Source organism: Leptonotus elevatus, chromosome 8 (assembly GCF_054856555.1).
Source record: "Leptonotus elevatus isolate MCC_2025b chromosome 8, RoL_Lele_1.0, whole genome shotgun sequence".
Classification (NCBI taxonomy): domain Eukaryota; kingdom Metazoa; phylum Chordata; class Actinopteri; order Syngnathiformes; family Syngnathidae; genus Leptonotus; species Leptonotus elevatus.
In genome coordinates this window covers 12,402,537-12,465,636 of record NC_141246.1, presented here as the reverse complement: position 1 = coordinate 12,465,636, position 63,100 = coordinate 12,402,537, and the positions used below count along the sequence as shown (strand labels likewise).

Here is a 63,100-nt window from a genome sequence, read left to right as displayed (position 1 = left end):
GACCATTTAGCAATCATTGACCAAGAGATGACAGAGACGTTTAAACAGACATGGTGAACTTGTTTGAAAACTGTACACTTGAATTCATTATAGTTGAAAACACAGACTGTGGGAATCTATTTCTTTCTTCACTGCTGTTTATGGCTCGTAATTAATCATGTTGGCGTCCTTTACTTATCAGCCACAACATTAAGAGCTACATCAACAATTCTGACCGTACACATATATATTAAAGCATGCTTTAGATGAGATACAGGTTTTGATTTGTTTATTTACCACTATTAGCCACTAAAATGTTTGATCCAGTGATCATTTCGTAGAGGAAAAACTTTCGTCACTGAATTTTTTTTTCAGACGAAAATCAAACGAAAACTAAAATCGGAGCCATTTATTGAGACGATAACGATAACTAAATATATATATATATATATATATATATATATATATATATATATATATATATATATATATATATTAAAATTGACTGACAGTTTCGTCAATGACGAAAATGAAAACTGAAAAAATGAAAATTAACAGAAGGAATGAAACGCGGGTGGGAGAAAAGAACCAGACAGAAACTGTTCAGTGTTCACTGCACTTTATTTAATGTTAACTTTATTTAATGTCAAACATGTTTACATTCACTGTGCAGCTGTAAAATTAATCTCAAGCAATTATTTAGGTGAAAACTAAGTTATATTATTGTCAGTTCAACATGTTTCATTAAAACAATGAAGACGCCGTTGTATTAAATGTGTCTTGCGTGTTAAACTACAGTTACAAATAGGTGTGTTATAATTTTCTGTATAAAAGTTCAAATGTATGCTGAAGGAAAATATCAATGAACACTGGTTTGATTACAAGGGCAGGTCGAGAGTGACACTTTTTTTTGGATTGGCGACCAGTCCGGGATGTAAGTCTACCGTTCTACCAGAATAGCGTGGTGCAGTTCTAACCACAATATTAATATAAATGTTGAATTTATAGCTGTCAAACGTTACCCAATACTGACTGAGCATTGATGTGAACAAGTCTTGTATTACATTGACGACATACTTGTACAAGTCTACTTCTAAGTGCAGGAGTGTTTTACTGTGTTACTCTTCCAAATTGGCCATTAAAAAAAAAAGATAGCTCGACTCGAAGTGCCTTTTTCCTGATTTAGTTGAACTGAATGGGCCTTGCGATTTTAGTTCACTTAGGATACTAGAACATTTCACTAATGGTGCAGACAGAAAGAGTACTTGAGACACTGCGTGGGTCATTTGCAGTCCAAAAGAATGAAATCATTGATGAAACTGGTGAAATTGAGTTTCCTCCCAGGGGTGGCAACTTCCCGAAAGAGCGTGAGATTGAGCTCAGAGTGAAGATGCTCGTCTTTTACGCTTCAGTGGCTCTATTGACTCCTGACATACAAAGTACAGTATTACAAAGGAGGCTTGCATGTTTTTAAAGTCACTCACCACAAACGCTGCGTCTACTAAAAATGAAATGAGTTCGACCTTGCATGGTTACGTATATACCCGCCTCCTCTCTCCTTCACAAACCACTGCTCTACACCACCCATTACATCAGTGGGAGTGGTCCCAGTGGGAAACCATCTCTTCCAGATGCCCGAGGCATTCAGCACATCAGCCGCGCGGAACCCTCGCATTTTGCCGTGACCACAGGATGACCACAGGATGTATGGTATCGTTCTAGATGCATTTTCATCAACAGGAAGGAAGTGATGCACTTGGGCAAAATCAATAACTCAAGCAGCTGAGATAAATATGTCCACCACTGTTTTTTCCGTGTGATGACCCTTCTGAGCTGCTGTAGGTTCATTAAAAAAAAATTATATTAATGGTGATAATAATAATAATGTGTTAAATGAATCGATTTCGACTATGATTCAGAGGGTTTGACGCCCGCTGTTGTCATATTTATGACTGAAATATGATAAAATCCACCGCACGTCTCCTTTAAAATGTCCGTCTGCACTGACCCGAATCGACAGACTTCAGTCCGAGTATTTTTCCGAGGCTTTGCATCATAAAGCACTCGCCAAAAATGCGGAAGCCGTCGCAAAAAAAGGTGGGCATCCGTCAATGACGGGACGATATAATGACGGTTTTGCCCAGCTCCGTAAGGCTTATGCAAGCGTGGAACTGCTAATGTGGATTAAACAGTTTGTTTGAGCGTATAAGTAAAGGCGTTCGCACGTATTGGTAAATCGTAGGCTCGATGCTAAAAATTTGACTTTTTTGCCCATAATGCGCAATAGTGGCGTTATGAGAAAATACACCAGAGCATTATGGGAAATAAATGCTATGTTTTTAGCCTATATTAAATCAATATGTTTGAACGACTTTGTAGTCCATTCAAAATACTTTATCAAAACATTCGAACAATTTAAAAAATAATATTTTTTTGTAATTACGTTTGAACGACAGACAAAACTGTTTACGCCACATTGGCAGTTCCATTTCCACACTGTCGCATTCCATAAGGGAGCAACTCTCAAATGATTTCAATGACAAAGATTAACATGAGCTGCGGGCTGACATTTTCTAATAATAAGCAAAATAAATGTTTAAAAATGAATATTTTAAAAGGGCACATTTCTGGAAAAAATAGATGGATATGAAGTTTTGTTGCCATTTCCTTACTAAAAACAGACGGCAGCACCAAAGTGTTCCACTCCCCGACGAAAATGTGGAATCATGTACGAAAACCGAACAGAGCGGGTTGGTCCAAACATCTTTTCAGCGGCGCTCTGCCATTTCCTTCGTTGAACAGCTTTGACTCTGTACTTGCAAGTGGAAAGACAAACACATTACTCCCGCGCTTGCATATTTTGCCAGTAAACAGATGCAGCAGGAGTCACATTTGGCCACGTTCCCTGTTCCTGTCTGAACCTGACAAAAGAGCTGTAATATATTTATAGCCACATGCGCCCTGAGGAAGGGAAATGCATTTGGCGTAGCAGTTGTGCACTGTTGCAGATTAAAAGCCACGATGTTAGGTTATATAGATAACTTTATAAGCCTTTTGCATTTGCTTTCTAGCACACGCTCACACACACAGATTTTTTTTGTTTGGAGGTAAACACGGGTCCCAATTGGTCACCTATTGGTCTCTGGGCTGTATTTCGTTGTCGTCAAGTTCACAAGTCAGTTGAACATATTTACACGTTAAGTGTGCGGTACACGCACATATCTAGAAAAATGACACGGCGAAATCCCATTCACACATTTCGCACCTGATAATCATCCCGTTTACGTGTAGTCACACGTGTGCGTGAAGTACACAAGCAACACACTCAATTAGCATAGAACAATCATTTTTCCCTCTCTGTCCTATTCCCAATTTTTGCCTCCCAGCCAACAATCTACTTCCCAATCTCAATCCCATCTTCCATTTCCCGCTCGTCATCCTTGCCTTAATGCTGTGACACAATCAAATAATTTTCCCACACAAAACAACCATTGCTGCTTGCACACACAAACGACTGGCTACATGTGCAACGTGTACGAATGCACCTCCAGGCATGCACAACTAATTATCACATTCATACAAAATGCAAATGTATCATCATTATTGATTGTGTTGAAGTATGCAGTGGATGCATCATCTTGAAATAGCTTGTCGCTCACTGGTGCCAAATGACATACTTGGTAATCCTCACATTCAAAGCCATCAGTCGTTTCGCTCCTTGGTGTGTTACCAACCTCCTCCAACCAGGTCATTCTCCATCTTTAAGCCGCTGTATGCTAACATTGTCATGGAATGCAAAAAGTCATATGCAGACTAATAAATAGCAGTGTTGCAGTGTATGACAATACTCACGTGCATATATTCTTGATCCTCTACACAGAAAGGCTAATATTACTGAGGAGCTGAAATAATGGGTTTTTGTTTGGTCAGTGTGCACGTGTAGACGCTCTTCCGATAATCGATTATTGCCCAATTATAATGTAAAAATATCGATTGCGTGATTCCAACCCTCATTACGTACTTGGCCACAAGCTGCAAATATATCGCACACATACTCACTGCTCACTTATAATATGTGATTGTACAATATGTCTATTGGTATGCAGACAGGTGTGTCGCGTCCTGGAAACTCTGACAAGCTAAAGCACATGAGCACAATCATCATCCATCCAAATTGACAGCCACAGATGGAGGAGTGTGAAATACAATGACACTGATTTGGTGGCTCATCACCAAACAGCAAATTAATGTTTGAGTCTGCGTGCGCCATAAAAAAAACAAAAAAAGACAACACACACTGCCTCCCTCGACTTGATCATTCCCCTATTAAAGTCCGTCACATTGGTCAATATAGAAAGAACGCAGATCAAGGATAGCATCATCAGTGTTCTGTGTGTGTGTGTGTGTGTGTGTGTGTGTGTTCGCTGCTGCACCTCATTTGCATGCGCGGCGTGTGTTTTAGCTTTGGATTGTTGTCATCCTATAGGAGGAGAAAGAACAGTGCTGCACATCCTTCTACTAGCCAGCATATTCATAAATTAAGATCACGAACATGTTCATCTCTGTGATGTCTCCACTCTTTTGACCTCCTCTATTCTGTCACAAATGTCCTCCCTCGCTTCTCTCCATTCCATTGTTCCTGACTCGCTCTTTTATTTCCATATCGACAGAGGTCGGTGTGACTGAGAATGTTGCGAGAAGATCGTTGAAAGTGAACATGATCTGAGAGATGGCTCAACAGCTGGGGCAGGGGTTTGAACAAATGAGTTTGGGTGTGAGTTCACGCCCATGTTTTATTCAAGACAAGTGTTGTGTGGACATTGTGGCTGCAGAACGGAAAAGGCTGCGGCTATAAAACAACGGCTGCGGGTATGTTGGATTTTAAAATGAAAGTTGAGAAAACGTCAACATGGAATTTTATTGCAAAAACAATAGAATAAATAGAAAAAAAGACGAAATTGATTAGTGTGAAAACTGTTTTTAATGGTTGACCTCCCATTTGTTTATTTACGGGGGGGGGGGGGGGGGTCCTCAGGAAAGATAAATAAATAAATAAATAGGATCACAGATCAGATTATAGCAGATATTAAAAATGTTTTATTTGATTTTATTGTTATTTATTTATTTATTTATATTTTATTCAACATAAGTCAAGGTTGGAAAAAAAGTCTCTCTCCCTCTCTCTCTCATAAACACACAAGGTTTTGCAGATTTTAATGCTACGGGAGATCATTTATTTTTGCTGTAAAACATGGAGTAAACTGCCACACGCACACACACACATACACATGCACAATAATAGCTCTGCTCAGCCTTGCTAGCTGTAGTTCCTTAATGGCCCTGTGTGGAAAACAGAAGAAGAAAAGCTGCGAGCGCAAGCAGAGAATGCAAACTGCCAAATTTAACCACATTTGTTGTTTCTACGCATCTGTTCACCTCGTGTCTATAATTCTTCCTGTGGCATCTGGGAATAAAAGCAAAATAGAAAAAAATAAACAATAAGCTATAAAGATTGACTTGACTTGACCATGACCTGATATGTTTTTCTCGTAATTGTCCAGTTGTGTCGACTTGTGTGCGGCAGACTTAATTGTAATTTTTGGTGCACTTCTCGGCGCTCTTTTGTAACATGACACCGAAAGTACAGAGGTGAAAGTGCAATGCTGTCACATGATGGAATAAATAGCTGAAGTGATGAAGTGTTTTCATTGTTTTTGCATAAGTCGATATAGTAGGCCTAAATATTTTATGTCGTTTTCACAACACTATTACTAGTTCAGAATTTATATAAAATCACTACATTGCTTATGTAAACACACATTCCCATTCACTACTATGCCATTTTTTCTTTTCATCTTGTTTTTACTTTTAGCATGCTCTACGACGGCAACAACACGTTATTGTCGCAGTGCTTCGTCATGAACTCATTCACGGCTATAAACGTCAAAAATTAATTTGAACTATTTGTATTAGTTTACATTTTTTTAGACTTTTGCTAACAAGAGTATGAAAACCTAGATTTTTTTAATTGTACATTTAGAACAGATATAAAATGTGTGATTTATCGCGAGTTAACTAGTGAAGTCATGCGATTAATTACGATTAAAAACTTTAATCGCCTGACGCACCAAATTTTTTATCTTTTCTTCTTTTTTTTATTCATTCACTGCCATTGACGTCAAAAATTCATTTTAACTATTTCTATTAGTTTAACATTTTTTTTCCAACTTTTGTTAACAAGAGTATGAAAACCTAGAATTGTTTTTGTACATTTAGAACCGATATAAAATTTGTGATTAATCGTGAGTTAACTAGTGAAGTCATGCGATTAATTACAATTTAAAAAAATGAATCGCCTCTTGCCCCAAATTTTTTATAATCTTTTTAAAAATGAATTTATGGCAGTGAATGAGTTCATCTTGGCCAATGTCAGCCATCTCTTTGGGGCCCCTTCAGATCGGGGCCCTCGGCAATTGGCTGGTTTGCCTATATAGCGTCTCTGACTTGACCACAATGTTAATGAACAGCACAGCAGCCATAAATCAACTACATAATGTAACCTGGCAGCTCATTTAATGGCTATGAAGACGTAGTACAAGGCGGATACTGGTTTACAAACATTCAAACCAAGACTCAGTTGTAGTGTACTATTTGCTCTGCAAGGAACTCTCATTTGCATAAATTGCACAAACAATCCGTAATCGCCCCCTCCTCCTTTAGCATGTGTGTGCGTGTGTTTACAGGCACTTGCGAGCAGGTCTTTTAGAACAGCTGAGGCATCAGGTTTGCAGCTGCATACAATAGGACACAACACACATCCTGCATTATTAATGGCAATGAAAACTCGTTTTTTTTCTTTCTGTGTCAGTAATTCTCTCACATTCGTGTCCTTAGCCAGGAGCCATCTGGCACCTGCACGGCTTTCCCATGACTGCAGCACTCAACTGGTGCCCGCTTTGCAATACAGCATACATGCAGCAAGGTTATACGCTCACACACACACACACACACACACACACACACACACACACACACACACACACACACACACACACACACACACACACACACACACACACCCCCCACACACACACACACAGATGGATGGACAGATGCAGACGCACACGGTTCGCAAAGAGCTTACAGTACATTTCATCAGCATTTATCTATTTCCACTGGTTCTCATATCTTCTCCCAATTCCCCCAGCTGAAAACCCCCAACTATTCTATCTGTGTCATTTCCCTGTTTTTTCCCCCCATACTGCTGCAGTGCCCTCTTTTCCCGTTCCCTCTTTCCGTAAATGGGCCGAGAGAGAAGAAGTGGAAAACACGAGACTTGAGCAACTGAGGAAGAGATGGAAAATGAGAGGAAGCATCCACAGCCAAATAAAGAGCAGGCCTTAATAATTTAATCTTCCCCCGAAGCAGCAAACCAATCACAGGCAGCCCATCGCTCCCATGAAAATGAGAGCGAGATAGGGGCCATCGCTGACAGCTCCACCACACTGCGATAAATTTTTCGAGGTCAAACACTGGTCTAAAGACTCTAAACGGTTCCCTGTCAACTGTCAAAACCAGAGAAAGTGAATCAGAAGATTATAACATCGGGCAGTATTGAAAAGTGAAAAGTGTCCATATTCTACTACGAGTGTATTCTTGCTGTAAATGCCCCTCATATGCACGACCCAACCACAGTTTCTTCTATTCCTGCAGCAAAATGAGCACATAGTGCCTGAGAATAAGTTTTAACGTGTGGATGCAGATTTCTGAGCAGGCGACATCCACAAGCTTGTCTATTGTTTGGCCTGAGGAAAATCACCTTCCCTCCCCCCCCCCGTGGACCCTCACCATGAACCTAACAGAAAAGGAGAGAGCAAAACACGTTCAGATATGGATGGCAGTAGAGGATGAGCTTAAATTGGGCTCCTAAAATACAATGTCAATGTATGAGAGGATTTTTGTTGTGCCGCAAGGAGGTGAAAAGAGACGACTTTAAGGGCCTTTGGCTGACAGGGGACCAAAAAAATATTATTTATCACATTGTAGCATTGAAATGGCAATTTATGTATTTTTTTAGCCCCATGCTAACAGTATTTCTGAGGACTAAACTTAAGTATGTAGCGACATACTAGTTATTGGATGGAATGGTTACTTCATTTTTTGGGCCATAGTTTGACGTTTTTTTTTTTTTTTATTTGAAAATGATCTCTTTTTCTTGCTTGCCATCAAAACTTACATTTTGTAGTGTGCTGAACAATGCTACTTTTTAAGTTGAACGTTATTTAAACACAACTCTTATAACTGCTAAACTGCCTCTAATTCCGTGACTAATATTACTCATGAAACAACATTACAGCAATATTATTGTGTAATAAATGAAAACTTTCAAAAGTGATGTAAATGTTCAACTTCCCCCCCGGGTGTTAAATACGAACCGGCAGCACAATCTGGTAATATAATTATGTGATGGTTTGAAGGGATACTTCATTGAGACATTTGCAACGGTAAGAAAATAATATTTTGTCTATAATTAATGTGATAACTTCATTGCTTTTCATGAACAATCAATACCTTTATAAAGAAAAATTTCCACTTGCTGCCGACTGAAGATGGCATCACCTGTGCTGATGCTGCCTTCAAGGAAGGTCGGAAGTCGGACTTACCCCAGTTGGCTTTTCCCACTTCCAACCTGAGAGCGTTCCAGGCGAAAGTAAACAACCAAAATGGCAGATGGTGATTATTATTTTTTGTCTTCAAAACACTTTTTGCCTTCAAAACACATTTTGACCTCTAGCAAACTTGCCTTCTCGCAATTTTGCTTCATTTATGTATTTATCTTATGTATTCTTATTTCAGTTAAAAAGGGCGTTCCCGAACATACTTCCTGTTTTCAAGTCGGAAAAGTCAGACTTCCCACTTTCCTCCAATGCAGTATGAGGAAACAGGCAACGACCAATCATGGCTCAGTTTGCTGACCAAACCCAGAAAATAGGTGAGCCGTGATTGGTTGTTACCGATTTCCTCTGCACAGGTGATGTCATCTTCAGTCGACAGCAAGTGGAAAAATGTGTCTTTTTAAAGGTATTAATTGTACATGAAAAATAATGTTATATGTAATAACGTTATCAAATTAATTATTTATGTCACCTTTAAAATTGTTTGCAATGTTATTACTGCCATTAGGACACGGGAATAACGACTTCAAATGTTAATACATGTCTGACACGCCGTGATAAAGCACGATAAATTCAAGTCAAATTGACCCTTGGAATGCACATGCAGACAAGCTAAAAAGTGAGTGAGAAAGTCACGGGCGGTTTCTTTTATCGCGCTTATAAAGAAAAATAATCATTGCGCTCAGGCAGCTATCATGACGGGTGTAAAATGGGCAATCTGGCCTCTAATCACCAAAAGGCAGTTTGCGGCTAAGTGCGAGATAAAAGAATCAAGCAGATGAAACATGTTGAGAATAGAAATGAGCATATTGTTAGCTTAGCGAGAGATAGTGAGTGACTCAGCATTAATCAGCAAAGCACTATGTGGGATAATTACTGGAGGGGGTCATTTCAATGACATCGGCTCGCGACTCAGGGAGCTTTTAGCTTTCACCTTGTTTCCTGGCAGAGTGACAGAACGAATTCAATCAACGGATGAGAGTTGATGGAATAAACTTGCTTGCTGTGTATTGTACAACATTTCTCATAAACCTACCAGCTAGATGTGCTTGCTTTTCCAGCAAGAACATGAATAACATTATCCAGAAATAAAAACGACGTTTCCTTCCCCCACAAACATCAGCGAGTTTTATTGTCACTGATGGGATTGGGATAAAAGTAGTCTAGACGCATCACACCAGTTATATGACCCAGAAATGCTGGGCTCATCTTTCATCAGGCTTTTACAGTACCTCTTGAAAGGCTCTATATATAGCACTCATGCACACGCGCACACACTTTCTGTGATGACACCCATTGTTGATTATTGTCATCATTTTTAACTTAAAGGGGAAGTCAACCCCCCCCCACCCCAAAAAAAAAAAAAATTGGGACAACTATATGTTCTATGCAGCACCACTCATCTAAATATGGTATTCTGGTTAATATTGTGTTGGTGAAATATGAGTTAAGCAGCAAAATCCAGCCGTTTTTATTCCATCTCAGGAGGCAGCCATTTTGCCACTTGCTGTCGACTGAAGATGACATCACAGTTGCTCAAGGCTCAGTCAACAACCAATCACCGCTCACCTGTTTTCTGAAGCTGAGCTGTGATTGGTTGTTACCTGAGCCCTGCGCAACATTGATGTCATCTTCAGTCGACAGCAAGTGGCAAAATGGCCAACCCCTGACATGTATAAAAACGGCTGAATTTTGCTACTTAGCTCATAGTCCATTAATGTAATATTAATCAGAATGTCCCGTTTAGACTAGTGAGGTCATATATAACATATAATTGTCAAGAAATGTTTAAGGTTGACTTCCTTTTTAATAATAATAAAAAAAAACATTTCAGTCAGACTCTTTAGAAAGTTTTTTTGTCATATTTATAAACTATTTTCCCCGTTGTAATTAACATTGAATTAATCCATTCCATTCTATCCGTCCATCCGTCTGTCTTATCATTTGGCCATCAGCTATTTGTGATGCCTTGTTGAGCTTGTTGGTTTGTGTTTTGATTGTGTTAATGATCCGGTTTCACTGCAAGCTCTGCATTGCAAAAAATGTATTTTTCCCAAGAGGCCTGTAAAATTTGATGGCGCACGTTGAGACCAATAAAGCCCTTTTAAGTGTAAATGTTCATGTTGAGTCATAAAAACGCAGCTAGATATTCTCAAGTACCTCGATGAGCATAGGGATTTTCATACAGTTAAATTTAGAGAGTGAAGGTGTGCACTGTGAGGTGCACTTGGAGCTCATTGATTTTTTTTCCCTACGTTAAAAAGATTTTATTGACGTGGCATTTTCACACCCTGCGTAGAAGGTCACCGACATTAGAGGAGAGAGCCAGTAAGGGACTCACAAGGGATGCAGCTCTCTGCTAAGAAACTTTAGTCAGCAAAGATGTGACCTTGAAAAACCTTGAGTGACAGTAGACGAGGAGGATCCATAGAGAAATACACAAAAAAAAAAAGATTCCGAGCTACAATGCAAGGATGTCTTTCTCCACACAGACTGAAAGCGACCAAAATTAACATAAGATGGAGGAGGGCAAGCTTTTTCACCTATGAAAAGCACCTCATCTCCATGTGGAACCTTGTAATATCCACATAATGATTCATAAAGCTTTCATGGCAACGCCTTACTGCTTACACAGCACTACATTTTTGTGCTCTGCTTTCTCCCTTAACCCCTCCTCCTTTTCTCATAAAAAAAACACACTTTCATTTCCTGATATTTATCCCTGATTCGTCATTTCTCAAATTCATGACTTAAATCAAATGACAAGACCAGGAAATTTGTTTGTCAAATTTTTATAGCCACAGAATATCATAATGTATCGTATTTATTCCCGAATATTTGATCAAGTAGGCTATTTAGCAATTCTGTAATAGTATTCCACATATTGTTGTTGTTTTCTGACATATATGTCAAGATTCACACACAAACCTAAAAACAACAACCCCACAAACTTTTCTTTTTTTTCAAAAATAAATGTTGTCTTTCTTTTAAGATTAAAAAAATGCTTATTTAAAACTTTTTTGTATCCATCTTAGATTATGGAGACTTGTTTTATATGAATACTTCAGCTCAATGTCTGACAAAGATTGACTTCCATGCTTCTGAGGTTTATCGGTAAATGTAGGGCCTTGAGCCATCATTGTGAACTATAATCTTGAGTGGGATGGTCTCCAATGGCTACCAAGAGGTTGGCACACAGATGACATCTTTATCCACTAGGGACTGCTGCTCTTTTACATTTGCAACTTCATCAAACAGAGAAGCCTTACAGTTTGCGTTCAAATGACATTTTGTTGCTAGCCGTTCCATTTGCCCGCATTTGGGGGAGAAAAAAAAAAACTTCGACATGGAACGTGTTGCCAAAGGACTACAAATTACACAAATTGCAGACGGAAAATATGTATTTCTTACCATACTCAGCTCCAGTAACATAACACTCAAAATACAAATCAGAACAAAATAGTTTTTCTTTCTACTGTTAGACAAATAAAAATGACTGCACAATGTATTTCCAATTAAGCACATGTGCGCTTCCACACTTAGTGGATGTGATTATCCAACGTGTTTATTGGTGTGGTCATTGGCAAGCCAGTGCTTTGTAATGACTAGGAAGTAACTTCACAATCCTTATCTGTGTCTAAAGTATGAAAACGTGTGTAGAGGTGTGTAGTGTGCATGTGCAAATCACGGCGTGTAATGTTTTGCAAAAAGTGTGAAGCTGAGTCTGTGCCTATTGTTGTGCAACTCTGGTGTGTTTTGCTCCTTGTGTGTAAACATCAGCAATTGTGTGAAAATGTTCATTTTAGTGTGTAAACTGTAATTTTAGCACAGGTTAATTTTTTACACTTTTGTTTTTACATTATTTTTTTTATTAGCACTGACCTGTAATGTTTAAATGCAGCAGAAATGAGCTCTAGTAATGATAGTGTTGATATTGAGTGGCAGAACTCTAAAAATTTAGCTCTTCCTGATTTAAGTAAGGTAGAGCTACTCAAACTACTCCCTTTGACTGTAAGACTGCGCACAGGTGTGTTTGGCTGCCTCAAGTGAGATGAGGCGGGAGGGATCGGTTGGATCAAACCATTTTTGTAAGAAAAAAAATCGTGTAAAATTATGTTTCTGCCAAGTACTTAATGTTGTTAACACATATAGCTTGTTAAAAAAAAAACAGGACAGACAGTAAATATAACTTAACGTCTCAAATTGCGGGCATGCTTGATTTATTTTACGACACTAACAGGACACTCTAAAAACACGTTCACTATATACATCACCTACTGGAGAGTGCGTGCCATTGCACCCTGAGTATATATATATCACAGGCTGCCATCACACACTCAATCAGACATTTGACATTTCGACTCACATGCAGCCAATAGATCCATTTGTCAACCTCGGCGTGAACACGACAGGAAGCACGAGCGGAAGAGAAGCGTCGAGCCGCAGCAACGTGCTGTGTGTGTGCGGCTGGATGGCCCCGTTGCTTCATCGCCTGCCTCGTCCTCAACGAACCGTGAGCTTTTCCTTTGAAGGCTTGGCCTGCAGCAAAAGAGATGAACGAAGAGGGCCGGACGTTTTTAAAACAGAAGAGGGAGGCCGATCGCTCAAGTTCAAAGTTACGCTTAGAGAGTGCGCGCGTCTGCGCGCGAACATGACAAGGTCAATCGTGACAAAGCTTCTCGTCCTCGTGATCTTCATTGTCATCATCTGCCTCCCAGATATTTTCACTTCACGCAGAGGTGAGAGGTTAAATGTGTGTTTATTTTTCATTTAGTTTTAAGGCCTTTCACAGGAAGTACTTCTGAGTTTGTGACCTGTTGCTTGGGCATTTGAATGCTTTCACTCACATCGTAATCTGTAAAGCCTTCCCCAAATGTTTATTTGTTTTCTCAAATAAATCAACATTTAAAATGTTTTTGGTTACTTCAGAAAAACCTAGAATATTTTACATTCAGAACAATAGATAAACACGTATTGAGAAATGACATGAAAAACATACGATCATTCAAAATTTGGCCTGTGTAGGATTAATTTAAGTTTTATTATGTTAATGCAATGGACTGAGCTAACTTGTCGTCGGGTCTTCATGCCCGAGCTCCACTCAGCCACTGGTGTAGTAGTAAATGAGTTCCGCTTATGTCACTTTGAAAACACAATTTCCTCTCTTGGCTCTTTGCCACATGCTCACAGCCAGTGGTTTCCTCACTTCTTTTTCTTTCTTACCCCCACTTCGATGTGTTTACTCCAGCGTCTTTTTTCCACCACTTCCCACACGTTCAAATAACTGCTCTAATATCTGGATGGTACGCTCCTTTCAGTGTCAAAAGTCAACCTGGTCTGTTTGCCGTGTGAACGGGGCAAGCGACCGAGGAAGAGGGAGAACTGGCGGAGTGCAGATGCCGAGGTGAGAAGAAAGACGTCATGTGACCCTCCTCCCATCCCAGGAGGCGAGGAATGGCGTGAGATGTGTGACGAGAGGGAAGCCGACAAGAGCCCAGCATTAGACGATGCGAGGAGTGAAGACCCGCACTCAAGTTGGTACACGTGTGAAACACAAGGGAGTGCGGCGGAATTACATAGTAACAACTCACCTTCAGGTACCAGTGATGATGTTTAGTCTTAAGATTGTCTGCGGTTTGAAATAATCTTTGAAATACACTCTAAAAACAACTGGGTTAAAAATAATCCAAGTTGGGTCAAAAAAGGGATTGTCTTAACTATTTGGGTTATTCAATGTACCCAAAAAGTTGGGTCAAACAAATAACCCACAAAACAACCCATATAATTAGGTTGCTTTGTGGGTTATTCATTTAATTTGACCCAACTTTTTGGGTTAAGTAACTGAAAAAGTTGGGTCGGTCCATTCTTGACCCACTTTGGGTTATTTTTGACCCAACTGTTTTCAGAGAACTCTCCCCTCATACAAGGTAGATTAACTCGACAATCCAGTAAACTGTCATTGCCTTTCTCATCTATCTCAATACAGTGTTGGCACAGTTAGCTTGAAAAAGTAAGTTAGCTTCTTCATTGATTACTTGACTTTAAAAAGTTAATTAGTATACAAGTTACTTTATTAGTTACATTCAACGAATGCCGAGAACCTCGCTTAACAAAATTGACAGTCAGTTTTGGCAACATTTTAATTGGAAGTACATTTTTAACTGCGATGTTTAAAAATAAAGTTTCTTTTTTTTATCCATCCATCCATTTACTAGCACTTATCCGGGGTCGGGTCGCACGGGCAGCAGCTTTAGGAGGGAAACACAGACTTCCCTCACCCCAGCCACTTCAACCAGCTCCTTCGGCGGGATCCCAAGGCGCTCCAAGGCCAGCCGAGAGACATAGTCTCTCCAGCGTGTCCTGGGTCGTCCCCGGGGCCTCCCGCTGGTGGGACATGCCCGGAACACCTCTCCAGGGAAGCGTCCAGGAGGCATCCGAACCAGATGCCCGAGCCACCTCAACTGGCTCCTCTCAATGTGGAGGAGTAGCGGCTCGACCCGGAGTCCCTCCCGGATCACCGAGCTTCTCACCCCATCTCTAATGGAGAGCCCGGACGCCCTCTTTTCGGCCGCTTGTATCCGGGATCTTGTTCTTTCTGTCACGACCCATAGCTCGTGACCACTGGTGAGGGTAGGAACATAGATCGACCGGTAAATCCAGATCTTTGCCTTTTGGCTCAGCTCCTTCATCACAAAGGTCGATATGCATCACTGCAGACGCCGCACCAAGCCGCCTGTCGACCTCCCGCTCCAGCCTACAATCACTCGTGAGCAAGACCCCAAGATCCTTGAAATCCTCCACTTGGAGCAGGATCTCATCCCCGAACCGGAGAGGGCACGCCACTCATTTCCGACTGAGGACCACGGTCTCGGATTTAGAGGTGCTGATCTTCATCCCAACCGCTTCACACTCGGCTGCGAACCGCTCCAGTGAGAGGACTCCCCGAGGGACGCGGTCGAACGCGTTCTCCAAATCCACAAAACACGTATAGACTGGTTGGGGCGAACTCCCATGCACCCTGGAGGACCCTGCCAAGGGTGTAGAGCTGGTCCACTGTTCCACGACCGGAACGAAAACTGCTCCTCCTGAATCCGAGATTCGACTTCCCGACGGACCCTCCTCTCCAGCACCCCTGAATAGACCTTACCAGGGAGGCTGAAGAGTGTGATCCTTCTATAGTTGGAGCACACCCTCCGGTCCCCCTTCCTAAAAAGGGAGACCACCACCACCAAGTATGCCCACACCTGCTCTGCGCTTCTCACCGTGGGCAACTCCAGAGTGGAAGAGAGCCCAACCCCTCTCGAGAGGATTGGTACCAGAACCCAAGCTGGAGAGTGTGGAGGAGAGTCTGACTATTTGTAATCGGAATTTCTCTGCCCCACACACCAGCTCGGGCTCCTTCCCCGCCTGAGGTGACATTCCATGTCCCAAGAGCTAGCTTCTGTAGATCGAACCGCCGAAGTACATAAAATAAACACAACCTTTTTTGACTGAAGTAATTATTTTCATTTTGAAAAAAAATCAGTCTTGATGGATTATACTTTACATACAACAGCTACCTGTTTTTGTATAAACAATTTTTTTTATTAATTAATGAATGTTATAAAAGGGCTAGCATTTTTCCCCCATCCAATAATCATTTGATACATTTTTCCATTTCCAGTTGCAAAGGTTGACATTGAAATGTCAGTGAAGCTTCAACTCGGAGATGCTAACTTCCTGAAGCTCACCTTATATGGCCACAGTAATTCCAGCTCCCTGCACCTTCAGCCACCTGAGGAGGAAACGGAAGATGGAGGTCACAGTGTGGCCTCTTATTGCTGTGTGCTAGCCCCACCCACTTCAGAGACATCCAATCACATCGCTTGTCTGCTGAGACTGAACAATCACACCCTTTCTTCTGCCGCAGAAAACAAAAAGTTTCTAAAGACACAAGAACAAGGTTTGTGTGGGAATTTATGACCAACAGGTATCGTCTAACTGTACTAAACAATAATATGGGGCAGTATTATCTTATCAAAGGCAGATTAAAAAAAACAATTAAAAAAAAACTCTTGCACTGGCTCCTATTAGATTATGCAAAAGTATCGAATGTTGAGTCTGCCGGCAAATCGTTAATATTGAGTGTTGTGTCTTCTCCTGTCCAGATGAGTGGGGTGGTGTGTTCAGGATCCTCTGGCTGGTTCTCTTGTGTGTGGTATTGCTGACTTTGACCTTGGCTTTCCTCAGACAAATAAAGCGGAGTCGACACTGCTGCAGTAAGACACACACACACACACACACACAGTCTAATGCACACAAACCATCCAAAGTGTCCAAATGATTAGAATTTACCTGCACATATGTTCTGCCCATCAGAGAAAGTGCATCCTCTTGGTGATGGCTTCACTGAGCAGCAGTTAAAAGGTGAAAGGAAAAAATTGTATATTATGTACTCCTGAAATGTGTACTTGTTCCTGATGTAGTAAAAATGTCTGTTTCAAGCAAAAGCAAGGAATATTTTTGCTGTTGGGCAGTGACGTGCATAGTGGGGGGGCCAAAGGGGCGGGGGCCAAAGGGGCGGGGGCCCGGGCATCCACCTCAGGAGGGGGGGGGGGGCAATTTAAATAGGAAGAAAAAGTGACTAGACATGTCAACCAGAAAAATATTCCATCCACATCCCTTCTTTCCAACCTCGACAATGATTGTTTATTAAGGGGCATGAAACCTAGGCAGGGGTCTCTCCTTTAACACACCTGATTCCACTGATCAGCAAGCTCTGCAGAAGCTTGATAATGATCCTGATCATTTTAAATCGGTGTGTTGGGAGGAAGGAAACATCTAAAAGATGCAGGCTAGTGGTCATCACGGACCGGATTTGGACACCCCCTGGGTTAGGGGTTTCAAATTGGGATTTTGAATTTGGTTTACGGTTTTAAAGTAGGGCATGAGAAAGGCTTCTTCTTTTTCTTCTTGCCTGCATCTAACCCTGTCCTCTGCATCCTCTGTTCTCACAGAGGATGCAGCTTCGTGTCCTTTTTAACTACATCCATCAAATAATTAGGGTTTTAAACTAGAGTTCCAAAAGAGGGTTAGGTTAGGGGGGTTAGGGTCGTTATGATTTCTAATTAGGGTTTTAAGATAGACTTAGGGTTTCAAATTAGTGTTTTGAACGAGGGTTAAGGTTTTACATTAAGGTTTTAAACAAGGGTTAAGATTCCAAAGTAGGGTAATAAATTTGGGATTTTGAACTTTTTAAATTAGGGTTAGGGTTTCAAAGTCAGGTTTTATACTAGGGGTGGGGTTTTAAACGGTGGTTATGGTTTCAAATAAAGATTTTGAACTAGGTTTAGGTTTTCAGATTACGGTTTTAAACAGGTTAGTGTTTTGGAGTAAGGTATCAAAGTAGGGTTAGGCTTTCAAAGTATGGATTTAAAGTAGGGTTAGGGTTTGAAAATTGGGTTTAAAACTAGAGTTGGGGTTTTAAATGAGGGTTTTATTTAGGGTTAGAGTTAAATATTTTAAATAAATATTTTTCATGTCACACCAAGTATCAAATGAGACAATCTGATGTTGATTAGATGGAACCAATGACACCACGATTAGCTTTCGAAAAGGTCACTTCTTCTGGCACTATTTTGAATTCATGTACTTAAAGTAACACGAGTTTCATTATTAATTGAATGCTTAAAGGGAGAAGCCTTCTCTGTTATGAGCCTACCCGGACATGGTCAGGTCAGTAAGAAAATAAAGTCGAATTTATAGGAAAATATGTGGTGGAACTGATTTTTTATTTTTCCCCCATGACAGGACTATCATCGATTGAAGAGGTCGTAGTAGCTGGTAGGAAATCATAACACGCACGATAATAACAAAACACATTTGGGTGGATGAATCTTACTGTTCACGATCTTCATGTCTTCTTTTATTTTTATTTTTTTTCAGATGATGTAGAAACTGTACTGGACGGACATACGGACCCCCGTTATGTGACTGGTAAACCAAAATGTCGCAGTCACTCTTTATCATCTGAGTCTTCATATCAAGATAGTCAAACGTTTACAACAATGGAGGAATCTTGATACGGTAACCCATTTGCTGTAAAAGGTAGGCTGTAGATGGGAGATGGTGGTCTATCGTAATTATTGAGCCAGGGCACCCATTTTGTGCAGTATCAATACAGAAATAATGATGATATATATACTCGCAGACAGTAATGGCTCATTATGTTGTAAAAATGACAAAAGGTGGATATATAAGCATATTGTCATTTCTTCCATCTAACGGAAGAGCATTTCATTGATCTGCCTGCAAATATGCATCGCTGGCATAGATAGATGAACAAAAACATATTTGTAATAAATCATTTTTAGTCACGTTATATCATTCATTTCCCACTCTGCCGCTGATGTTCCCTCGAGAGCCGACTATTGTGCCGCAATACCTTGCTTTGGAATCATTGATCGACAAGGACCCCAAATAAGTGTTCATTCTCAATAAATACATTCTTCAAAATAAGACGGAAAAGGTGAACAGACCTGTAGGCTCAAAATCTTTTTGAAATGATCAAAGATGTAACCATTAGTGAGTGCAATAGAGGTGAATAAGTGATGAAGTTATGAAGAAAATATTCATCACGATTATTTTAGTAATAATTGTAATCACTAATAGTACGACTATTTATGTTTTTTGGTACAAAACAAGAAAATGCTTAAACGTAAAAAATATTAAGACAAATACAATTACTTAAAACACTGTAATTGTGCAAGTTCCTTTTAGACGAAACAAAACATATTATGTTATTTATTTATTTTAATTAAACAACTCAAAATTGGTATTAATAATATTTTCTTTTCTTTTTTTACAATTATGCTGATTTTGTAATTGTGAAATTTGTAATTGAATTTCGATTAATTGCACAACCCTAATTAGGTGACTTCGTGGGGTTCAAAGTGCAAGGCAACTTAGCAAACAAAAGACATATGTTAAGTTGCTTGAACCTTAGAGAAATCCATCTATCCCATTTTCTATAGCACTTTGAACTGGTCTGGTCAGAACTGGTCACCAGTCATTCGAGCCCACATTCACCGAGTTGGGAATTAACCCACACTGTTTTCACCCATTCAGGTGAACGAACCACTGTACCTACCAGCGGTGACTAAACATGGAAAACGGTTATCCTAAATGTAAGTAAAATGGCAATCAGTTGTTGGAAGTCATTTTAAAATGTTCTTTGTTCATCAGTTATACAACATATAAAAGGTTCCTGAGTAACTGACTCACTATTTAATTTAAATGTGCAATCTAAAATGCATGATGCATTATTTGATTTGTGTTGTTATTCATCATTGACCACACGCATCTAACATTTCTCTGACAGCTAATCTTTGTCACCACCCAACGGTGACTTTCCCTCCCAAAAGGAGCCGAGCTGCTGATGGATCGAACACCGCTTTAGCATCGCAAAGAAAAACAAACGTCATACGTCCATGACTTAAATGTGAACAAATTTGCAGAGTTTCTACACATAAATCAATCATATTTCCTATACTATATGGCTAAAAGGATTTATTTATTTTTTATTAATGTGTTGACCCCACAGACAAGGCAATGAAAATACGTGTAAAAACAACATTAACAAGAATGAAAGAACTGAGCACATAGCTGAGCTCTCTTCAGAGCATTTATTTCATATGGAGACATGCCATTTGTATTGGATCCGAGTAGGGTGAATGTTGCGGAAATATATGGGAGGGGGGGTGAGTTATACAACAAACAAAAATACAGTCATCATGAATACGGGCACTTGAAGAGGAAAGAAAATCCTCTTCTGTCAGTCAAGGCAATGGAGTGCAAGTCTGCTTATTATAGAATTTTCTTTATATATGAACGTAAACACCAACACATTTTGGTTACGCTGAATTTTTGGAGATTATCTTCGTATTAAGCAGCCTCCACGTTAAAACAAACAATAGCGGGCTCAGCCGCACGCAGCGGCGGCCTGTGAATCATTAAACATGTTATAGCTTTGTATTATACACATAAATAAACAACTTCTGACAACGCAGATGAAAGCACTTAGTGTGGAATTTCTTTATCCTTTCTGTACAATAGATGAGTGTGTGTGTGTGTGTGTGTGTGCGTGTTAGTGCTGCACGTGTGCTTCTGGTTCCTTGCAGGTTGCGCAGCGTTGGCTCTCGATGTGGGAGATCTGCAGAACGGGCAGCAGAAGTTGAAAGGCGTTCTGGATGTAGTTGGTACTGTTAGAGCCCTGAGGACAGAAGACCCAGGACCTTCATCAACAATTCATCGCAAAGTGACGATTCCCCGTCAACGCTTGTGTACAATATGACAATGTTCTAAGCGTATGTGCCGCCCCCTGTAGGCTCATTCATTAATTGCAAGTGGAGTTGAGAAGGCGCAGCTCTCACCTCCAGCAGCACGCTGTCAACCAGCGGACTGAGCTCCTCAGCTTTCCTCTGACCCTGACAATGACAACAGTGTGCATGTTGAATTCACATGGAATTTCTCAGAGCCGTTTTCATGTCCAATCTTGCGCACGGGCTCAAACTTACCCCGACGAGGAGAAGCGTGCCAGAGAACTTTCTGGCCAAGCACTCCACCTCCTTACACATGGCGCATGTCAACCTGTCAGGAAAGTGGACGTTGAAGCAGCACGCACACGCACACACACACTTGTACTTATATAATTGTGAGGACACCCGGAGACATAATGCATTTCCTAGCCCCTTCCCTAACCCCAACCATCAAAAATGATTACCTACCCCTATTCCTGACCCTAACCTCAACCATAACCCAATTCAAACCTAAACTCTAAAACCAAGTCTTGAGTTGTGAGGACCGGCCAAAAATGTCCTCACTTCACAAAATTGTCCTCAATCTGTTGGTTAAAGACGTATTTTGGTCCTCACAATGTAGTACGTATAAGCACGCACACACACCTGGTGAGGACATGTGCCTGATCCCTTGCCGGTTTCTCCTGCTCCTGCTCTTGTCCATGTAAGATGAGTTCTGCCACCTTGTGGAGCTGCTCAATACTCCGACTAGTCTAGTCTAGACGCATCACACCAGTTATATGACCCAGAAATGCTGGGCTCATCTTTCATCAGGCTTTTACAGTACCTCTTGAAAGGCTCTATATATAGCACTCATGCACACGCGCACACACTTTCTGTGATGACACCCATTGTTGATTATTGTCATCATTTTTAACTTAAAGGGGAAGTCAACCCCCCCCCACCCCAAAAAAAAAAAAAATTGGGACAACTATATGTTCTATGCAGCACCACTCATCTAAATATGGTATTCTGGTTAATATTGTGTTGGTGAAATATGAGTTAAGCAGCAAAATCCAGCCGTTTTTATTCCATCTCAGGAGGCAGCCATTTTGCCACTTGCTGTCGACTGAAGATGACATCACAGTTGCTCAAGGCTCAGTCAACAACCAATCACCGCTCACCTGTTTTCTGAAGCTGAGCTGTGATTGGTTGTTACCTGAGCCCTGCGCAACATTGATGTCATCTTCAGTCGACAGCAAGTGGCAAAATGGCCAACCCCTGACATGTATAAAAACGGCTGAATTTTGCTACTTAGCTCATAGTCCATTAATGTAATATTAATCAGAATGTCCCGTTTAGACTAGTGAGGTCATATATAACATATAATTGTCAAGAAATGTTTAAGGTTGACTTCCTTTTTAATAATAATAAAAAAAAACATTTCAGTCAGACTCTTTAGAAAGTTTTTTTGTCATATTTATAAACTATTTTCCCCGTTGTAATTAACATTGAATTAATCCATTCCATTCTATCCGTCCATCCGTCTGTCTTATCATTTGGCCATCAGCTATTTGTGATGCCTTGTTGAGCTTGTTGGTTTGTGTTTTGATTGTGTTAATGATCCGGTTTCACTGCAAGCTCTGCATTGCAAAAAATGTATTTTTCCCAAGAGGCCTGTAAAATTTGATGGCGCACGTTGAGACCAATAAAGCCCTTTTAAGTGTAAATGTTCATGTTGAGTCATAAAAACGCAGCTAGATATTCTCAAGTACCTCGATGAGCATAGGGATTTTCATACAGTTAAATTTAGAGAGTGAAGGTGTGCACTGTGAGGTGCACTTGGAGCTCATTGATTTTTTTTCCCTACGTTAAAAAGATTTTATTGACGTGGCATTTTCACACCCTGCGTAGAAGGTCACCGACATTAGAGGAGAGAGCCAGTAAGGGACTCACAAGGGATGCAGCTCTCTGCTAAGAAACTTTAGTCAGCAAAGATGTGACCTTGAAAAACCTTGAGTGACAGTAGACGAGGAGGATCCATAGAGAAATACACAAAAAAAAAAAGATTCCGAGCTACAATGCAAGGATGTCTTTCTCCACACAGACTGAAAGCGACCAAAATTAACATAAGATGGAGGAGGGCAAGCTTTTTCACCTATGAAAAGCACCTCATCTCCATGTGGAACCTTGTAATATCCACATAATGATTCATAAAGCTTTCATGGCAACGCCTTACTGCTTACACAGCACTACATTTTTGTGCTCTGCTTTCTCCCTTAACCCCTCCTCCTTTTCTCATAAAAAAAACACACTTTCATTTCCTGATATTTATCCCTGATTCGTCATTTCTCAAATTCATGACTTAAATCAAATGACAAGACCAGGAAATTTGTTTGTCAAATTTTTATAGCCACAGAATATCATAATGTATCGTATTTATTCCCGAATATTTGATCAAGTAGGCTATTTAGCAATTCTGTAATAGTATTCCACATATTGTTGTTGTTTTCTGACATATATGTCAAGATTCACACACAAACCTAAAAACAACAACCCCACAAACTTTTCTTTTTTTTCAAAAATAAATGTTGTCTTTCTTTTAAGATTAAAAAAATGCTTATTTAAAACTTTTTTGTATCCATCTTAGATTATGGAGACTTGTTTTATATGAATACTTCAGCTCAATGTCTGACAAAGATTGACTTCCATGCTTCTGAGGTTTATCGGTAAATGTAGGGCCTTGAGCCATCATTGTGAACTATAATCTTGAGTGGGATGGTCTCCAATGGCTACCAAGAGGTTGGCACACAGATGACATCTTTATCCACTAGGGACTGCTGCTCTTTTACATTTGCAACTTCATCAAACAGAGAAGCCTTACAGTTTGCGTTCAAATGACATTTTGTTGCTAGCCGTTCCATTTGCCCGCATTTGGGGGAGAAAAAAAAAAACTTCGACATGGAACGTGTTGCCAAAGGACTACAAATTACACAAATTGCAGACGGAAAATATGTATTTCTTACCATACTCAGCTCCAGTAACATAACACTCAAAATACAAATCAGAACAAAATAGTTTTTCTTTCTACTGTTAGACAAATAAAAATGACTGCACAATGTATTTCCAATTAAGCACATGTGCGCTTCCACACTTAGTGGATGTGATTATCCAACGTGTTTATTGGTGTGGTCATTGGCAAGCCAGTGCTTTGTAATGACTAGGAAGTAACTTCACAATCCTTATCTGTGTCTAAAGTATGAAAACGTGTGTAGAGGTGTGTAGTGTGCATGTGCAAATCACGGCGTGTAATGTTTTGCAAAAAGTGTGAAGCTGAGTCTGTGCCTATTGTTGTGCAACTCTGGTGTGTTTTGCTCCTTGTGTGTAAACATCAGCAATTGTGTGAAAATGTTCATTTTAGTGTGTAAACTGTAATTTTAGCACAGGTTAATTTTTTACACTTTTGTTTTTACATTATTTTTTTTATTAGCACTGACCTGTAATGTTTAAATGCAGCAGAAATGAGCTCTAGTAATGATAGTGTTGATATTGAGTGGCAGAACTCTAAAAATTTAGCTCTTCCTGATTTAAGTAAGGTAGAGCTACTCAAACTACTCCCTTTGACTGTAAGACTGCGCACAGGTGTGTTTGGCTGCCTCAAGTGAGATGAGGCGGGAGGGATCGGTTGGATCAAACCATTTTTGTAAGAAAAAAAATCGTGTAAAATTATGTTTCTGCCAAGTACTTAATGTTGTTAACACATATAGCTTGTTAAAAAAAAAACAGGACAGACAGTAAATATAACTTAACGTCTCAAATTGCGGGCATGCTTGATTTATTTTACGACACTAACAGGACACTCTAAAAACACGTTCACTATATACATCACCTACTGGAGAGTGCGTGCCATTGCACCCTGAGTATATATATATCACAGGCTGCCATCACACACTCAATCAGACATTTGACATTTCGACTCACATGCAGCCAATAGATCCATTTGTCAACCTCGGCGTGAACACGACAGGAAGCACGAGCGGAAGAGAAGCGTCGAGCCGCAGCAACGTGCTGTGTGTGTGCGGCTGGATGGCCCCGTTGCTTCATCGCCTGCCTCGTCCTCAACGAACCGTGAGCTTTTCCTTTGAAGGCTTGGCCTGCAGCAAAAGAGATGAACGAAGAGGGCCGGACGTTTTTAAAACAGAAGAGGGAGGCCGATCGCTCAAGTTCAAAGTTACGCTTAGAGAGTGCGCGCGTCTGCGCGCGAACATGACAAGGTCAATCGTGACAAAGCTTCTCGTCCTCGTGATCTTCATTGTCATCATCTGCCTCCCAGATATTTTCACTTCACGCAGAGGTGAGAGGTTAAATGTGTGTTTATTTTTCATTTAGTTTTAAGGCCTTTCACAGGAAGTACTTCTGAGTTTGTGACCTGTTGCTTGGGCATTTGAATGCTTTCACTCACATCGTAATCTGTAAAGCCTTCCCCAAATGTTTATTTGTTTTCTCAAATAAATCAACATTTAAAATGTTTTTGGTTACTTCAGAAAAACCTAGAATATTTTACATTCAGAACAATAGATAAACACGTATTGAGAAATGACATGAAAAACATACGATCATTCAAAATTTGGCCTGTGTAGGATTAATTTAAGTTTTATTATGTTAATGCAATGGACTGAGCTAACTTGTCGTCGGGTCTTCATGCCCGAGCTCCACTCAGCCACTGGTGTAGTAGTAAATGAGTTCCGCTTATGTCACTTTGAAAACACAATTTCCTCTCTTGGCTCTTTGCCACATGCTCACAGCCAGTGGTTTCCTCACTTCTTTTTCTTTCTTACCCCCACTTCGATGTGTTTACTCCAGCGTCTTTTTTCCACCACTTCCCACACGTTCAAATAACTGCTCTAATATCTGGATGGTACGCTCCTTTCAGTGTCAAAAGTCAACCTGGTCTGTTTGCCGTGTGAACGGGGCAAGCGACCGAGGAAGAGGGAGAACTGGCGGAGTGCAGATGCCGAGGTGAGAAGAAAGACGTCATGTGACCCTCCTCCCATCCCAGGAGGCGAGGAATGGCGTGAGATGTGTGACGAGAGGGAAGCCGACAAGAGCCCAGCATTAGACGATGCGAGGAGTGAAGACCCGCACTCAAGTTGGTACACGTGTGAAACACAAGGGAGTGCGGCGGAATTACATAGTAACAACTCACCTTCAGGTACCAGTGATGATGTTTAGTCTTAAGATTGTCTGCGGTTTGAAATAATCTTTGAAATACACTCTAAAAACAACTGGGTTAAAAATAATCCAAGTTGGGTCAAAAAAGGGATTGTCTTAACTATTTGGGTTATTCAATGTACCCAAAAAGTTGGGTCAAACAAATAACCCACAAAACAACCCATATAATTAGGTTGCTTTGTGGGTTATTCATTTAATTTGACCCAACTTTTTGGGTTAAGTAACTGAAAAAGTTGGGTCGGTCCATTCTTGACCCACTTTGGGTTATTTTTGACCCAACTGTTTTCAGAGAACTCTCCCCTCATACAAGGTAGATTAACTCGACAATCCAGTAAACTGTCATTGCCTTTCTCATCTATCTCAATACAGTGTTGGCACAGTTAGCTTGAAAAAGTAAGTTAGCTTCTTCATTGATTACTTGACTTTAAAAAGTTAATTAGTATACAAGTTACTTTATTAGTTACATTCAACGAATGCCGAGAACCTCGCTTAACAAAATTGACAGTCAGTTTTGGCAACATTTTAATTGGAAGTACATTTTTAACTGCGATGTTTAAAAATAAAGTTTCTTTTTTTTATCCATCCATCCATTTACTAGCACTTATCCGGGGTCGGGTCGCACGGGCAGCAGCTTTAGGAGGGAAACACAGACTTCCCTCACCCCAGCCACTTCAACCAGCTCCTTCGGCGGGATCCCAAGGCGCTCCAAGGCCAGCCGAGAGACATAGTCTCTCCAGCGTGTCCTGGGTCGTCCCCGGGGCCTCCCGCTGGTGGGACATGCCCGGAACACCTCTCCAGGGAAGCGTCCAGGAGGCATCCGAACCAGATGCCCGAGCCACCTCAACTGGCTCCTCTCAATGTGGAGGAGTAGCGGCTCGACCCGGAGTCCCTCCCGGATCACCGAGCTTCTCACCCCATCTCTAATGGAGAGCCCGGACGCCCTCTTTTCGGCCGCTTGTATCCGGGATCTTGTTCTTTCTGTCACGACCCATAGCTCGTGACCACTGGTGAGGGTAGGAACATAGATCGACCGGTAAATCCAGATCTTTGCCTTTTGGCTCAGCTCCTTCATCACAAAGGTCGATATGCATCACTGCAGACGCCGCACCAAGCCGCCTGTCGACCTCCCGCTCCAGCCTACAATCACTCGTGAGCAAGACCCCAAGATCCTTGAAATCCTCCACTTGGAGCAGGATCTCATCCCCGAACCGGAGAGGGCACGCCACTCATTTCCGACTGAGGACCACGGTCTCGGATTTAGAGGTGCTGATCTTCATCCCAACCGCTTCACACTCGGCTGCGAACCGCTCCAGTGAGAGGACTCCCCGAGGGACGCGGTCGAACGCGTTCTCCAAATCCACAAAACACGTATAGACTGGTTGGGGCGAACTCCCATGCACCCTGGAGGACCCTGCCAAGGGTGTAGAGCTGGTCCACTGTTCCACGACCGGAACGAAAACTGCTCCTCCTGAATCCGAGATTCGACTTCCCGACGGACCCTCCTCTCCAGCACCCCTGAATAGACCTTACCAGGGAGGCTGAAGAGTGTGATCCTTCTATAGTTGGAGCACACCCTCCGGTCCCCCTTCCTAAAAAGGGAGACCACCACCACCAAGTATGCCCACACCTGCTCTGCGCTTCTCACCGTGGGCAACTCCAGAGTGGAAGAGAGCCCAACCCCTCTCGAGAGGATTGGTACCAGAACCCAAGCTGGAGAGTGTGGAGGAGAGTCTGACTATTTGTAATCGGAATTTCTCTGCCCCACACACCAGCTCGGGCTCCTTCCCCGCCTGAGGTGACATTCCATGTCCCAAGAGCTAGCTTCTGTAGATCGAACCGCCGAAGTACATAAAATAAACACAACCTTTTTTGACTGAAGTAATTATTTTCATTTTGAAAAAAAATCAGTCTTGATGGATTATACTTTACATACAACAGCTACCTGTTTTTGTATAAACAATTTTTTTTATTAATTAATGAATGTTATAAAAGGGCTAGCATTTTTCCCCCATCCAATAATCATTTGATACATTTTTCCATTTCCAGTTGCAAAGGTTGACATTGAAATGTCAGTGAAGCTTCAACTCGGAGATGCTAACTTCCTGAAGCTCACCTTATATGGCCACAGTAATTCCAGCTCCCTGCACCTTCAGCCACCTGAGGAGGAAACGGAAGATGGAGGTCACAGTGTGGCCTCTTATTGCTGTGTGCTAGCCCCACCCACTTCAGAGACATCCAATCACATCGCTTGTCTGCTGAGACTGAACAATCACACCCTTTCTTCTGCCGCAGAAAACAAAAAGTTTCTAAAGACACAAGAACAAGGTTTGTGTGGGAATTTATGACCAACAGGTATCGTCTAACTGTACTAAACAATAATATGGGGCAGTATTATCTTATCAAAGGCAGATTAAAAAAAACAATTAAAAAAAAACTCTTGCACTGGCTCCTATTAGATTATGCAAAAGTATCGAATGTTGAGTCTGCCGGCAAATCGTTAATATTGAGTGTTGTGTCTTCTCCTGTCCAGATGAGTGGGGTGGTGTGTTCAGGATCCTCTGGCTGGTTCTCTTGTGTGTGGTATTGCTGACTTTGACCTTGGCTTTCCTCAGACAAATAAAGCGGAGTCGACACTGCTGCAGTAAGACACACACACACACACACACACAGTCTAATGCACACAAACCATCCAAAGTGTCCAAATGATTAGAATTTACCTGCACATATGTTCTGCCCATCAGAGAAAGTGCATCCTCTTGGTGATGGCTTCACTGAGCAGCAGTTAAAAGGTGAAAGGAAAAAATTGTATATTATGTACTCCTGAAATGTGTACTTGTTCCTGATGTAGTAAAAATGTCTGTTTCAAGCAAAAGCAAGGAATATTTTTGCTGTTGGGCAGTGACGTGCATAGTGGGGGGGCCAAAGGGGCGGGGGCCAAAGGGGCGGGGGCCCGGGCATCCACCTCAGGAGGGGGGGGGGGGCAATTTAAATAGGAAGAAAAAGTGACTAGACATGTCAACCAGAAAAATATTCCATCCACATCCCTTCTTTCCAACCTCGACAATGATTGTTTATTAAGGGGCATGAAACCTAGGCAGGGGTCTCTCCTTTAACACACCTGATTCCACTGATCAGCAAGCTCTGCAGAAGCTTGATAATGATCCTGATCATTTTAAATCGGTGTGTTGGGAGGAAGGAAACATCTAAAAGATGCAGGCTAGTGGTCATCACGGACCGGATTTGGACACCCCCTGGGTTAGGGGTTTCAAATTGGGATTTTGAATTTGGTTTACGGTTTTAAAGTAGGGCATGAGAAAGGCTTCTTCTTTTTCTTCTTGCCTGCATCTAACCCTGTCCTCTGCATCCTCTGTTCTCACAGAGGATGCAGCTTCGTGTCCTTTTTAACTACATCCATCAAATAATTAGGGTTTTAAACTAGAGTTCCAAAAGAGGGTTAGGTTAGGGGGGTTAGGGTCGTTATGATTTCTAATTAGGGTTTTAAGATAGACTTAGGGTTTCAAATTAGTGTTTTGAACGAGGGTTAAGGTTTTACATTAAGGTTTTAAACAAGGGTTAAGATTCCAAAGTAGGGTAATAAATTTGGGATTTTGAACTTTTTAAATTAGGGTTAGGGTTTCAAAGTCAGGTTTTATACTAGGGGTGGGGTTTTAAACGGTGGTTATGGTTTCAAATAAAGATTTTGAACTAGGTTTAGGTTTTCAGATTACGGTTTTAAACAGGTTAGTGTTTTGGAGTAAGGTATCAAAGTAGGGTTAGGCTTTCAAAGTATGGATTTAAAGTAGGGTTAGGGTTTGAAAATTGGGTTTAAAACTAGAGTTGGGGTTTTAAATGAGGGTTTTATTTAGGGTTAGAGTTAAATATTTTAAATAAATATTTTTCATGTCACACCAAGTATCAAATGAGACAATCTGATGTTGATTAGATGGAACCAATGACACCACGATTAGCTTTCGAAAAGGTCACTTCTTCTGGCACTATTTTGAATTCATGTACTTAAAGTAACACGAGTTTCATTATTAATTGAATGCTTAAAGGGAGAAGCCTTCTCTGTTATGAGCCTACCCGGACATGGTCAGGTCAGTAAGAAAATAAAGTCGAATTTATAGGAAAATATGTGGTGGAACTGATTTTTTATTTTTCCCCCATGACAGGACTATCATCGATTGAAGAGGTCGTAGTAGCTGGTAGGAAATCATAACACGCACGATAATAACAAAACACATTTGGGTGGATGAATCTTACTGTTCACGATCTTCATGTCTTCTTTTATTTTTATTTTTTTTCAGATGATGTAGAAACTGTACTGGACGGACATACGGACCCCCGTTATGTGACTGGTAAACCAAAATGTCGCAGTCACTCTTTATCATCTGAGTCTTCATATCAAGATAGTCAAACGTTTACAACAATGGAGGAATCTTGATACGGTAACCCATTTGCTGTAAAAGGTAGGCTGTAGATGGGAGATGGTGGTCTATCGTAATTATTGAGCCAGGGCACCCATTTTGTGCAGTATCAATACAGAAATAATGATGATATATATACTCGCAGACAGTAATGGCTCATTATGTTGTAAAAATGACAAAAGGTGGATATATAAGCATATTGTCATTTCTTCCATCTAACGGAAGAGCATTTCATTGATCTGCCTGCAAATATGCATCGCTGGCATAGATAGATGAACAAAAACATATTTGTAATAAATCATTTTTAGTCACGTTATATCATTCATTTCCCACTCTGCCGCTGATGTTCCCTCGAGAGCCGACTATTGTGCCGCAATACCTTGCTTTGGAATCATTGATCGACAAGGACCCCAAATAAGTGTTCATTCTCAATAAATACATTCTTCAAAATAAGACGGAAAAGGTGAACAGACCTGTAGGCTCAAAATCTTTTTGAAATGATCAAAGATGTAACCATTAGTGAGTGCAATAGAGGTGAATAAGTGATGAAGTTATGAAGAAAATATTCATCACGATTATTTTAGTAATAATTGTAATCACTAATAGTACGACTATTTATGTTTTTTGGTACAAAACAAGAAAATGCTTAAACGTAAAAAATATTAAGACAAATACAATTACTTAAAACACTGTAATTGTGCAAGTTCCTTTTAGACGAAACAAAACATATTATGTTATTTATTTATTTTAATTAAACAACTCAAAATTGGTATTAATAATATTTTCTTTTCTTTTTTTACAATTATGCTGATTTTGTAATTGTGAAATTTGTAATTGAATTTCGATTAATTGCACAACCCTAATTAGGTGACTTCGTGGGGTTCAAAGTGCAAGGCAACTTAGCAAACAAAAGACATATGTTAAGTTGCTTGAACCTTAGAGAAATCCATCTATCCCATTTTCTATAGCACTTTGAACTGGTCTGGTCAGAACTGGTCACCAGTCATTCGAGCCCACATTCACCGAGTTGGGAATTAACCCACACTGTTTTCACCCATTCAGGTGAACGAACCACTGTACCTACCAGCGGTGACTAAACATGGAAAACGGTTATCCTAAATGTAAGTAAAATGGCAATCAGTTGTTGGAAGTCATTTTAAAATGTTCTTTGTTCATCAGTTATACAACATATAAAAGGTTCCTGAGTAACTGACTCACTATTTAATTTAAATGTGCAATCTAAAATGCATGATGCATTATTTGATTTGTGTTGTTATTCATCATTGACCACACGCATCTAACATTTCTCTGACAGCTAATCTTTGTCACCACCCAACGGTGACTTTCCCTCCCAAAAGGAGCCGAGCTGCTGATGGATCGAACACCGCTTTAGCATCGCAAAGAAAAACAAACGTCATACGTCCATGACTTAAATGTGAACAAATTTGCAGAGTTTCTACACATAAATCAATCATATTTCCTATACTATATGGCTAAAAGGATTTATTTATTTTTTATTAATGTGTTGACCCCACAGACAAGGCAATGAAAATACGTGTAAAAACAACATTAACAAGAATGAAAGAACTGAGCACATAGCTGAGCTCTCTTCAGAGCATTTATTTCATATGGAGACATGCCATTTGTATTGGATCCGAGTAGGGTGAATGTTGCGGAAATATATGGGAGGGGGGGTGAGTTATACAACAAACAAAAATACAGTCATCATGAATACGGGCACTTGAAGAGGAAAGAAAATCCTCTTCTGTCAGTCAAGGCAATGGAGTGCAAGTCTGCTTATTATAGAATTTTCTTTATATATGAACGTAAACACCAACACATTTTGGTTACGCTGAATTTTTGGAGATTATCTTCGTATTAAGCAGCCTCCACGTTAAAACAAACAATAGCGGGCTCAGCCGCACGCAGCGGCGGCCTGTGAATCATTAAACATGTTATAGCTTTGTATTATACACATAAATAAACAACTTCTGACAACGCAGATGAAAGCACTTAGTGTGGAATTTCTTTATCCTTTCTGTACAATAGATGAGTGTGTGTGTGTGTGTGTGTGTGCGTGTTAGTGCTGCACGTGTGCTTCTGGTTCCTTGCAGGTTGCGCAGCGTTGGCTCTCGATGTGGGAGATCTGCAGAACGGGCAGCAGAAGTTGAAAGGCGTTCTGGATGTAGTTGGTACTGTTAGAGCCCTGAGGACAGAAGACCCAGGACCTTCATCAACAATTCATCGCAAAGTGACGATTCCCCGTCAACGCTTGTGTACAATATGACAATGTTCTAAGCGTATGTGCCGCCCCCTGTAGGCTCATTCATTAATTGCAAGTGGAGTTGAGAAGGCGCAGCTCTCACCTCCAGCAGCACGCTGTCAACCAGCGGACTGAGCTCCTCAGCTTTCCTCTGACCCTGACAATGACAACAGTGTGCATGTTGAATTCACATGGAATTTCTCAGAGCCGTTTTCATGTCCAATCTTGCGCACGGGCTCAAACTTACCCCGACGAGGAGAAGCGTGCCAGAGAACTTTCTGGCCAAGCACTCCACCTCCTTACACATGGCGCATGTCAACCTGTCAGGAAAGTGGACGTTGAAGCAGCACGCACACGCACACACACACTTGTACTTATATAATTGTGAGGACACCCGGAGACATAATGCATTTCCTAGCCCCTTCCCTAACCCCAACCATCAAAAATGATTACCTACCCCTATTCCTGACCCTAACCTCAACCATAACCCAATTCAAACCTAAACTCTAAAACCAAGTCTTGAGTTGTGAGGACCGGCCAAAAATGTCCTCACTTCACAAAATTGTCCTCAATCTGTTGGTTAAAGACGTATTTTGGTCCTCACAATGTAGTACGTATAAGCACGCACACACACCTGGTGAGGACATGTGCCTGATCCCTTGCCGGTTTCTCCTGCTCCTGCTCTTGTCCATGTAAGATGAGTTCTGCCACCTTGTGGAGCTGCTCAATACTCCGAGCTGTCACTTCGGCCAGACTGCCCACCGACGACATGTAGACAGCCTGCGGAGCAAAAACGTCGACGCCGACTAAATGAAATCACAAGTATTGATGATTGGATTTACACACTGACGAGACGTCACCTCCGCAGAATTGAGCTCTTGCTTCATCTCTGCCTCCTCTTCCTCCTCCTTCTCCTCCTGAGCCGCTCCATCTTCCTCCTCCTTCTCCTCTCCCTTCTCTCCTCCAGGCTGCTCCTGCGTCTCCGTGCCAACTGTCTCCGTAGCGACAGGCCGCTCCACCTTGCTCACCCAGTCGTGGGCGCTCATCCGAGCCTGAAGTTGCGCAATTAGGAGCTGTCGGCTCGGCCTAACCACCATTTTGATGTGCGGCATTCTAATCGCACGCATCTGCACCATTTTGATGCGAATGCATTGATTCCATACAGTCGGCCTCATTTGGATACAATTTGTCATCGTGTCGACAATCAGGGTGGGCAAAATGTGGCCTGCGGGCCCTGGATGGCCCATAAATTACCGCATGAAGAATCTTTTTTTAATTGATTATTATTATTATCAAGAGGCTTATTAGCTTTAATCCAGCCTTAACCTTATTAAATAACTGGTTAAATGATTAACAGTAAATAATAAAACTAAAATATTAGTAAAATAGATTAATTAATACATATTGTGCATTTATTCTTTATTTTTAACCAAAATACACAATTTTAATTGAATTTTTTTTTCAGTATGTTGCCAACTATTGCTGAGGAGGACTTACTCAATGTCAGATTTTCTTTGTATTGGTGGCCCGATACCTAAAAATAAGGCTGGTATACCAATAACTGGTGTCGGTACTCGCCCATCCCTAATAAAAAAAAAAAACGGTTGTACTGTGTACATCTTTTACCTTATTGAGTTTGTCTGGTGTAGCAGCGATGTGAAGCTCAAACAGCAAGTCAGTCAGAACACTCATAAATTCTTCATCGACTTCATCAGCTTCTACAAAAAAATATACACACAAACACAGCAACAATTTACAGGTTCAAATAATGACACGATATTACTTAAAAAAGAAAAATCCTCCAACTAATAACTTGATTAAAAATACGCGTTGAGTGAAAAAATTATAATCAAGTACTGAGTAACAGGTGACTTCTGATTTATGATTTAAATAGCGCATGGATGTCAACTGGAGAAAAAAAATAAAATAGGAGTATGCAAATTCAAATATTGCCAATCAAAGTCCCTTTAAAACTTTTTTTGTTTTACATATAACATACCAAAAAACTTTACACCAGGTAGGGACTATTTATTTTATGTAGTATATAATTTGATCATAGTGAACTTTGACAGGTGGTTTCACCCCCATTTAACAGCAATGGTGTTGAACTCTGTTTCATTACTCAAAAACAACACAGGTTCTGCCAACTCTCATATTTATCTTCATTTCTGTGTGTGGATTATTTTTTTCTCGCTGCTCCTTTTGAACAGAGATGTAACGATAACGGCAATATCAAGATATTGCGATATTAAAATTGCCACAATAGCGTCGCTGGTATTCCATTTTTGCATTTCTAGCACCCTCTGGTGGCTAGTTTATTAGTGAGGTTTAATTTGGATTGATTTGATTTTTTACTCATTCACTCCTAGCCATTTTCACTCCCGGCTGTTTTACTGGATTTTGACAGATTTTGCAAGGCCCACAGAATATTGTGTCCTATTGCTATATAAAAAAAAAAGGAACCTACTGGAGTCTCTTCTTTCATCAGGGAAAAAAAGTATATTTCTATCTGTTCCCGTTTTGCAGCAATTAGCATTAGAATATAGCTAAGTTTCATCATTATTCACAAATCTATTTAAAACTGTGAGTAAAAGCTTTTTTGCAACATGGCCCTGGTTGATCTCTTTTGCTCTGCTGCCACCTGCTGGCCATTATTTGGTTTAAGTGACCTCTACAGGTCAGAGGCTTTATCAAAGCCTTCTGTATGCTCTAGCATTACAAAAAAAACCCCATAAAAACATATAAATACGTCTTTGGGACACTTCAAACATTTTAAATAGAACGTATTCATACGTTTTTGGGAGCAAATGAGTTCAACATTGTATTTATTTATTCATGTTTGCAATATTGTGAGTATTTACACAGATCGTGATCATTAACGTATCGTGAGGTTCATATTGTGATATTTATCATTTCATAATGTTTGGCTATCGTTACTTCCCTACGTTTTAATTTGTACAACCCTTTCTACAGTGAAAACAGAAAACTTAAGCGGGTCCAAGTGGGTTGAAATTGGAGTAAATGTAGTTTGTCATGACACTTAAGACTATGTGCTTTATAGTTTGGAAATAATTGACATCAATGAATAAATAATTTACATTTGTCTGACAATTAAAATGTTACTCATGCTTTTACAAAGATTTTACCAAGGTGAGAGGTTATCTGTGTAATATGTTTTCCAATACGGAAAATGATTTAAAATCCACATTGTTGGGTTACCCTTCGCCTGCTCGTCATCCTCAGTCCCCTCTTCCTTCTCCTCCTCTCTCTTGAAGAAGACGCCCTTGATGAAAATCAGCTCCTTCTTCACCTCCTCGAGCTCTTCTTCCTCGAGGGAGGAGAGGTACGCTTGCACCTGCAGGCAGCACTTGGCCTTATTTCTCCATTTGCACTCTCCCGGATGAAATATGTGCTATTCTCTCTCAAACTCAAGGCTGACCTTGGCCTCGCTTTCGTTGGACAGGATCTCGAGAGCCTCCAGGTGGGACAAGCCCTGGTAGTCGTCGAAAAGAATCCCATAATGAGCCGCGGGTGCGTCGACGGGCTGGTTGCTCAGGCGCGCTCGCTCCTTCTCCTTGGCTTCCTTCAACATCTGCGAGGCAAAAACAAGTGAAGGCAAATGCGGAAGCACGCCCACGGGAGGTGGTGAACGAGGAGCTTTACGATCATACCTGACTCAGGGAGGCCGTCTTCTGCATCAGGGTCTTGGTCTTTTTGAAACCTGGATCGCTCTCGGCCAGAACGGTCATGGTCTTCTTTCCGATGAACTCCAAAGCATCCAGACCGCCGCTGATCACAGATTTGCCCTGAGAGTCCCGGCGTGACATTAAACTGAGGATTTTTTTTTTTTTGGGGTCAGGTAAACATACGAGTAGTGGGGACTAAAAAAAAGGAGACTATAAATGTTCGAAATGTAAAAAAACGTTCTCACCGTGTTCTGTACAGCGTTAGAGATAGCAGAGAAGACGCCGCGGTTGGAGGCGGCAGCGCTCGGACCGGTCGAGCCTTCAAGGCCTGAGAGCTGGACATTTTCCCCTCCTCCCTCTGGCTTCTCCTCCATTGTGTCCTCCTCCTCCTCCTCTTCCTCTCTGGCCTCCTCCCCCACGGAGGTCCTGTGGAGGCGCAGAGCTTCTCCTGCCTTCGCCTTGACCGACGTCAGACTGTGACCTGTTACGCACGCAGCGAAGAAGATGAACATCCACAAAAGGAGACAGAAGATGGAGGGACGAGGTCATGTGAGAGACGTACCCACTGTGGAGGTGGCGCTGCTCAGGAAGGATTTGCCCCACGAGCCCCAACCTCCCCAGGCTTGATCGTTTTTCTGACCTGAGCTCTGCACGCAAGAGCACATTTTTTTTGACGTGTAGCATTGTCTCATCATCTATTTCATTCACATCTCGCTGTCTCTGTCTGTCTGTCTGTCTGTCTGTCTGTCTGTCTCTCTCTCCCTCTCTCTCTGTGTCTCTCTCACGCTCTCACACTCTCTCTCACTCTGTGTGTCTCTCTCCCTCTCTTTCTGTCTGTGTCTGTCTCTCTCTCTCTCTCTCTCTCTCTCTGTCTCTCACTCTGTGTGTCTCTCTCTCAGGCTCTCTCTCCCTCGCTCTGTGTGTGTGTGTCTCTCTCTGTGTTTCTCTCATGCTCTCACTCTCTCTCTCACTCACTCCCTCCTTCTCTCTCCCTCTGTGTGTGTGTGTGTGGGGGTGTGTGTGTCTTTGTGTGTCTCTCACACACTCTTTCTCACTCCCCCTCTCTCTCTGTCTCCCTCTCTCTCTGTGTCTCTCTTACTCTTTTTCTCTCTCTTTGACACTTTCTCCCTCTCTCTCTCTCTGTGTCTCTCTCATGCTCTCACACTCTCTCTCACTCTGTGTGTCTCTCTCTCTCTGACTCTCTCCCTCTCTCTCTGTCTCTCACGCTCTCACACTCTCTCTCACTCTGTGTGTGTCTCTCTCCCTCTCTTTCTGTCTCTGTCTCTGTCTCTCTCTCTCTCTCTGTCTCTCTCACTCTGTGTGTGTCTCTCTCTGACTCTCTCTCCCTCGCTCTCTCTGTGTGTGTGTGTGTGTCTCTCTCTCTCTCTCTCTCTCTCTCTGTTTCTCTCATGCACTCACTCTCTCACTCCCTCCTTATCTCTCCCGGTGTGTGTGTGTGTGTGTGTGTGTGTGTGTGTCTTTGTGTGTCTCTCTCTCACTCCCTCTCTGTCTCACTCTCTCATTGTCATTTAGAAACACTTGTTTGTTAGAATGTTGTGAAATTGTCATAGTAAATGATTAAAAAAAACTGCATGTAAAAGAGTTTATAGTAAGTTAACAACTCTAAATGTAGTAGATAAAAATCTGTCTTTCATATTAATTCATGGTTAACGTGAAGTAAAATGAGTGAATTAAATGATATTAAAAATAAATGGTTCACTTCCCTTTATGTAAGCATAAGCCTAATCGGCCAAAATACTTATGTATAATCATAATCTCATATTGTTTGTTGTAACACAGATTTATTTATTGCTTGTGTTTGCTAAAATAAATAAATAAATAATAATACATGGGACGAGGACCTTGAAAAAAATAATCTCATTAAATCCTAATCACCATATTGTAGGCCAAAAATTTGCAATTAGATTATAATTCAAAATCGGTCGGCTGTACAAGGAACTATGTTGGTGTGAGTTGAACAGCTTCATGAAATGCTTTGGCGTCATCTTATGGCATATATAAGCAATTACAGTTGTACTTATAAATTCACAAAACATGGCAGACGATGTGAAATCTTGGCAATTTTGGTTTAAAATATGACTGATGATCTTATTATTTTTCTTTATTGCAATGTTTTGTTTAATGAGTGTGCTATTTTGGAATGCTTTATATTCTAATTTTAATCTCTTTAAAAAAAGAATGCAAAGATATTTTGCTTAGTCACTCATGCATTCTTTCCAGAATGTTACAAAATTTAAAAATTCCGGCAGGATATATAAAGTTATGAGCACAACTGTACTGTATTTTTAGGGCCGCATCAGGTACGTGAAGATTTTCGCTAGTCACGACAGGACGCAGTCACTAACACTGTATTACTTATATTGTATATATTTTTTGTGAAATTTTTTGTTTGGTGTTGTAATGTCAGATTTTTTAAATGTAAAATTATCTCTTAGCTCAATACAATTTGTGAAGGTTGTTTTATTTTAGGTTAACGCACGCATTCCTTAACATTTCTCAAAATGAATCCACTGCATCTATTTCTCTTGCTGAGTGACCAACCTCCTCATCCTTCTCCTCCGTCGCGTCTGGCTCCAGGCTCACTGATTGGTCACATTCAGTCAGCTGACCCTCAGACTCCAGTTGACTCTCTGACGAAGTTAGTTTGTCCCTAGTGTCCTCGGTTGCCCCCTCGGGGGTCTGCAGGGCACTCTCTGGGATCTGAGGAGGCTGCTGAACTTCAGCGGGCGCTGCGGGGGCTTCAGGGACATCGTGGCCACAGCTGAGGTCAGAGGTTGGGGGCTTATCAGGTGGAGGAGGGCTTTCTGCATCAGAGGGGGCAGACTGGGACATGGTGATCTGGGAGTGGAGATAATGACTGTTTTAAAGACACCGGTATTTGGACAGAAACTATGCAGCATTGCTGGCCTAAACACAATCAGAAGCACTGATGTTTATTTACAACCTAGATTCTACTACAGTATTTCTTCAATGAAATTGTATCCATTAAGTCTTCATTTTGTAGCATTTCTCTTGGCATTTTACTGTTGTACAACTGTCTAAAAATCCATCTATCCATCTTCTTTACTTCTAGTCCTTATTAGGGTTGCAGGTGAGAAGGAGCCTTTGACTAAGAGGCACCCTAGACTGGTGCAAAATTTGCCCAAAATTTGAGCGCCACCCCTCAGAAATGTGAGGTGTATGTACTAAACACCCGCCCAATTTTATATTCAAAAGTTGCCTTGTAGTAACTTTTCAATCTCAAACTAGGTGTTTACAAAATATCAAACGAAAATAACATTAAGTGCACACTGATATAGTTGACTACATGACAAAAAACGATTGGAAATGCAGAACAATTATAAAGTAAAAGGAACACAAAACAATTAAAGATTTAAAAAACGGTTCTAAACGTACACAAAAACTACACAAACAATCCTCAATAGAGAGTACAGTACTACAATATACTTTTTTTGTACTTGTGGAAATTGTGAGATTTGAATGGTAGCCACTAACCAAACAACAGTACCACATTGCCACCTGTTGGTTACTGACTGCATGCATACTCAATGACATACAACACTTCTGTCATCCTGTTTTGTTTACACTCGCTAGTGTGTGCAGAAACTTTGATCAGATTTAAAAAATAATAATCTCTTAGACATCAATCAGTGTGCCTAAAATAAACATAGTACCGTAGGGGCTAAACGCAATTACCTGTACAATGACTCGCATGCAACATCTTTTAAACTATCCAAAACATCAATTTAAAAGTTTGACAACAAAGCAAAAGCCTTGTCAGAAATGATATTAACTATTCATACCACGGATGCACAGTGGATGTTAATTTCCAAACAATGACAAATAGCCTAAAGCACACGCTTGCAAACATGACGATTCTGCTCCAGATTATTATATGAACGAACCAAAAACGCATTCTGCAGTGCAGATAGTTTATTGAAACATGTTTGTCGTGTAAACCGATGGAAGCAGCCAACTTTGTATTGTTTTTGTGAAAGTGACAGCGTAACTCACCCGTTCGGTACCAGCCGGCGGCTCCTCTTCCGCCCCGCCACGTCGGCAGGCGGGTGAGCCTCGACATCGAAGAGTACCAACAACTGTCAAGAAAGTTCATCGCGCCTTTCGCAAACGATCGTTTCCTCCATATCGGCACAATATTACCGAAGAGTAGCACCTGTCAAGATGTTTCCCTGCTCCTCCTCGGAATTTTAGACGTCTATGAATGTATGCATAAAACTGTCAAGATGCGTTTGCTGAAGATTAAAACCTGTCGAAATGATACCCCGTGCCTACACGCAACTATCATACTCAGAGTAATAATGCCCAGATCACACTTTTCTCCATACATTACGCAAGGGTTTAAAAGTTACTTGCTTATGTGTTTCTATTCGCGTCGGGCAATGACGACAATGACGCGAACTAAAAGTGTTTATTGGTTGGAATGTAAAAAGCGGGCAGAATTATTGTATAACATAGACAGGGTTCACATTTACATTAAAATATTTCCAGTCACTATCCCGTTCAAACAAAGCTTTATAAAAATATGTAAATTGAAGTGGCACGTGGCTCGTTGGTCTAGGGGTATGATTCTCGCTTAGGGTGCGAGAGGTCCCGGGTTCAAATCCCGGACGAGCCCGCTCTTTTATCATTTCACTTTTAATAGATCTCTAAACTCTCTTTAACTACAAAGTTAACTGATAAATAGCTTCTCATACTAACATACAAATTCACTACTACTACTACTACTGCTGCTGCTACACAAAACGAATTCCGCCAATCAACAATAATGCCACAAAGATACAACACGATCATAACTAGTTGATCATTTGTGATTCTCAAAACTTCTCAAATATTGATTCCATGTGAATAACTTGATTCAATGTTTTTGTGGTACTGCAGAGCAAATAAACACAGAAAGCCCACAGTTCTGAAAATAGTATCAATAAGTTTATTAAGTGGTATGAATATTTTGTTTTGAAAGTAATGCAAAATTGCAGACAGATCTGTACAGTTATGTTCACAGTTCAACACATTCCCTTTGAATTACCAAGTTAGATTAAAAGGATATAAAGATCATGATAGACACAACATTGCAGAAATGTGTAATTTTTTTTCCATTATTACAACTTGCGTATCAAAATCATGCTTAATAAAAACCTGTAATTGCCCTTTCAGTCTAACAATTATAAAATATATATGAATATAATATATATTACAACTTATATTTGCAGACACACAAATACCTTTACAAGCAAAAATTAAAAAATGCTGATCTGTTGAGCCGCTACATTCGAGTATGTTTAGTTTATGAGTGGATAAATGTATGCCTTTGGGAATGCTGTTTTGAATTTTACTTATAAAGTGCACACTGCATGGAGACCTGAACACACACACACGCGCACACGCACGCACACAACTTGTTTATCTCTTTGTTCTCGGGAGGCTGTAAAGAGGAGACGGCGAAATAAGAGAAATTTGATTGCAATTATGTTGGGAGATTGAAATATTGAAAGCAAACAAGTCCTGTTCAGTTCCTTGACATTTTCCCAAATAAAAGTGTCTCAAGATAATAAAAAGCATTTATATCATTATATTGTATACAAGAAATGAGACATTTTGCTGCACTCAATATCCTCACAGAAACAATAATGCCCCAAGTGCAGCAACTGTCGCATTTCTGAATAAAAACAAAAAATCATTTCCAAGCCAGATTTCACTACGGGCATTTTTCCTGCATTGTGTTCCATTAAGTGTGCACATAAGAACGCATCGTTTAGAAGCGGATGAGGTGCGTGCTGTTTCAATTTGGAGGCTAGCATTAGGCGAGTTCGCCACATTGCCGACGAGTCGTTGTGACGTGATACAATGTGGAACACGTCACATTCCATCGACCCTCGATGGCACTGAAACGGCTTTTTTCACATGTGTGTGTTTTGTAAGGCCACAAGGGGGAAGCGCTCTCAAACCAGCTGAGATGTCGCAATCCCTTTCGAAAGAGAAAATATTTGGATTCCCCCAAATTATGATGGCAACACGCGGTGAATGATTCCGAGGTTTGTCCGAGTAGGATACCAGCTCATATTCAGGTGAAAGAAGTGAAAACGTCAAAGCTTGCCCCAATCCACACATTGGAGTCCAATATTTATACCCCACTCCCCCCAAAGTCCAAGTGGTACAGTCCAGCGTTGCACCCAGCACCAGGTTCAGTTTCACACCAGCAGGTGGCGCTTCTTGTGCAAGGCCAGGTGGTCGGAGCGGGAAAAGCTGCGCTCGCAGTCGGGACACTGGAATGGTTTGACTCCCGTGTGCTTGCGGAAGTGTCGCGTCAGCTCGTCCGACCGGGCAAACTTCCACGTGCAGCCCTCCCACATGCACTTGTACGGTTTCTCACCTGCATCAGCGCACAAACACATTCAGGGTTCAAGGGAGGGAAACAAAAAAGGCTTGTACAGTGTCGCAACACCAGCGGGCGCAATCTGAGCATCTTTACCCGTGTGCGTCCTGCGGTGCGCTTTGAGGTGCGAACTCTTGGTGTAGATTTTGTTGCAACCGGAGAAATCGCAGCGGTGGATTCTTCTCTTCTTCAGCGAGTCTGGAGAGTCGGCGGGGAAAGGATGTTGAGTGGCTGAATGGACGATAACTGACGGGTTGTTGCCCCTAAGTGAGAAGAGATTGGATCAGGTTAGAGATTCAACCAGCAGGGGGCGTCAGTGTCGCGTCAGTGTAACAGCGGCCTGCTTTGCGAGGTGTTGAAATCACACAAGTGAACTGTTATTTGGCAGCAAGATAATAAAGTCTGCCTTGTCAAAAGAAAAAAACAAGAAACAAAAAACAAAAAACAAAAAAAACACCCTCCCGCTTTTTCCAGTCCACCACACCTTTTGGTTTTGTTTAATCACCTTTTGTCTATGAACAGTTTAAAAATAGTTGTGTGCTGTGCAAAAGTCCACGACATTAGTTGACAATTAGTTTTTATTTTGACATAATAGATCGTGATTATAGAACACAATGGCCTATAATTTAATTAAGTGTCCCTCCTTTTTCCCCCACTTTATTAATATTACAAAAGAAAATACTAGTTGAAGCTTTGAAGCTATTTTTCTATGAATTTGTGTTTTACACACTACATACCTTTAAGTACATTTTGAGGCCATTGCGTGGGTAAATAAATATTCTTGAGTTTTCTTATTATTAAAGTTTGACTCATAAAACCACACAATAAAACAACATGTTATGAATGACCAAAACTCTTCCACCCATTTGAAATCTGAGTTACTATACATTAGTCATTCAGATCAAAAGTACTGAAAAATAATATTTTGGAGTCTCATTAAATTTGCTGACATCTAACTTGCGTTGCACACTGAACTTAACATTTTAATAATTTCATAATTTTCCACAAATTGCTCCACCTTTTGGGTGTTTGACCTTGGCGGCTCCAGGGTATTGCAACCATTTACAGGAAATTATTCAAAGTAACGGCCTTTGAAAATAGGACGTTCATAGAGCATGTGCTACTCACATTGATCAGAATAGAAGAAAACATCTGCCTTTGGATTGCCTTATAAGAAAAGAAGTCATCTCTCTACACTAGCACTCGTTCGTGTGTGTATGTGTGTGTGTTTTCGCTACATAGTATTTCACAGAGTTGTGGGGCCCACCCGTCCTTGTGGGGCCATTTTTCTGGGCCCCACAAGTTTAGACCTCTTTTTGAGGGTCAAGACTTGGCTTCAGAGTTTAGGTTTGAGTTGGGTTATGGTTGAGGTTAGGGTAAGGAATGGGGGTAGGCAATCATTTTTGATGGTTGGGGCTAGGAAATGCATTATGTCAATGAGATGGCCCCACAAAGATAGTAAAACAAACGTGTGTGTGTGTGTGTGTGTGTGTGTGTGTGTGTGTGTGCACGTACGTGCATGTGCGTACAACGGTGTGATAAAGTGGCAGTTAAAAGCAGACGCAGGGTGTTGAAATATGAATCTTTCACATCGGTCCGCTGCAAAAGGAATGTGCAGTCGCGCACACGCACGCACGCAAGCGCGCGCGCGCACACACACACACACGACGACCCATCCTGGGTTCACAGCGGCGATCCAGCATGACCTATATTTCACGTACAGTCCATGCAGTGTTGGCTATGCTTGAATGACTTTTTGAGAGGTGATGACAGCACTGGACACGCCCAAAAGCCACACTTGGCACACCGACAAGTGACTTGAAAACTCTGCCAGCGACGACCTGACGACGCTTGTCCGCGAAATGGAGGATGAAAGGCCGAGCAATAAGAAGAGATGAGGGATAGGAGGAGCAGAATAGATGCGGGAGCTGCAGATGCCAGACGACGAGCGCTAAAGAAACACAGGAAGCGAAAAGGAGGGGGGTTGGTTATGAAAGAGAGAACAGGAAGTGGAAGAGCGGCGGCGACAGGATTCGGATGGCTGATGTCAACTTGTAAGGCCGCCTGGTCGCATGGAGACTCGTACCAAAGGACACAGACGATTGGAAATCAAAGAATAAACGGTGTAGTGAAGGAATTTGGAATGGAGATGCTATCGAATGTATCTCCGGTACACATTCACAATTATTTCAAGAATAAACGTTTTTCCCATGTACAATATGACTGTATGATAAATATAATTTGAGCAGATTTAGTTTGAGATGCGGAACCGACAAAAGATCGGGACCGATCCCTACCGCAAGCAGCAAAAATCCACAAAAGATGGCAGCACAGTGCGACTGTACTTTTGTCTAAATGAAGCTCCTCAATTCACTTCAACGCGCTTCCTTGGCACCAAGACGACAGGTCAAACAATTCAGCGTGACCCCCGATAGTGACACGCACGTATATGTCAAACTTACTCGTATTCGTGCGATATCCTGATGACCGACGGCTTGATGTCGTGGCTGCCGTGGTGCTCGTGAATGAGCTCGGGACGAGGCTCGCTTTTGATTAGCTTGTGCACGTCGTGGACTTCGCCTCGCCCGTCCAATGACTTTGTGGATTGAACTGAGCGGAAACAAAGTTTTTGTGAGCTGCTCGTCATGGTTTAAGACATGCTGCATGTGAACAAAAGACATGACTTGGATCAAGTTTAAGAAATCAATATATATATATATATATATATATATGTTCTGAAAGGGCATCAAAAATGCTTTCCAATGATGTATAGAGCGTGGAAATTGGGTAATATGTGGTGAAGATATGTCAATTTAAAGATCAGGAATTAAGTAGCTCGAGAACGGAGATCAAAAAACACACACTAGCACGCAGCAAAATCAGCAGTGTTAATTCAACACCTATAGAGTTAAATTTAACACTTGAAGAGTGTCTATATTGGTCGAAAAAAAGCATAGTTAAAAACATTTTTAAAAGTGTTACATTTGAATAGTCGTTCTAATTATTTAACACTGGCCAGTGTTGATTTTACACTACACTAGTGTGTAGTATTAAATTTAACCCTGCAATTTTAACACTCATAAACATAACTTATTTCCAATTACTTTTTTAAGGAAACAAATTCCCAACAATTGCAACTGGGAAGTCATCTTTACTTAATCTGAAAATCGATCATTCTCACGTTGTCAATGTTTTTTGGGCAAAAGACGGCTGTGCGACTTCCCATCGGTCCCATCGGTTCCCATTTTGTGCTGGAGGGTCATATATTAGTGTCAATCGAGGTGTACTCCATCTTGTAATAGCAGATCTCTTTTTACTCAAGTTCATTAAGTCGGGAAGTCATTCTGATCACTTTAAACCACAACCTCATTTTTTGTCACGTAATACATTTGGGTAACAAAGGTGAATTAATGTAACCTAGGAGTACTTCGCTATTTGGCTCATGCTAAGGAAGTTAGCATGCGCTAACTTTTCATAACTTTTATATGCGTATAGGTTACTTGCTAAACACAATTTATGTGAATCAACTATATACTGTATATGAGTGAAAATGTGAACGTGTGCATTTTGTTATGGATTGTGCTGAAGTAACGAGGGCTCACCTGTCTTGTGCTCTCTGCTTCGATGATGATGATGATGGTGATGATGGTCCTCGTCCGCCGTAACAGGTGGGCTCACCATTATGGGCTGGTGCAAGTGGAGAGGGGAGGGGTACAGGACGGACAGAGGCACCATGACTGGCGACACCATAACCCCCGAGCTCTGGATGACGCCCGAGCCTGCTCCCATCAGAGGAGCCACCATGGTAGGGTACGATAGCGAGGTGGCGGGCGGCGAGGAGTGCCGCTGGCTCAGCTGAGGGGAGCAGCGCGGGGAGGCGCGGCTGGCTGTGCTAAAAGGGGATGGCGGGGTGCTGCGTGACGAGGCCGGGGAGGAGGCGGACGAGCAGTGAGGGGAGGACGACGAGGAGGTGGCGGAGGAGGACGGGCGCTTGCTCAGAGACAGATCGACAGGCTCCAGCTGGGTGTGCGACGGGTTGCCGGCGGCGTGGGACTGGGCGAGGGCCTGCATGTGGCTGTGGTAGAGGTGGGCCGGGTGGGAGAAGATGACTCCGTACGGCTCCGGGGTTTTCACTAGCGATGAGTAGAATGACTGTGAAAGAGAAGAGGTGAGGATGCAGGAGAAGGGAAAAAGAGAACAAAAGAGCAGAGTTGAATTTCCGCTCTACATGGAATACTGGCGAAAACAAGCTTCTACCTCACAAACAACTACAGCAGCCAAGAAATGTCAGCGCAGCTTTGCTTGGGAATGTCTGTCAGAAGCGAGTGTTGATTAGCCTGCTGTATGACGGCGTGCGTGACCATTGTATGCAAATGTCCACTGTACTGGAGTCTGTTTGTCCAGGAAGAGTCGGAATGTGGGAACGGGGCTGTCTAGACACGTAGCATGAGTGCGGGTCGCTCTGTGCAGGCTACTGCATGGCATCAAAAACATGCTCGGGCATGATGCGAGCGTGCACGCAACGTACAAACACATACGTGACTTACCGTCTCCATGTCTGTCTTCAGAGGGTAATCATACATCAACATGGCTGCAATGGCTGAGATCCTGCAAAGCACAAAACACACACACGGTCATTAAGACACTCTTAAAGTACGTTTCAATAAAGATAATCAAAAAGATATCATGTCTTAAACCAGTTATATTGTAGTGCTGTCACTATTGAATCTTTTAAAAATTGATTATTGCATCTAATAATCGCAACCCCGCCTCCCCCATTATTTTTTTGTTTGTTAATCCACTAAGATTTGACATAAATTGAATTGAGTGGATATAAGTAATCATAATTTATTATATTCTATACATATGCATTATTAAACGCCAACAAAACTAGCTTATGCTAAACGGTTAGCAATCGCAATTAGCATTAGCGCGCTAACGATTACCACTAACAAAAACTAACTTCCATTTAGTTTACACAGTATATCATTATATCGACATTATACATGTAATAGTGTCTTAAAAGTAATTTATAGATGATGCTTCAACATTATTCAATGAGTAAACAAGGCTAGAGCTAGCTGTTAGCTACGTGTGGTCAATAACTTCCTGTTCCTGTCTTCTTCTGGGCATGTTTAGTGGATGACTGCCCTCTACTGGTTACGTGATGAACACCTAAAATCGAATGGCAGGGTATAATTTGGAATAATTACAGCCTAAGTGCATTTTAGGAAATTCAGAAACTTCTTCTCCTGTGTTTTGGGGAAAACTCAATATGATTATAGTATTGTCTAATAAAAGCACACTAACTATTAAGTTAGTGAGCGTTTTTAAGCAGACAAATAAAATCTTCCGTTTGGCCACTAGATGGTGCATTAACAGAATAATAAAAAAAGTCAGTGTATAAAAGTGAAAGGCCCGAACATGGTTCCAGTTGGAGCTTTGAGGCAGAACATTTTAGCCTACCTTTTTTAAGTCTACTTATCTGACGAAATACGCTCCGAGCACGCACTGCTTCACTCCAAGCGTCCGGAAACTTCGATTTTCCGTTTTAACAACAAACAAGGCTTCGCAAAGTGCTTGCATTCAACGATCAATAACTACGCTGAGAGGCAAAAGAAAGCAAGTCGAATCTCAAACATCTATAGAAATACTCATTCAATGCACCAAACAGCAATGTCTAGTAGACTATGTGAACATTGACAACAAAACCTAGTATAGTATATAGCTTTTTGTAGATTCTGTCATTTATTGTCTTGTTTTTTACCTTGCCTGAGTACACATCCTCTGAAAATGTTTACGGTAACTCTACTCACTAATTAACACCAGATCCTTTCCTGGTTTGCTCCACCTACATCCCATCTATTGTAATCAATGGCAGTAAATCACACCACAGTATCATGAAGCGTAGCGAGCTAACCAGGAGAATATTCATGCACACACCAGGCGCAACCGCAACTGTTCCTAAATAAGTACGTGTGTGCCTTTAGGTTAACATAGCACCGAGAATGTACCTTAAATTAGTCATGTGTGTGCGTGTTAGCGGATCAAAGTCCACAGTCGGGAGACAAGTTAGCCTTTAATTATTAACAAATGGGCCCTTGCGCTCGTCCTAAACAGACGCACACAAACACACACGCTGGGAGTCCAGATGGCGGAGCGACCAATGGGAGAGCAGGACCATTTGCTGGCTGGGTCAGGAAGGGTGCGAACATGACGACAGAGGCCTCACCCATCGCGCGGCTCCGGAGAAACAAAGAGCGAGCAGTCAGGTGTGGCCCGTGTGCGTGCGTCTACGTTGTAAAGCGGGTTTGTATTGTGCTTGTGGTTCAACTGGAGGTCAAGCGCTTGTTCTATCGTGGCTGCCAATCAGGTGGCAGAAAGGGCACAAACAGACGTTTCGCAGCATATGTGGCGACATTTTTTTTTAACAGCTTCCATACTGTTTGGACAAGAGTGTGATTTGAACACAATGACAACAACAGACTTAAATATTGGGACACTTTCAAATGTCCCCTTCACAAAGTGAAATGAGGGGAAGCACGCTATAAAAAAGTGTACACTTCTGGGAAGACTTTTGAGAAATGTTGTCAAAGTGTGTCACTGGTATTGGACTTAATGGCCCGGAGGTATTTTCCTTCGAAATGCCATAGATTGTCAAGCTGTTCTAAAATGAAATAGATCAAATTAACGGTGACAAAAACAAAATCCCTCTCAAGTGCTCCGCATTCCTGAAACTCCTCGAAAGACACAGACAGTCGTCAAACATTTCCCCTCAAATTTCACGTCCTCAAATGTTGATTCATGCTCGGAGGGTTCAATCTTCTTGTCGGAACATGCAACACGCAGAACAAATTGACAGTGATAGATGCGAGGCCACACGCAGATGCTCACTTTTCTGAATGTTTAGATTATATTATTTAGTTAAGAGTCTTCAGGTCCAACCATACTAAAACTGTATTTTTTATCAATTAGATTATCTTCAAGAAAGTGGACACGACGTATATTGCTTTATGATGAGACAACCTTTTATCTAAGGATGTATCACAAACGGAATAATCTGAAACAGGAAGTGACCAATACAATACATGCGACATTTTGAAAGATGCAACATTTAGTGAAAGTGACCGTCAACCAGGAAAGACTACGGAATAACAAAGAGTCGCGCGAGCAGCAAGAGTTGAACATCAAGATGGAATCCGATAAACGTTTTTTGTTTTTTTAAATACTAGACTTGGGTGCTCCAAGGTTTTCGGTACGTCTTAAAAAGTTAAGTGGAAACTTAAGCAAGTAAATACCGTAGCTCTCTACAGTTTTTTTTACAGTAAATCGTTTTTCTCAAAATTTAAAAATAATAATTTTTAGATACCTGAAATCTTAAACTTTCCCATATCTTTGTTTTAATGTCGAACAAAAATAAGGTTCCTAGGGTCAGCAGCATCTCTTATAAAATTAACTGAAAATTTTAATAAATACTTCCCTGAGATTAAAAAGGTTTTAAATTGACCTTTTATCAGATTTAGAAAAATGACGATAATCGTCCTATCGGTCAATCACTAGTTTAAAATTGTCCAAATCCTCTGATTTGACCGACTCAACAGTAATTAGTCATTTAAAAAAAAAGTTATTGTAATACACTTCAATCCAAATTAATAATGGAATAATCTATAGAATAACCAATTCTAAAAAATAATTAATAGTAACAGCCCTAGTACCATGGAAACACCATGTAAAGAGACAAAAGGTCAACCAAGAAATTGCTAGCACACATTTAGCACACTTTGCTCATAGTAAACAAACAACAGGCTACAACCACAACAATCAACATCTTAAAAATGGACGCCTCTTTGAGAGTGTCAACAAAACAGCATTATTTGTGATTCAGCTCTTTAAATGAGCGATCATGGTTTAGTGCATGGGTGCCTAATTTGGTCGGATGACCTACTTTTATTGACATGCATTGTACAAAACTGGCTCTTTTTTTTTTTTAAATATCGGCTCAAATTGACCTGCTGGAAATTACACAACACACGCACGCACGCGTATTTGAGGTGCCAGTCAGTGTGTGCTGCACCTACTTTGTCAATAAAACTAGCCTACCCGGGCACTCTTCATGCGTGGGTTTGTGTTTGTGCGTGTGGAGTGTGTTGGGCAAATATTGTCCTTTTAGGTCAGTGGCGCTACTGTGTGCTCAACCTCGCGAGACGCCTCCCACTTTAACCTCGACTATCCCCGAACATGTCGTCGTCTTCGACGGCCCTCCGCGGCCCGCTCGCTTCCCATTTATCGGCACCGCACGCTATCCCCTCCTCTCACTCCATGAATGATAAAGAACAACATGACTGAGGGGGGAAAATATTGTGGCTTGGAGGCCCTGGCTACCGACTTAACCACACGCACACACACACACACGCACACACACACAGTTGCATGCACACAACCACACAGCACGTTTCTGCTTGCTCAACAGAATACACACATTAAATCACTAAAGGCCTAAATTATAACAGACATGGACACATGCTCATACGTGTGCGCACACACAGACGTAGACGCACACTCACACACACACACAAGGGGGGCTTGCGCGCGCACGCTCTAATGGCAAAACTGCTGGAGATGATGAGATCACCAGAGAGCGCACAAACCTCCAGACGACGGCTTTGTCCAAGAAACACGCCACAACTCACATTTCTCCACATTCTTTTTGGTCTTCTCAGTCTTTACGGACTCATTTCCACTCTGAGCTCATTTCTACTTTACACCCCCCCCCCCCCCCCCCCCTACACACACACACACACACACGCACACACACTCAATCCGGCCCTTTTACCCTTAAGGGATGGGATTGATTAGCACTGACTGATTAGGATGCTAACTGCGTGACTCATAAAAGGTGGTGATCTAATATTGGAGTATTTTTTATTTACTCCCCCATGTTGTTGAACTTTTATGTTTTATGTGACTACAACCTAGTGAAGATGTTTTTTTACTTCACACACACACAGACAGACAAAAGTGTTGCCAAAATGATTGCCGTTCACAAGAATTGAAAAACAGAAGCCATTAGTTGGCGAGTTACTTTGTACAAATACGAACATGAAACTGTCTTTTAAATGTACTTAGGCACCGTTCTCCTTTGCTATTGTTGTTTGTTAGCGTCTCAACTGTTGAAACTGTTTCCCATGATACAATTTTGAAATAAAAGCTCACACAAACCAGCCCAAAACTGAGAGGACGATGAATAGAGCGAATCCATTACTTCATTTGAGAAGCAACTTTCTAACCTTGTGGAATCAACAGTTTGTATTTCTTAAAATCACATTGTGTATAGCAGGAAACTTGATTTTCTTATCTAAAAGCAAAGCTGAAAATTATTATTATTATTTTTTTACAATTTTTTTAATGCTGTTTAAGGTAATCGTGAGAACATCAAAACTCAGGATTCTATTGTGAAATCAAACAAATAACATTACTGATAGATAAATATCTTAAAGTCCACTCCTCGGGGCGACAAAGTGTATAGCGTACATGATTTCCGGTTTCTGGTTCAGTTTAGTGAGTAGATTTTCTCCCCACGGTCCAGATATTTTTTAAATGTTCTTGTTATATTTCTGTGCCTAGTTGGATACACGCCGCTTTTTTTGCAGTTCCTGCCAGATGTCTGTGAAAAGTGTACTCAATCACCCAAGCACTTAATTCTGGTGTTAACCGCGCTAGCCGTGTCAATCTTTGGTTAGCTTAAAGATTAGCATGGCTTGCATCTCGTTTGCCGAGTCAGACCAGACCAGCTTCGAGCAGCGAAGAAGCTCCTCCTCTTGCTTCAACAGAATAAAGAAGATGGTGACCGTTTGTTGTGTTGTTAACTTGGCTAACTAGCCACATTATCAAAGCGATATAATTCATTCCTCCTGGCTGACGTACACCGTGACGGAGTTAATTCATTTCCAATTCAGTTTAGCAAGTATGGTTTTCTTTCCAGAATTCCGACACTTATTAATTTGCCCGCTATTTGCCAGTTCAAAGTTGAATGTTCTCCACCCAAGCTCTCAATTCCAGTATTAAACGCGCTAGCCGTGTCAATGAGGTTGTCTTAGCATTTAGCATGATTTCTCCGTTTTTTTCTTGTCGTCCCTTCACGAGTATGACAAGGTCAAAAAAATGTATCTTATTCGCCGCCACACAGCCAACGATTACTGACTTATAAGTGTCCCCACAGCGTGTTCAGGCATACTAGTAGCCAGCTGTTGCTAGCTATAGCGGCTTCTGCGCAGGTAGCACAGAGCCTCCCTCGACGACCCACGGTAGGCGACGTGAGCCTAGCTAAACTTATTAGGTGTCTCTTTGTCTTTCTTTCGACGGTTGTCTCAGCATTTGATTCTTAGTTTTGATATTCAGTAGAGGTGCAAATGGCAAAATGCTACTTTTTTAATCAGCAAGCTGATGCGAAAGTCTTGTCTTGTGGCTACTAGAGTGCTGTGCTCAGCCATTAAGTGACTGACAATGACTGTGATATACTTATGCATGTCCAAGCACAACACTTAATGGATGACAGCACATACATAAAAACGGTAAGTAAAAAACAAACAAAACAAAAAAAAACTATTTTTAAAAACTATGGTCGCCACTGACACATAAACAAACAAGACTTCTTTCTTTTTTTCTTTTTTAAATCTGCCTTCAGCATAAAACTACTTAAAGAAACTCCAATAGATGATCTCAACATCCGCCGATGAACTTCTTCTCCATCTTTATTATGATCACCTTATGAACCCCCTCATCACCCCTCGCGTGCTCTGACTCACACCAGCACGGGGCCCCACTCTTGCAGAACGAGGGTCTCTGGAGAGCCAGACACGAGGGGGCCATCAGTCAGGAAAGATGAACCAAAATCTATCATTACACACACACACACGCACACACACACTGAAAGACATGCCGCAGCTGACGTACGCTGACACATCTTCAAGTCGTGCACTCGGCAGAGAGGTGAAGCTTTCCAGAGAGCAGCGGAAGCCCTCGCACTGTTATTATTTCCACACGGCGTGATAAGTCGGGGGCTCGAAAGAAGAGAGCGAAGCCAGAGAAAGAAAAGGGAACAAGGGGAGGGAGGCAAGGGGGGGGCTGCTGCTGGGGGCCTGCGGTTTCCTGTCTCACTGCCCCCCCCCCCCCTACACAAAAACACTTCACCTCCCTACCTAAATAATAGGAGAAGGGGAATGCAAGAAAAACAGACACTCTGACCTAAACTATGTCAAAACTGGAAGAAACGAGGAAGCAAATATGACAAAACTTCAATGAACCTCAAACAAGGGGAGGTGGTGTGTGTGGAAATGTGTGTGTGTGTGTGTTTGTGTGTTTGTAGGAGGCGGGAAGAGACAGATCCGGTGGTTGAGACGCAGGGGTTGTGTAACAGCCTGTGCGCGTTTCATTTTACGGGCTGTCTGCGTGTGCTCACTTCCTCGGCTTCTTCACTGAGGATGACCAAATATTCAGCAGCCGCTAGATTAATGTGTAGCTCTTATATTCCACAAGACGTGCCCTTTGAGCAGTGTGTGTGTGTGTGTGTGTGTGTGCTCTTACGCATTTTGTTCCACCAGATAACATCAGCATGTTGATTCAGGGAAAGAGGCGCAGGGGTGTGGGTGGGTTTTTGGGGGCGTGTACGTGTTTGTGTATGTGTGGGGGGTGGCCCTTGAGACAAACTGGTGTCCAAATAATCATAAATAACTTTCCTTAAAGCTCCACCAGTGCTCACAAAGGACCATGAAGTCAGACAAAGAGGCTGAGGTTACCCTCCCACCACACGTTCCACTCATCCGCCCCCCCACGTCCTCATCCCTCTCTCCTCCCTCACTTCTTGCTCGTTGGCCTCTAAACAGGATGAGGGCTTCATATGCCAAGAGGAATGTGTGACGCAAGCCTCAGCCTTGAAACAAAGCACAGGAAACGTGGAGAGACACACGGCGAGGGGATGGAGGGACGGGCCTCACTGAGAGGATGTGGGGTGGGGGTGGGGGGTTCGCAGGGCTTCAGGTGTGACTCACACACCTGTCACCTCACACCGTGGGCTCGGCTGTCACATCGTGCACCTCCACTCAGTCCTCGCTACCGGCTTTGGAATCATATTCACTCTATGTGACATAATAGAGTGACACTCGGAGCAATCGGTGTGAATGCAAGGGATTGAACCTGGAAACTTTTAGTTGCAGGACGCAGGTGGAACCACTTGTAGGCTACTTGACTACCACTAGCAGCTGCCCAGATATATGGTGAATTGATATATTGGAATCCTTTAGTCACATGGTGCAGTTATACCCACGTTGTCATTAAAATATAAACTTATATAAAAATAGATCAGAATTAATATATCACACACAAAATCACATGGCCCATGTATACACAATAAATTAGACTTTTAACTACATGATGAATGAAAGTGATTTTTTGGGGGGTACAAAATAATAACAACTAATTGTCCTTGTTAAAATTTAAACTAATTTCTGAATAAATGTAACCACATACACAACTAACTAAAAAATAAAAAATAATTAAAAAAAAGTAACAGGTAGCCTACATCCTGGGAATCGAATTTAGGACCCTTAATCCCTTGTGCGCGTGAACAACCACTTAACCACAAACAGAACATTTAAATTCCGTAACAAAACGTCCCATTAAGAAACAATAAGATTTATGACACCACATGGTAGGAGAGGAGTCAAACCTGCGACCCTTTGGTCACATGACGCATCTGTAACCACTTATCACATTTGGGACAAACGCACACATGCTCCATGCCGGGAATCGAACCAAAACCCTTTGGCCAAAAGATCCCCACGATTATCAATTCAAAAAGTCCAGAAGATACATGGCCACACGCACACTATAAAATAAAAGTGTTTTTTATTTTTTTTTTTCAATGCGAGACCTATTTTAGCAGTGCCATGCCTCCCTCAAACCAATAAATGGTTCAATTCTATTCAATACGACACAAGACGTCCTTCAAACTGCGACACGGAGCCAAAACAACACATTGACGCAGTGTTAACCTCTTTCTTTGTTTTTTTTTATGTTGCTATTTAATGAACGCGATGCTGCAACTCTAACTCACCTTTCAGATGAAGCAGGAGCCGTCTACTTGCTGGACGCCAACTTGGAACTACTTTCTCCGCTTTAGTCCGCCGCAAAGTGTTCTTGCTTCGGCGTCACTGACATGAGAACGAGCCGGTCAACTCCACTCGGGGTCGCCTAAACGCTGAGCGGGCGGCAATTTCCCGAATTTACAAAACCCACTCACTTATTGTGTGTCTGTGTCTGTGCGTGTCTTCGGTATGTCGTATAGAAACTGCTGCTGTCACATGATCCACACTCTGTTTTCTCCGTGGGGTCGGACCGCTGGGCGGGACCGGGGCGGGGTGGTCCACTCGAATGTGTGCGCTTGTCACACACACACGCAGTGTGCGCGCTGTTGTCTTTATTCAATACAACGATTTATGGGAAATTTAGCTCTACTTTTAATGTGTTATTAAGTCATATATTTGTTTTTTGTTTTTTAATGTAGTTGAGACCCATGGCGAGTATGCATTACTGCACATTCTATGTACGTAGTTGTCCATCCATCCACCCATTTATTGCCAGTTTTAAACATCCGGGCATTTCTGTTATTTCCGCAATTGGAAATGTTTAAAATGCTAGATATTTACAGAAATAGTGTAGTATATTTTTCCTAATTATTGTGACAACTCATTCACACATAACCTACAGTATAATAATAACAGTAATAATTTTATCAAATGTATTATTTCAGAAGTGTGTTACAAACTGGTAGCCCAAGTAGCTCATAGCCTAAAAAAAAGTTGGTGACCCCTGAGATTTCTTCAATTAATTTAACATGCATGTTTTTTTTTTATATTGGAGGAAACCTGAGCCTGAGAAGAGCATTCAAAAGGATACAGAAAGGTCGGCGCTAGGATTTGAACCTGCAACCACTAAACTGTAAAGTTGTTACGCTTAACCACTTTCCACCCCTTTGATATCTACATGCTTATTCTTCTTATGCTTGTGAACGTTGTGAATTTTGGGTTAGTAAAAGGTTGCAAACATGTTTGCAAACAGTTTTACATTTTTCTTGTCACAAGTTCAATAGAATGACGAACGAGTAAATCATATCAAAATCACTTTTGCTTTAGTGTCCCCCAGTTTAAATTACAGGCAGATTATTATTTTTTTTAGCAAGGCACATTTTCCATTTTTATGGAGTCTGCTACTGCAAATATTAATCAAAGCCATAAATACAGATTTGCAGAACCTTATATATATATATATACTATAATATATATATATATATATATATATATATATATATATATATATATATATATATATATATATATATATATATATATATATTATAGTAGTTAAAACAAAATTATTCCCAGAGCAAAAGTAGGTTGCGCAGGAAAAATCCTTTTAACGACAAACAGCCACACTTTTAACACATTAAGGTAACTGTTTTAGTTCCACTGTGCACCTGCTGAAGTTGTTATCAGCTCATTGATTGAATCTTTATAATCCTCTGCCCTTCATAACAAGAGATAACCATCGTGTGATAAAGCACTGGTTGATTTTGGGGCCGTCTCAGCAAGAAGATTATCAATACGTGTTGACATATAATTAGATTCATCATAGTTTTGTTTCTCTTTTCTGCCACGGTTACAATTCTAATCATGACATGAATTTTAGAGGTCAGCAGTTGCTCATCCGAGTATATTTTCATATAAACACAAACATTGATTGATGAGGAATCATGTTGATTCAATCTCAATTAGTGTGTTGTGTACACTACAGGCAGCATTTTTAAGAACCATATTGATAATAATAAGAAAATATGTGATTAGCTGCGGCAGGCAGACGGACACTCAGATAACTGTCGCAAAGATTGTGTACACAAACGCTTCTTTTTCCCCAAATGATTTAATCTGAAAGAGACTGCAACATGAAAAATCTACTTTTTGGAGCTTTTAGCCATATTAAAATACTAATTCCTCACCAAAAACATGACCAACGTTTGTGTTTTCCTCCATTCGCTCCTGTATGAGAAATTCTTTGTTATTCTGCTCTCTGAGCACCAGCCCCTCCCAACCTGAGAAAACGAGCTGTTGGCACGGTTTGACGTAATTGCGTGCGGCCCCGCCCCCGCACCGCCTCTGCGGACTAAACGCGCGCCCACTTTCTCTGAGACCTCCCTCCATGGGATAATGACAAAAGTAGCCTTTATCAATAAACATTCTGTCCAAATGAATTCAAAGCAATCAATTATTCTTCACATTTGCAATGGCAAAGTGCAATGAAATAATTGGCTGTCACTGTTGTAAACTACAACTAAAATTTGCACTGTTAAATTAAAATTAATGGATGGTGTAGTGGATAGTGTGCTTACCCCATAAGCAATAGGGTGCGGGTTCATGACCTGCTTTGGTGGTTTTTTTTTTGTTCTTCTCCTTTCCTCTAACCTCTCTGCTCCCCTCCTCTTCCACGATTACTTGCGGCAAGGACCCGTTTTGTTTAAATTGTTTATTCAAGAATTGATGGCCTGCGTGACAAAACGCAGAGATCTAGCAGCCGGTGAAATTTAGAGTCCATTTTAAAAATCGTCTCAAAACCTATCTGTATGTTTCGTGGGCGTTGCGCGAAGCAGCCGGCTCGGATGACGTCATGAGAGGGACGCGGCGGCCACAGTAGGGGAGAGGCGGGGTTTTACTGAACCGAGCGTTTGACTTCCGGGTAAGAAAAATAGCCACCGAAATAACTCATATTTCATAAGAAATGACATCGCGATAGTGTCAAAGGTAAAGATTTCATCATTATATGCCTATAGTTAACTTTGGAAGGGCTTGTTGTGTAAACGCACATTCTGTGATAGACATGATAGCATCTGTCATCACACACCTGCTATGTCTCAGATGGTTCACAGTTATACCTACACGTGAGTATAGGAGCCTTTCAAGTGTAAACATACATCCGCTCAGTCAGCGCGACAAGTGGAGCGTTACCTGCGGAGAATGAGATGAAGGGAAGGCTTGCGGAGCAGGATGAAGCGCCGCCATTCCTAATGGGTTTCTGTGTCAAATATGACTCAGACGGAACGCAATGTACCCACACTCCAAAGTACACAGAACGTTTAAAAGGATTTGAGATAACAAGTGGCTTCATGCATGATTCCTAATTGTGTTTTATAAATAAATAAATAAAAGAAAGAAATACAAATCATCACTTTTTTTCTTCTTCTGGATTTGGGTTCAACAACAGGTGTCAAACTTGAGGCCCGTGTTCCAGATTTGGAACTCCTCGTCATTTTATGCGGCCCGCAAAAGCTTGCCCCAATTTTTGTTTAACATCCATTCAAAACTAGCTATGGAAATGATAAACAAATGTAGCTGCATTTTTTTTTACGTACGTACAGAACATTTGCTCCCTTACTGTACCAATGTGAACCCAACCATAACCTTAAAACCTAATTCGGTAAGTGTCCCACAATAACAATAAGTTTGACAATATTATCACAAAGTCACAACCAGAAGTATTTACTTATTCCACTAATTTAGTTTTGTATGATAATAATTATTTTTAGATAATTTGATAATTGAATATGGTGTATATTCTGTTCTTTATATTGATTTCACTTCAACCATAATGTAGGCTACTAAATAACCTGGACAAAGATGTGTAAAAAAAATAATAATAAAAAAAAATAAAAACTTCCATTGTACTTTTCTGTGGTGCCATGACTTAAAAGCAAAAATGTACTTGCAGAGTTCATTCTTTACATACTCAAAAGAACTACTTGAGTATGATCACCAGAGCATTACAGAGGTTGACATAACTGCAAAGTTTTGCACATTTTTTCAGTAAAATCTTTCTCCAAAATGTACAGCTGGATGTTTTTTGAACCTCACTTTAAGTAACCACTGTATGGTTGCTTGCTCTGTAAAGGACAATCTGCTCACTTATCAGCCATCTAAACCTCCACAGCCACATTCTTTTCTTCTGCCTGCCTCTTGTGACGCAGCAGCGCTTAACAGCACCCAACCTGCGCAAATATGCAAGCTGGAGAAAGGCAAATCCTGAAGATGTAATCAGAAATATGGAAGAGGTTTGGTTACAAATACACGATAAACCCTGTCTCTGTATTTTATTGTGAGAGTTGTTGCTCAGTGCAATTTTAGCAGTTCAATTAATTCAATGGCAACAACATGTGCAATGTGCCCATTAGCGTAGACATGTCTGTCCAGTTTGGATCTTTGAGTTTTGCGATTATTGGTTTGGTCCCTTTGGAATATCAGCCCTAAGAAATCATTATCATCACTTTTCTCCTCCTTACAGAGTCTCTGACCATATGCAAATGAAGGAATGCTTATGTACAATGTGTATTGCCCAACCCTAAAATGTCACAGATAATAGATTCCAGTCAGCCGATGCAAGTTTGACTGAAGGTGTGTATGTGAGAGACAGCACTTCAACTTAAAATTAAAACACTAATTATTGTGTCTGTTCAACAACCTGCAATTACTTAGTGGATTAGAACATCTTTGTTTAAATCTTTGTTTAATTGTTTGTTTACAATCTATGGCTGCGTACACACTGCAGCTCAATTCTGATTTTTTTCACACCCGACCTGGGCCTCTTTCGAATGTGGATATAAATCGAATATGTATGCGATGCGTCTGCACTGTGAACGCTCATCCGCACGCATCTGATTCATACGTCATCAAAAGCCTGATATGCGCTCTGCGCGGGCGTGAGAGGGTGCTTGGAAGGGAGACTGCTGACACATCAATAAATATATACAATGTTGTTTTGAGTAACCGTGTTATTTTTTTTAACCTGTCTTAAATTTAATCAACGTGAAACATGAAGCATAAAGTTGACATGTGTGGCGATAGTAGAAATTCAGCCTCTGCAGACGGTTCATCACGAACGGCGATGACGTGACGTCATCTTCGGTAGACTTCTCAATGAAATGAGGAGGTCGAGGAGTTGTTCCTCCAAATATTTCTATTACCTCTAACAACCTCGCTACTCTGGCGACATGAGAGGAAAAAAATAACTCCATAGACGCATTTCTGTTGCTGTTTATAAACAGCACATTCAAAACTGATGCACGAGGAAGCCGAGGATAGCAGCCAACCAGGAGCGAGCGTGAAAACAGTCCACCAACCAGGAGCGCGGACAGTGAATTTGCATGTGTGCAGACAAGACACATGAATCGCACTCCTAACACGTCCGCGAAACGAGTCCACCAATCCATCAATCTGCGTACACACTACTGTTTAGATTTGACATGTTTGCATTGTGCTACAAGATGGAGGACTTACAGACCCCAAACAAATCCACAGATGTAGCTATTTGTATTATTATTTTGTATTATCAAAACGGCGCTGCAGGAATGGAAGCCTTATCTGAGATAGATGGCGGCCAATTGAGTCAAAGTAAATAACTTGAAATGATGAAATGCTAATGTTTTATGTCGTTAAGTGCTAAGCTACTTGGTCTGTAGGATTTCATCCATCCATTTTCAGAATCGCGTATTCCTCACAAGGGTCGCCGCGGGGGTGCTGGAGCCTATGCCAGCTGGTGGTTTGCAGGTTTTAAACCGGCTATTATGTCAATCTAAGCCAGAATAAAAAAACAAGCACAAGAAGAATATCAACAAAGTTTTATTAACCTTTTCTTTTTGTTCACTACAGATAATGTATTTTGTCAAATGTGTATCATATGCAACCTCATAAAATGTTTGTTGTTGAGTCTGTGTTCTAAAATGAATGACTGCGAGTACACTGAATGGCAGGTGATGTGTTTAGTTACGTTTAGGAATATTAAACTCCCTTTATGGTCACTAAACTTGCCTAAACCAAACATTCCTGGTGAACGTGTATAGTGGCATGAGGGAGGCCACCATCTCATTCAAATCATTATGACGCCATGGCATGAGGGAGGCCACCATCTCATTCAAATCATTATGACGCCATCTCCATTTTGAATGTTGCTGGAGAGAATGTTTGGCATCGTCACAAAGGCGCACACGCCTCCTTTCTAACCCTATTTTGGAATCTCCCTGCCACTCCTTCACTGTGCCTATTGTTAATTTTTGACTTAATAGTAGTGCACACCATTCAGCCCTTTTATACAATAATTTTCTATGCGCCCCCATTAGTCTAAACACATCATTCTGATTAATATTGCGTTTGTGGAATATGAAAAAGGAAGCAGAAAAATCCACCCTTCTTTTATCCATCTCAGGGGGCGGCCATTTTGCCACTTGCTGTCGACTGACAATTACATCACAGCTGCTCAGGGCTCAGGTAATGACAATCGCAGATTCAGAACGTCACATGACCAAACCCAGAAAACAGGTGAGCTGTGATTGGTCATTATCTGAGCATTGAGGAACTGCAAAGGGTTAAAATGGCCGCCCCCCTCAGATGGGTTAAAACAGGTGGCTTTTCCTGCCTAATTCCTATTTCACAAAAATCGACACTTTTAAACAACTATCGATTCCACACAAATGACAGAATGAATTGAGCAAAAAGAAAAATAAGTAGATTACAGATACATTTTTAGCATCTCCGTGGATATTCTGAACTACTCCATGCCAGTGTTGCATTGATACAAATGATACTTCCTGGAGGATTTACCTTTGGCGAAGGTGTAGCTGACACCATGTCGGTCTTCTCTGGAAAGCAAACGAGCCGAGACTGATCCAACAGCGGTTGCCGTTAAGTCCTCTTAGTCTCGGTTGCTTCAAGACATGATTCATCAAGCATAATCCCCACAAATTCCACAGAAGCCCTCCTTACATCACGCAACAAGTAGAAACATTCTTCTCAGAATAGTGAAAAAGTGGGTTTGTCTATTGGTTACAAAACAGCCTTGTCATTCATGAAGATTGACGTAAGATGTTTAGAAATACAGAACGGGAGAGTGGAGTGCATATCTGCATTTTTTACAGCGCGGGTTAGTCAACGGCAATCAAAACAACACCTCCTTTGTCACACTTTGTGTGTGACGTAGTTATAGAAAATAAGAGCTGAGATGAAGGACCCATTTGCAGTGCTGAGCGACAATTAGAATGTGTCAGCATTTCCCACT

At 41.2% G+C, this 63,100-nt stretch overlaps 5 protein-coding genes and 1 non-coding gene across 12 annotated transcripts; 3 read left to right on the top strand and 3 right to left on the bottom strand.

Moving 5' to 3' along the window:
• Positions 1-13,042: 13,042 nt before the first annotated feature.
• LOC147169790 (uncharacterized) lies at positions 13,043-20,961 on the top strand. Of its 3 annotated transcripts, none has more exons than XR_015095805.1 (10): positions 13,043-13,393; positions 13,973-14,251; positions 16,318-16,596; positions 16,802-16,912; positions 17,013-17,060; positions 18,327-18,368; positions 18,444-18,476; positions 18,579-18,740; positions 19,761-19,819; positions 20,014-20,961. XR_015095805.1 is itself a non-coding variant. In XM_086082832.1 (10 exons), the coding sequence occupies exons 1-9, from the start codon at positions 13,126-13,128 to the stop codon at positions 19,793-19,795; spliced, it is 1,146 nt and encodes a 381-aa protein (XP_085938958.1). In that variant the 5' UTR covers positions 13,043-13,125; the 3' UTR covers positions 19,796-19,819; positions 20,014-20,961. The 3 variants fall into 3 exon arrangements, 2 of the variants coding, with proteins under 2 accessions (XP_085938958.1, XP_085938957.1); XM_086082832.1 differs by having other exon boundaries at positions 18,579-18,629; XM_086082831.1 differs by lacking the exon at positions 20,014-20,961 and having other exon boundaries at positions 18,579-18,719; positions 19,761-19,795.
• On the bottom strand, positions 20,291-21,714 carry LOC147169789 (protein NOXP20-like). Its single transcript, XM_086082833.1, has 4 exons — positions 21,596-21,714; positions 21,209-21,281; positions 21,065-21,118; positions 20,291-20,904 (listed from the first exon to the last, which is right to left on the bottom strand). Exons 2-4 carry the CDS (start codon positions 21,266-21,268, stop codon positions 20,779-20,781), a joined length of 240 nt encoding a protein of 79 aa, XP_085938959.1. The 5' UTR covers positions 21,269-21,281; positions 21,596-21,714; the 3' UTR covers positions 20,291-20,778.
• A 3,218-nt stretch (positions 21,715-24,932) lies between these two features.
• On the top strand, positions 24,933-32,851 carry LOC147169788 (uncharacterized). Of its 3 annotated transcripts, none has more exons than XR_015095861.1 (10): positions 24,933-25,283; positions 25,863-26,141; positions 28,208-28,486; positions 28,692-28,802; positions 28,903-28,950; positions 30,217-30,258; positions 30,334-30,366; positions 30,469-30,630; positions 31,651-31,709; positions 31,904-32,851. XR_015095861.1 is itself a non-coding variant. In XM_086083721.1 (10 exons), exons 1-9 carry the CDS (start codon positions 25,016-25,018, stop codon positions 31,683-31,685), a joined length of 1,146 nt encoding a protein of 381 aa, XP_085939847.1. In that variant the 5' UTR covers positions 24,933-25,015; the 3' UTR covers positions 31,686-31,709; positions 31,904-32,851. The 3 variants fall into 3 exon arrangements, 2 of the variants coding, with proteins under 2 accessions (XP_085939847.1, XP_085939846.1); XM_086083721.1 differs by having other exon boundaries at positions 30,469-30,519; XM_086083720.1 differs by lacking the exon at positions 31,904-32,851 and having other exon boundaries at positions 30,469-30,609; positions 31,651-31,685.
• fam114a1 (family with sequence similarity 114 member A1) lies at positions 32,181-40,707 on the bottom strand. Its single transcript, XM_086083718.1, has 13 exons — positions 40,573-40,707; positions 39,100-39,396; positions 37,100-37,184; positions 36,783-37,018; positions 36,523-36,657; positions 36,291-36,443; positions 36,071-36,206; positions 34,478-34,569; positions 33,712-33,903; positions 33,486-33,631; positions 33,099-33,171; positions 32,955-33,008; positions 32,181-32,794 (listed from the first exon to the last, which is right to left on the bottom strand). Exons 2-13 carry the CDS (start codon positions 39,388-39,390, stop codon positions 32,669-32,671), a joined length of 1,719 nt encoding a protein of 572 aa, XP_085939844.1. The 5' UTR covers positions 39,391-39,396; positions 40,573-40,707; the 3' UTR covers positions 32,181-32,668.
• Positions 40,708-41,122: 415 nt separating this feature from the next.
• trnap-agg (transfer RNA proline (anticodon AGG)) lies at positions 41,123-41,194 on the top strand. The gene has a single exon. It is a non-coding gene; the product is annotated as a tRNA-Pro (tRNA).
• Positions 41,195-41,483: 289 nt separating this feature from the next.
• On the bottom strand, positions 41,484-62,828 carry klf3 (Kruppel like factor 3 (basic)). 3 transcript variants are annotated; one of them, XM_086083618.1, is made up of 6 exons: positions 62,647-62,828; positions 47,500-47,560; positions 46,555-47,104; positions 45,415-45,562; positions 43,049-43,215; positions 41,484-42,949 (listed from the first exon to the last, which is right to left on the bottom strand). In XM_086083618.1, exons 1-6 carry the CDS (start codon positions 62,766-62,768, stop codon positions 42,768-42,770), a joined length of 1,230 nt encoding a protein of 409 aa, XP_085939744.1. In that variant the 5' UTR covers positions 62,769-62,828; the 3' UTR covers positions 41,484-42,767. The 3 variants fall into 3 exon arrangements, with proteins under 3 accessions (XP_085939744.1, XP_085939745.1, XP_085939743.1); XM_086083619.1 differs by lacking the exon at positions 62,647-62,828 and adding an exon at positions 56,064-56,307; XM_086083617.1 differs by lacking the exon at positions 62,647-62,828 and adding an exon at positions 53,758-53,952.
• Between the last annotated feature and the right edge of the window lie 272 nt (positions 62,829-63,100).

Coding starts and splice junctions, on each gene's coding strand:
- LOC147169789 (XM_086082833.1), bottom strand. CDS start 21,268: ATGTGTAAGGAGGTGGAGTGCTTGGCCAGAAAGTTCTCTGGCACGCTT. Junction 21,119..21,208: donor GCACGCTTCTCCTCGTCGGG/GTAAGTTTGAGC, acceptor TGTCATTGTCAG/GGTCAGAGGAAAGCTGAGGA. Junction 20,905..21,064: donor TTGACAGCGTGCTGCTGGAG/GTGAGAGCTGCG, acceptor TTCTGTCCTCAG/GGCTCTAACAGTACCAACTA.
- fam114a1 (XM_086083718.1), bottom strand. CDS start 39,390: ATGTCCCAGTCTGCCCCCTCTGATGCAGAAAGCCCTCCTCCACCTGAT. Junction 37,019..37,099: donor CAGCGCCACCTCCACAGTGG/GTACGTCTCTCA, acceptor CGTGCGTAACAG/GTCACAGTCTGACGTCGGTC. Junction 34,570..36,070: donor GGATGACGAGCAGGCGAAGG/GTAACCCAACAA, acceptor ATTTTTTTGTAG/AAGCTGATGAAGTCGATGAA.
- LOC147169788 (XM_086083720.1), top strand. CDS start 25,016: ATGGCCCCGTTGCTTCATCGCCTGCCTCGTCCTCAACGAACCGTGAGC. Junction 26,142..28,207: donor TAGTAACAACTCACCTTCAG/GTACCAGTGATG, acceptor TTCCATTTCCAG/TTGCAAAGGTTGACATTGAA. Junction 28,487..28,691: donor TCTAAAGACACAAGAACAAG/GTTTGTGTGGGA, acceptor TCTCCTGTCCAG/ATGAGTGGGGTGGTGTGTTC.
- LOC147169790 (XM_086082831.1), top strand. CDS start 13,126: ATGGCCCCGTTGCTTCATCGCCTGCCTCGTCCTCAACGAACCGTGAGC. Junction 16,597..16,801: donor TCTAAAGACACAAGAACAAG/GTTTGTGTGGGA, acceptor TCTCCTGTCCAG/ATGAGTGGGGTGGTGTGTTC. Junction 18,477..18,578: donor TGAAGAGGTCGTAGTAGCTG/GTAGGAAATCAT, acceptor ATTTTTTTTCAG/ATGATGTAGAAACTGTACTG.
- klf3 (XM_086083617.1), bottom strand. CDS start 53,915: ATGTGTCAGCGTACGTCAGCTGCGGCATGTCTTTCAGTGTGTGTGTGC. Junction 43,216..45,414: donor AGGATATCGCACGAATACGA/GTAAGTTTGACA, acceptor CTTCTCACTTAG/GGGCAACAACCCGTCAGTTA. Junction 42,950..43,048: donor GCACCGCAGGACGCACACGG/GTAAAGATGCTC, acceptor GCGCTGATGCAG/GTGAGAAACCGTACAAGTGC.